The 71,462-nt window shown below is 47.0% G+C and overlaps 1 protein-coding gene across 1 annotated transcript; it reads left to right on the plus strand.

Moving 5' to 3' along the window:
* The first annotated feature begins 41,862 nt into the window (after positions 1-41,862).
* On the plus strand, positions 41,863-48,405 carry LOC144179743 (uncharacterized). The gene is made up of 2 exons (XM_077708185.1): positions 41,863-42,782; positions 48,387-48,405. The coding sequence occupies exons 1-2, from the start codon at positions 41,863-41,865 to the stop codon at positions 48,403-48,405; spliced, it is 939 nt and encodes a 312-aa protein (XP_077564311.1).
* Positions 48,406-71,462: the final 23,057 nt, after the last annotated feature.

Below are 71,462 nucleotides of genomic sequence, written 5' to 3' on the forward strand. Positions count from 1 at the left end.
ATTTTAAGTCTTTTATTATGATAAAATGTTACGCAGACACGAAATATGCTGCGGACAAGCATCAAAACTCAACTGAGCGCAAAGAAACAGCAGGGAGAGCGAGCCGGAGTGAAGCAGGCGACAAATGCGAGAATCCCTAAGCCGACACGCAGACGCGCTTCGCAGCGTCGCCCGTGGTCGGGCTCACCACCAATGAACTCAAAAGCTACCTCTCTGCTCTCACGTCTTCGCCACGTGGCCCAGATCGTCCGTGTTTGCAGGTGTCTTACAACTTTGTAACGTGGATACCTATTGGGAAGAGGGGGAGGGGGGAGGTCAGAGTCAGGCATGACGGTTTTTTTTTTGTATTCCCACGTATGTCTGAAAACAGCTGAGAGGTAGCCGTCAGCGAATGTTAAGCGTTTCACCAAAACGAGAGCGGCTCGTGGTTGGGCCGATCAATCAAGCCCCATCAAGCGTCCTTCAAATGGGGGAGCTCTGCTCTGGACAGAGTTGCTCCGGCGTTCCCAGCCCTCAGAAAATGTCGCTAGGGTCGAGATTCGAGATACGCCGCGTAGAGGCTGTCCCTAGCCGGGTGCCTGTTCATCATCGATGCCATTGGCGTTGCTTCTTGGAAGGAGAAGTCAAAGACGCGGGAACCTTGATAGTGACACTCGTTGGCAGAAACGAGGACAAAAGGCGCGTTGGTTTTTTGGGGGGACTAACAGATTTGACACAACCACTGGTCTCGTTTAGAACTAAATAAAGCGATCAATTGGGAGTAATGCAGCAGCCCTTGTATCCCTGTTTGAACTTACCGCCTTGGCTTGACCGTTTGACGTAACGCACCAGCAAATAGGTGGGAGGCAAGAAAGAAGAAGCCCAGACGCGCTACAGGCGAAGAGGAACGAGACTGTCCAGCTCTGAGATTTCAAGAAGCATATCGTCTCTGGGGCACAAGATCCATTTGTAAATATGCCTTAATAAATCCTCGGTCGTAACCACGGTTGCAGAAGTGGTGGAGGTCCGTTGGATCTGAACAGACGAATCAATGACTCACGCCGCTGATCTGCGCAAGCCAGACTGGTTGAGTAAGTGCAACGACATCAAGAAAACTTTAACTGTGTCCAAAGTCTAGAGTCAACTATGCTATCTCAGCAATCCGTCGCAAGGAAAAAAGGAAACAATGCAGGGGACAATCCTCGATCCATAACCCGTCAGCCCGGATGACCTCCAAGAACTGCAAGCCCGTTACTACCCCAAAATACCTCTTTTTCTCCCGCCACCATACGAGGGGCCATCCAAAAGCGTGGAAATAAACAGGGAACAGAGTTACTTATTGCGAATATGGCGAACGTTGCAATTCTGGTAGGCGAGATTTTTATTAATGTCGCCGGAAGGGGGTCCCACATTCGCATGACAAAAGATTCGCTTTACGCTACTCCCAGTTTTTCTAGAGAGATAATCGAAAAACATCGGCCCGAAAATGAAAAAAATAGGCGTGAGCCACAACGAGAACGAAATGTTTCTATGCTGCGGCATTCATTGTTGTAGATTCTAGAGACGAGGCGCTAGAAAGAAAGCAATGGTGGAGCTGAGTTTTACCCCAACGCAATATAAGCTGTCGAATCCCACCAATGTCACCGAATGAAGGGTAGTACCAGGAAGTGACAAAAAAAGCCAGACAAGAAAGACCGAGTGAAAGCCGCTCAATCACATGTTCAAAGCAGCGAAAAACGATGAACAACATTCTGCAAAACAAAGGACAAAAACGGGAGAAGGAGACCGCGTCTTGCTTACTGCAGAGGCCTGGAGCACGTATTTGAAGTATAGGCGCCGCGGTTTCCACATCCGGCTCGGTAAAAGGTCCCATTAATACGCTGCCAAAGCACGTATAGGTTATTGCAGCGACGCCACAGGGGAATGCATGCTGGCTCTTCGTATTATTGAAAGGCTGGAACTGCGCGCCTCCCAGAGTGTCTTGAATTTTTTTCTGTAGTGGCTGAAAAAGGCGTCGAGCTGGAAAAAAGGAAGAAAATATGTATGAAAGAGCTGCTACCGCGACAGCCACCGAAGACTCCGGAAAAACGAAGACGAGACACGAAACCACCCTTTGTGCACGCTCCAGCCACGAAATATCCGAGACACGGGCAATCTTAGGCACAAGAGCAAGCTGCGATGGCGAGTCGAGGAGGAAGAAAAATCTTCATGTCACAGATTCATTCACGATAGAAAAGCTTTCCAAACGTGACAGAGCTCTTTCTTCACTTTAGCACCGTGCGTTAAAGGGCGCCGGTGTCGTTGCAGAAAGTGGAAGTGTAATCATGGTGTCAAAAGTGGTTCGTTCTGTCCGCGGCGAGTTCGCCGCGAAAAGATGTTGGGCTCCCTTCTCTAACTAAAACATAAGGATTGCGGTGACAGCTAGCGGAGAGTGAAAACTTTCCTCCTTGAGAAAAAGAATAGCATTGCTCGTCTTGACTATCCCTACACCAGTTAAGTAAACCAACATGACTGCCAAAGCCACTGACAGTGCAACTATCCGAACTGTGCTTTCTAATTCAACTATCAATGCCATGACCGAATTATTGTTCCTAGTGTCACTTTCAGCTACTCAAATATAAATTCAATGCAAAGAAAGACAGAATTAACGGTTTTAAGGAATTATACTTCGTTCAAAAAAGCTCTCAGATGTGCTAATTGATTGATTGTAGGGTTTAACGCGCCGACGCAACCAAGGCTATGAGGTGCGCAGTAGTGGAGGACTCTGGATTAATTTTTACCACCTAGGGATCTTCAACTTGCGCCGATACGTCGTACACACGGGTGTTTTTGCTTTTCTCCTCCATCAGAAAAGCGGCCGCCGTGGCCGGGAATCGAACCAGCGTCGTCGTGCTCAGCAGCACAACGCTTTAGCCACTGAGCCACCGCGGCGGGTTCCCAAATAAGCTACATGATGAAACGCACCATATGGGGTTCGCGCGCATGATGACAGACTGCGCCACTGAAGCACATTCTACGACGTGATAACAGCATAAGGAGTATTAAGGGTGCGGGATTATCTCTCACCACCATGAAGGACGTTAGTGAGTGACTTTATACCGAGAAACATGCCGTCTATCGCCAAACCAGTAACGCGTGTCATGCCCTAAATCCGCGTTGCCTGTTGTGGCGACATGTGTTAAAACTTGGCGCGCTGTCACCACCAGTTCAAAAAAAAAAAAAGAGGTAACTCTGATTTTATGTGCGAAATTGGTGGATTTGGCACCGCCGTCGCGGTGTAAGAAAGTACTAACTTCGTCACTTATCGCCACCATCACGATCAGCCTCTATAAGTTCATTGCGAGATATATATATATATATATATATATATATATATATATATGTATATATATATATATATATATATATAAATAATATATATATATATATATATATATATATATATATATATATATATATATATATATATATATATATATATATATATATATATATATATATATATATATATATATATATATATATATATAAACGTTTATTAAGAAAAAAAGGAGGTGTCGCGATCGTCTTAGGGGTGGTGCCCTCCTTCCAGGGCCCCAGATTCGTCTGCTCCTCTCCGGGCTCGAAGAATGAAGTCCTTCTGAATCCCGAAGTCGGAGCTGGCCAGAGCTGCCTCCCATAGCGCAACCGTATTTGGGGTACGAAACCCTCTCACACAGATCTCCAGCCACTCCTGCACTGCGCCGCCCGAGGGCATTCGTTGCCCCCGAATTTTATTCTTTCATCCCTCCAGTGAGTTAATGGTCACCCCATTTTTCTAGCACCGTCATCTCGCATCCCCCCTGGTATCCTACGGTCCACCACCTGTCATTTCGTCAGTAATTGTGAGAAAATCACTGGACGTGCCAAAGAAGGAAGCAACATTTAGTGCTCCTTCCCCTGTTTGAAAAATGATGATCAGCGAGCCTAGTTTACATAATGTTATAGTGCTCTCAGTGGCTAACCCTCATATAACTTATTTGTGTACAGTTCGGGTAAAACAACAGTTCCAGCCGTTTTCTGTGACCATACTTCCTCCGTAGGTGGACTTGTATTGGTAGCAGACAGTAATTCTGTAACGTTTGCAACTTCACTGTGAAATAACTAATAGTGACAAGTAAATGAATCCCGGCGTAACGGTGGGATCGTTTTAGCATCTAATGGCATTAACAGAAGCCGTTTTCTGTAACCATACTTCCTCCGTCGATAGCCATGCTTCACCCAGCAACCCACAATTTGGGAAAGGCAGCTTACAAGGACCAAGCGCACGCCAATAGATTGACAATCGGTTTCACCTTTAAACACAAATACATTGCTAAGAAGACATTTTTAGGGGTCATATAGGCTGCCATATCAAAATATGAAGATCGCAGGACCTGCATATTTTTGTGATTTTTTTTACACGCTCAATGTGGGGCGAAGATTTACGGTCCCGGGAATTGAGCAGGCGGCGCAACGTGGCGCTACGCTCGCGTGCGATATACATCGCTCTATTGCCGGAGATTATCTGCTGGATCCTAGTAGTGGACAGCTTCGCTGGAAAAGAAAAAAAGACGCAGGCTGACCGTTGACTGTTTCGACAATTTCGCCAAGTGAAGCGACATGCCAAATAGAACAGGGCTTTTTCTGCATGAAACGATGCAAAGGCGAGCCTGTCATGCAAGAAGAAAAAAGATTATTAGATTGCCGCGTGAATTCCCTTCAAAATAGCCAGCTGTAGCAAATGTTCGCCAACTTTGAGGGAGGAGAAACGAGTAAACTTACCTACTTACTTTCAGATGACCAGAAAACCGTACAATAGGCAGGGGTTGCTCACCGCGAAAAAAACGTTTGGAAAATTTGCCTGAGATGAGTAATGACGCTCTAAACTTGGCGCGCGTGCTATGGTTTATAAAAAAAGCACGCCAGCGGGAATTCATTGCTTCACACGGCACTTAATCTGGTTACACTCAATTTTTTCATCTTTGGAAGTAAGATGAAGCAAAAACCAAGTGTACTTCAGACACTTTGCCTCACCCAGTCTATACTGCGGCGATAGGCTGGCGTCTTTTCAAGGAGGCTTAAAATGTGCGCGTACGCGCCGTGTTACCGCTGAGGCATTCCGACATGCAGGGGCATTTGAGTAACCGGTGTGACCGAAAGGCTCTGCTATGCACACCTATACGTCTGGGCCCCAGGTTTAACGCAATCCACGCATTCGTAGACAAAGCCGTTGTCTTGTCCGAATTCTCTGAACACCGCCAGGAACCACTTTTCCGATAATTGTATGGTACTCTATTGCGTTAGAATCACACACGATTTTCTTGGCTCAGTTTGCGAAAAACAACGCACCCGTCTATTAATGTGTCCAATTGAAGGCGCTGGAAGCTGTTGGCAAACAACGCTTGGAACAGCTTTCAGCGCGTGGCCTGAAGCTTTCAGCAAAATGCTGCTTAACGGCTGGTACATATTGTAGATTGTGTAATCCCCTTCGCAGTGATTACTCCGGCGCTCGTCCTCTTGTACGGGCGTGCCTGCAGCGGACACTGCGCTTGCTACACGGATAACATTTCAGGTCCAAAGCAAGCAAATTTCCCTCGACGATTCCTTTGGTTTTTTTAGGGGCGAATCTTCTTATAGGCTGGGTCTGTTGGCGTCTCCTGTCGACGTCGTCGTCGTAATCGCCGTTTCATGTAATCATGGTACTTAAACACCGGGCAACTCGTTTAAGCCTCGCGCTAAAAAGTAACGCGTACTAAAAAACATCCGAATACTCGTTTACACATCGCGCTGGAGCGCTTCGTGCTTCAAAGACAGGAGACTGTTAAAACGGTTTCATCAATGGTTTCATCTCAGCGGGCAAAAACGCCAAGGCGTCAAGAATACACTTATACACTGCATGCTCCGGTCCTTCCGAGGTTTCACGTTAGGGATTATGGTTTGAGATTTTTTAAATTTTGCTGCCTTTCGACGACTTCAGACAAATTCCTATCCTCACCTCACTATCCTCCATGACATGTACCCCCCCCCCCCGCCCCTCTACTACTCTTCGTGTAATTTCTGTCCCCAACCCGGCACCCTGTACCACATGGTATGGGAGTGTCATAAAACCCCCTCCCTTACCCCTAATCCTCACCCAACGTACGAGCAATGGGCGGGCCAGCTGGCCAGCTCCGACCTCTCAGTCCAGCGTAGCCTAGTGAAGAGGGCTAGGGCAGCTAGCGCGGACCAGGGCTTCCCGGACTAGAGGAGGCCCCCGACAGGGCGGGCGTCCAACCATCAGCGCCTGAAGCTCATCTACATAAAGTTTATCCACTCCACTCCACTCCACTTGCGTGAATATTATTTGGGCGCTTCTTGGATCAGTTGGAGAAAGCGCGCCGTGCCCACATTCGAATGGCCAAACAGCGTGACCAGAACCTGTTGGCGAAATTCTGCTTCGTGGTATATTTACTAGATGACGCCATGCAGGCGCTTGGCCGATGCCTAAAGGGCGATTCACGATATGCCGGCTAACCAGGTGCCTCAAGCTACCCTAAGCCGCGTAGTTTGACCTGAGGCACAAAAAAGAAGCAACAGCAATGCAGGAAGTATCCAAGCTACCGTGTTGATCCACGTCGTCTGGTGGACTGCCGAAACATGGCCTCGTGCGACAGCCAAGCGGCGATAAGCTCACCCAACAATTAATGCCGTTCCACTCAGTGTGAAATCTGTCGGAAGTGCAGAGCAGTGGTTCGCCATAATGGGCTGTAGCGCCGTTATCCGCTCGCTGTTACCACCCATCACGCTCTTTGCCGCCCTGTCTCACTCCTCTCTTGATGAATGGAACGGAGGCTTGTCCAATGCAATTCAAATTTCCCGCCTTCGCAGTGCTCGCTCCCCCTGCCTGAAACTGCGCCAGCGGGAGTTCTGTTCTTTTCGTGCGTGCTTTTTCTCCCGCACTTGCCGGCGCCGCCGGCGACTTACAGCGCAGTTTGGAATGCGCCATTTTTTTCTTGCACTGCCACTTTTTTTATTTGCGCTTAGAAGACCATCCCAACGAGCGTTCCTAACTAAATGAACGTGGGCGTTGCCGGTTAATTACGTATATTTTGCCTCAAATGTACATGCAGTTTTCTTTGCGCTAAGCAACGGGGAGACGTATGACAAGCGCCAGCCATTCACGAGTTTCGAACGGTTATGACTATATAAACCACTCGGCTTTCGAAGCTTCTCGGGTACGCCGCGAACGACAGCGTTACCATGGGACGCCCTGTTGCTCTACTTGGGTTCAGAGAGTTAGCTACGACGACAAGGCGAGCCCCTGAAGTGCTCTGCACTTAAAACTTTAAATACGGCCGGTTTACAGCCTTCCGTATTTCTCCACATCCTACACTGTGAAACATTAAACTCAGCGACGAAACTCGGCGACATGGCGCGGTGAGAACTTATGCTCATGCATTTTCTCCATATTGGGGAAATTTAAGGTGCCCCTTGTTTTTGTTTTTTTTGCTCATGACAACTTGTGTACACACGCACGTTAAGGGACTGTGTGCCGCGACGGAAGAGTCGTAAGTGCGGATTCGGTTTAGGCCAGCTAGAAAGTGCGTCTTCATCATCGAGACCAGGACGACACCATTCAAGAGAATATGGACCCGGCGGCGTTCGGCAAGAGTCAACAGAGCCTACGATTGGGTGTCTGATCCCAGCGCCTCGATAACGCTCACAGATTGATTTATTTCGTCCTCGGTCATTATTTTATATATCGTGCCGTTCTCAATTCTAGCATCATATGGAAGGTTGTTCGCATCGATAGCCTACGTCAGACTCGCAGGGCAGTGGAGACGGCGAAGGTCTGGGCTTCTTCTAAACACATCTGATTATACCTTGAATGTTTTCCTTCCGCACGTTCCTATTAATGAAATTGCAAAGAGAACCCTCAGTACGAAACTTCCACCCCGGAGCTTAATGTCATTGCCTATACATTTTCCTTCCCCAGCCGTTGTCTTCAAATCTGCTACAAATTCTCGTGCGCCTGCGAAACCCCCCGGTCACAAGATACTAATTGGGTGTCTGTAACAAACGCGCTGTTGACTGCGTGCACTAGACATGGCGCGAGTTAACCCAACATGTCGCATCCTAATATAATAACAGCGGAGGTTTTGTAGCTGGCCGTAATGTGTGGAGCGTAACGTGTTAAAAATACCAAGAAAATGCCGAGCGCTCGTGAGCGCGTGCCTCGCGGCGACCGGCGAGCGTCGAAGGCTCACTCGCAGTGGTTTTAGCAAAAAAAGAAAAATAAAACTAACGAAAACCCCGAGGAGCGCCTCGCGTTGCCTAACAACCGAGAACGCCACAGCTGGCGCAACACATGATCCGCGGAACCACGGTGGGACCCCAGGAACTCCACGCATGCGTCGTGCACGTATGCGCCGCCGCTGGGTCCTAGCTGTCTTCAAGCGCTACCGCGCAGGTAATGCTGATGATGATTGACAGTGGTATCCCCTTTGTAGCAGGGAGATGACGCGTCATTTTACAAAAAAAAAAAAAAAAAAACTGGGCATGAGAAACAGGACAATACCGATGCATATGACGATAATTACTACTAGCGCAGTGCAAATGGACGGCGGAACCTGTAAATAAACAATTTAAAACTTGTACAAATGCGGGGTGATGGGCCCTTCAGTCATCACGTAGAAAATAATCCTGCGGCTTCGCTATGTTTCAGGCCTTGCGCGACTTAGCGCAAGTTTCACCAGTTTTTTCTCTTTCTCCGCTTTGTGTAGCGTTAGGTCAATTTTTTAATCGTTAAACTCTCTTTGTTGAATAGGTACTTAGCGAGAGTGAGTGAGTGAGTGAGTGAGTGAGTGAGTGAGTGAGTGAGTGAGTGAGTGAGTGAGTGAGTGAGTGAGTGAGTGAGGGAGGGAGGGAGGGAGGGAGGGAGGGAGGGAGGGAGGGAATGAAGCTAGCAGGTAATCAGGTAGGGAAGTCCCCCCGTGAGGAAGGACGGAAGGAAGGAAGGAAGGAAGGAAGGAAGGAAGGAAGGAAGGAAGGAAGGAAGGAAATGTTAACCATAATATAACCTATTTTGCTATCCCCTAGGTGGGGAAAAGAGCCGACTTACACTGGGACAAGGGCTACAACTTTGACAAATCTACCCTCTTGCTCTTCTTTATCCCAACCCTCTGTTTTAATACTTTTGGTTTCAGGGAATAACTCGATAAGGGATGTTAAAAGTGGATCAATAGCTCGAACGTAACGTTCGAGGAGGCCCTCGAGCCCGTAAGGAACGATTTCTTTTTTATTCTGTCTGCCAGAACTTTCCATACCTTATCTGAACTACAGGTGTTCAGTGTTTTCTTGTCACGTGTTTGTCCCGCAACGTGTAACACTAGAATTATAGAGTTCAACCGAAAAGCTTGTTTGCTTGCAGCTCAGATTATTTATTAACACTGCGTACGCACCAGAAATACAAGCATCTGGGGTAGGTTCCGGCATTGTAAACAGGCCAGAGGACCATACGACTTTCGCAAGAAAATGAAATTCGGCGATTCTTCAGCTCAAATTTGATAGCATCGGACCTCATGTTCCAGCTTGATTTCTTGCTGTATGTGAAAATGTGGAACACATTTCGTGGAATAAAACGAAACGCAGAATCCAGCTTAAGCGTAACGTATGGTTGCGGGAGCACTTTGACGACCACCATGCTTACAAAGTAAAAGAACCTTGCAGACATGCCGAATTGCACCACACAAGCGTAAGTGAGGTTTCCCACAGATGTAGTATTTTTCATAGAAAAGTGGACTGGCAGTTTTTCAACTGAACATTACAACATTATATAGGTGAAGAAATTTCTGTTAACTTTGAAATACGCTTTTCTTCATAAAAAAATGGCGCCTCTTATATTGCCTACGGGTTAGATGTAATGGCGACAGCCGAGGCGGCATACCAAACTTTCTTCGGGTATCCTTGGTGCCCAATGTAAGTATTTACAAAAACCTGCCATGCCTCATTTTGAGAATGCTGTGCCACTCCCCCTCTTATTCCTCCTTCTCCTATACGTCCTCCTCTTCCTCCTTCTTCTCCTCCCCCTCCACCAGCTCCTCCTTTTCATTTTCCTCCCTCTACTCCTCCCCTCCTTCCTCCTCCTTCGCTTTCTTTTCCTTGTCTCCTTTTCCTTCTTCTACTTTCTCTTCTTTTATGTATCATTTTTCAACCCTTCTGCTGCACATTCTCTTCTGCGTAGTCGTCATCATCCACGAAGACGCAAGCGTACGCTAGAAATAGGGCATTTCTCTATCCTGCCTTCCAGGGGCCCTTCCCTACCTTACATCAGTTACGTTTACTGACTCACTGAACAAAAAACTCAATCTTTGCGTGACTTCGTCTGTCGGTGTTGTTTGTTCTCCAGTGTCATGCACCGTTCCCGCGGAGAACTTCGGTACGAAATGCAGGGGAGATAGGAGGGGATCGATGTTTCCATTTTACACTAATGTGCGGCTTCTCGTTGCGGCGAAGGAGGTTTTCTTCCTTCAGACTTCAGAAGCCCCGCCTAATAAGCGTTACCTTGTTGTGTTTATGCTATAGGCACTTGACAAAACTGCTTAGACGTACGGGCGCTCCTGAACTGCTGCTGCTGCTGCTGCTGCTGCTGCTGCTGCTGCTGCTGCTGCTGCTGCTGCTGCTGCTGCTGCTGCTGCTGCTGCTGCTGCTGCTGCTTACGTGTGTAGAATCATATGCGGCACCGACAGGCGCGGGTATTGCCGACGGCAGCAATCGATATTCTCTTAACTCAGAAGGCAAGTGCCTGCTGCCGGGGCCGACGAAATCAACGCTGAAGCAACACCATACTAGAAAAAAAATTTTTTGGGAGCCACTACCAGGAGATCAGGACTTCTGATTAGAGATAAGAAAATGTTGCGTCCGCATCAACGTCTATGGCGTAATGGTTCTACTGGAGTAACGATTTTACTGGCGTAATGGTAGAACAGCTGTGTTTGGGAATCAACTGCATTTCTGACTGATCCTCAGGCGTATGGGAGAAGGTTGTACAAAAAAGGGGGAAGGAATTCATGCGATGGCTTTATAGACACGTCCGCTGCATCGGTTTGTCATGATTTCTCTGTCGCAATTGGTGGGTCAACCTCATGCATGCGGCTTCGTTGCCTCAGCACTGCCACCGCCTGGACCAACGATTTTGCAGCGCCCTCATAGGAAAACAAAGTCTGAGGTTTTATAGATGCTCCACCGGCATTTTAGAGTATTGGTTTTCTGAATTTCGAGTTTTTTTTTTTGTGCTCATTCTTTACTCTATTCATCTTTTACATATCAACCCTCTTTCTATCCTTTCTCTTTCGGGGTTTCGGCCTCTCATGGAATGAAGTGCTGGATGAGCCACTTTCTTCGGATAAACGTAAACAATATGTTGCTCCATGCAGACGCTGATAGGCCAGACAGCCTGAACTAGCAGAGTTGCGCTGCAAAGGGTTAAATTTTTAAGAGAATGTGGGCAAACATCGGACAGAAAAAAGGAGCATATTTAAGAAAGAAAGAAAGAAAGAAGGAAAAACGAAAGACAGAAAGGAAGGAAGAAGGAAACAAAAAAGCAAAAGAAAGAAAGAAAGAAGGAAAAAAAAAATAAGGACGTTCTGAGCATTTTGTTGGCGCTTAAGAGCTAAAAACATGAGGCTGCCGAAGATCCAGTTTAAACGAAGCTGGAACCTGCAGAGCTGCCTAATAAATATGAAATACAAGCGAGGCGTGTCGCGCGATCAGCTGTTCTGGGAAGTCGGCAGCTCGGCGACAACACCGTCATCTTTTCGTCCATTCGAAGACTTGACTTTGTCTTCCTCACAGTGCTCGGATGCAGCCTCCTAAGGCAGTGGGCTCAAGAAGTGCTCCTTGTCTGAGCCCGAGTGGTGGGCGCAGTTCTCGGGGCGGGCAAATAACGGCAAGGGGATGGACCTGACCGCGCTAACATCGAAATTGGAGTGCGCGCCTCTGGAAAGAATAAACGGGTTGGCGGAGATGCCGGCGTGGGTGGTCGGTGGCGGGGGAGAGAAAGGTCGTTCTTGTCCTGAGAAGATGCTGGTCGGCCCCACAGAGGCGGGTATGGAATTGGCGCCATCGATCGCCGCCCCTGCATCTCAGCTCTCTGACCAGGCGCCGACTTGTGTGGCTCTCACGTTCCACTGGAAGAGACGCCGCAGCAGGGACCCTTCTAGGCCTGCCGATTCCCGCTTAAAACTTTCCAAAGCCGTCGCAAAGGCGTCACGCTGTCTTCTAAAAAGCCGACAACGTCATAAAGGTTCCCGCAGATGTTTAATGTATTTATTTGCTGACCTAATAAAAAGCCGAGAATAAATTGCCGCAAGGTGCACCCAATGATGTGTTTCGCAAATATTGAAGCAAACTAGTTTTGCTTGTATCATCAAAATGGGTTTTGATGATATGAGGGACAGTTAATTTGATAATCCTTTCTGGTTTCTAACGCGTGCGTCACAATACAGTAGTCGCTCGTTAATTCGAATTCGTAGAATCCGCTGAAAATTGAGAGATTATGCGGAGATTCGAGTTTAGCGATATTCCGAAAATTTGTGGCCAGTTCACTGATATAAGAGCTAGTGCTGGTAACAAAAGCTCCAGTGTGCAACGGAGCTTTTGTAATCAAGGTAAAATAATTCGCAGGAAAAAAATATTACATTACAGTCAAATTTCGATATAACGAATCACGCGGGACTGCTCAAAATCGTTCGTTATTTTGAAATATTGTTGTAATGAAAAAATTCACGCATCTCCACGAAGTGCATCATGACGAGTGGGCGAAGCACTGGGGATCGTTCTTAGCGTAAATCACCCATGAGAGTGCTTACTGCTGCCAAACCGATTTTCAATACAATCCAATACATTTGAATTTAATCCAATCCAATTCAAATTCAATCCAACCGAATACAATTCAATTCAATCCAATGCCTCTCGCGCATCCGCAGCACGGCTCTTCAGGAGTACTCTCTCTCTCTATCTCTCTCTCTCTCTCTCTCTCTCTCTCTCTCTCTCTCTCTCTCTCTCTCTCTCTCTCTCTCTCTCTCTATCTCTATCTCTCTCTCTCTCTTTCTCTCTCTCTCTCTCTCTTGTGAGCCTTTTACTTTGTTCTTATTAAGCTTTTGTGAACCTTTCCTTCACAGATGCTTTGATTTACACGGTGCTGTGCCATGAGCACGGACGCCGGACGGACAAGCCTCGGCCTTGAGGTGCTTCGCCCCTAAAACTTGCGGCTATATGCCAGTGCTCATAACTAGGAGTGAAAATGACGTACCTTGGACGCATACGCGTGTGCAGCCAAGCAAACTCTCAAATAAAAACGTTGCACTCACTTCAAAGCAGCTTTATTTGAAGAAATCAGTTATTTTCCTCTGGTGAATGCAGCACACACGACGGATTCCCCTCTGCGCAATACCTCATCGGGTATATCATCGCGAGCAATGAAAATGTGGACTTTGTTCATGTTCAGTAAAACATCAATTTTTTACCATATCTCATCATCTGTGTTCTGTGATCCACAGACGTCTTCTTTCGCGCCGGGACGATGACTGCTGTCGCTTCTTCTTGGCTGTCTCGCTAGCTGTTTTCATTGTTGCTGTGATGAACGGCCACTAGAGTGATTGGCTGCAAAAGTGAGCCCGCAGAACGACGGAGAAGATGACAAGGAAGAGGGACCGCGCGGAAGCGATCGCGGAAGCTGGTACGCGAACGGCTGGAAGCCAAGCGGCGGAACAGGGCGCGGTTGCGTGGGAACCAGCCCGTGGAACGCTTGGTCCACGGGCCACCTGGAGCACAACCGTCGCTGCCTCCGCCAAGGCTCGAGAGTGCGTCTGGACGCCGTCATCGTGGCGCTGGTGTGCCGACTGCTGACGTTCCGGTCAGGCTGTTGGGCGCTCCTGTTCCTGTTGTTGGAGCCGTTAGAAACGCGTCGCGACTGAGCGTGAGCTAACTTGCCTATTGGGCATTGCTCTCGGACCTTCCCAACTACGAAACTATTTTGTGTACCTTCTAACTACGGGCTGCGCGTCCGTGTGACCCAAGCCCGTCCTGTCTTTAACGTCCCAGCGTCTACTGTCCTGTGCTTGTCCTTAGTCCTCTTAAATATAGTCTTCGACGTGTTAACCAGTGTTCTTCTCTCTGCCTGTGTGGTCATCGGCCCATTCATAACAAAAGTGGCGAGCCTGCCAGGATCCCACAAGTAACATCTGCAGAAATTTGAATGCTGTGTGAACACCTCACGGAAGACTAGCATGGATGTCGAGAAGCTAATGGCGATCGGGACGCAGCTGGGTATCTCAGGACTGGAACTTCGCCAGTGGATCGACACCCAGCGGGCAGAGCAGCGTGCAGAGAGGGCAGCTGAAAGAGAGGCACTCCGTGAAGCTGCAGAACGAGAAAAAGAGGAACGGCGAGAAGCTGCCGAGATAGCAAAGGAAGCTGCCGAGAGGGAAATGCGAATCCTGGAGTTGAAGATTCGTCTTCAAGAAGGGTCGCAAAGTACCAACGCCGTTACTCCCGGGAACGAAACCAACCTAAATGTGCCCGTCGTGAATCCACAGAAGCTCCTGCCCCTGTTTGATGAAAGGCGCGACGACCTGCACGCGTACTTGCAGCGCTTCGAGCGCGTGGCGACTGGACAGGGGTGGCCACAGGAAAAATGGGCTGTCGGCCTCAGTATGTGCTTGTCAGGGGAAGCGCTGACCGTGATTGGCCGCATGACTGCAGAGGATTCGCTTGAGTACAGCAAGGTCAAGAAAGCGCTGCTGCAGCGGTTCAGATTCACGGCAACAGGGTACCAGGAGAAGTTTAGGAAAGCCCGAGCTGAAGACGGCGAGACGGGAAGGCAGTTTGCGGCGAGGCTCTCGAGCTACTTCGACCATTAGGTGGAAATGGCAAACATTTCCAGAACCTACGAGGGTCTTCGTGATTTGGTAATCTCGGAACAATTCTACGGTTGTTGCCACCCGAAACTTGTCGTCTTCTTGAAGGAACGCGAGTGTGCCACCCTGGATGCCTTGGCAGATACCACGGACCGTTTCCTGGAGGCGCAAAACCTTGCGAACATAGGAAAGGCTCCCACTGACGTGCAAAAAGATATCAAGGGCACAACCGATGCACAGAAAAGGCCGGCGCAAAGGTGTTTTTTTAAGTAATCGTCCCGGGCACCACGCGCAAGACTGTCGAATTGCGATCAGAGAGCGGGAACACTGCCCTAAGTGTGACAGACCAGGGCACCCTTCCGACAATTGTCAAAGTGTATCAGGAGACAAAGTCATCGCATGTACCATCTACGAGCCTCCAAGGAGAGCCGTGAAAACTGAACCACTGCCAACCCCACGCTTTAACGTGCCACCGTCTTCGTGCGCTCATTTCAACCGAGCTAGACTACCCCAAGAGCAGCGGAAAGACCATACTTTGAGGTCTTGCTACCGAAAAGTTGGGAGGGAGTCTTGTTCCGCACGAGGTCACCGCTACACTTTCCTCGAAAGTGAGGCCCTCTTATATAGAGTGTGCCAATTTGCGACTGGGAAGACGTTGAAGCAGATGGTAGCGCCGAAAATTTTCCGGGAGTTCATCATCCGAGCCGCACATGGGAACGTCCCACCTCGACATGCGGGCATTCGCAAGACTGCTCAGCGTATTTTAGAGGAATTCTACTGGCCGGATCTGCAAAATGATGTTAAGCGACTTGTGCGCAAATGCCACATCTGCAGCCGGAGGACGACCCACAAGTAGCCGCTGCATACACGCTCAACGACATGGTTTAATGCAAGCTACTGACTTTGATAGTTTGATAACAAACCTTTCGTCCGCTTGCTTGCTCCATGCGTGTGAAACGGCACTGACAAGCCATCGTGTAACTGACTATTTCTGACTGCATACTGTGCGTGAGTGTGCTGTGGCCGTGACCCGGGCCGTGACTAGTCGAATAGTTGTTGGCTCCCCTAACAACTTTCTTAAGGTGGGAGTGATGTGATGAACGGCCACTAGAGTGATTGGCTGCGAAAGTGAGCCCGCAGAACGACGGAGAAGATGACAAGGAAGAGGGACCGCGCGGAAGCGATCGCGGAAGCTGGTACGCGAACGGCTGGAAGCCAAGCGGCGGAACAGGGCGCGGTTGCGTGGGAACCAGCCCGTGGAACGCTTGGTCCACGGGCCACCTGGAGCACAACCGTCGCTGCCTCCGCCAAGGCTCGAGAGTGCGTCTGGACGCCGTCATCGTGGCGCTGGTGTGCCGACTGCTGACGTTCCGGTCAGGCTGTTGGGCGCTCCTGTTCCTGTTGTTGGAGCCGTTAGAAACGCGTCGCGACTGAGCGTGAGCTAACTTGCCTATTGGGCATTGCTCTCGGACCTTCCCAACTACGAAACTATTTTGTGTACCTTCTAACTACGGGCTGCGCGTCCGTGTGACCCAAGCCCGTCCTGTCTTTAACGTCCCAGCGTCTACTGTCCTGTGCTTGTCCTTAGTCCTCTTAAATATAGTCTTCGACGTGTTAACCAGTGTTCTTCTCTCTTCCTGTGTGGTCCTCGGCCCATTCATAACAGTTGCATCTCACACAAACTTCGCAGCAAGATCACTCACAACAAACAAATACCTGCCCGCACACGTGAATAGCGTGAGAAACGACCGCACCACCGACAGGCCACCGACTGACACCCAAAGCAACGAGGCAAAAAGGGTAAAGGCGGCTAGGCTGACTAGGCTATTGCACATTAAACTACAACTCTGTGGTGGCGCTAGAAATTGCCACTCAAAATTATGATGATAGCTACTCCACTCGAGGGAACACACACATAAACGGCGGTTTCTGTTTCACGCGATAGTTGCGGCGGTGTTACTTTACCCGAATTCCTACGACTGATGTTCCTCGATTGTAAAGGAGAAAATAAATTACGTGCGTTATTCTGAAATATGCCGTATACTGAAATTCATAGTTCTGAAATACTTTTTACATTGACAATATATAGGCAGTCTGGCGAGGATTTTTAAAATGTTCGTAAATGTGAGAAATTCGTTAATCAGGAGTTCATAGTAACTATATTTTATTGTATTGCGGAAAAAACAAATGTGTGATGCTCGCCTGTTCCGCGTTCGCATCAGGTCCCAGAAACGGGTCCTCGAGCTACTCAATCCACCGCATCAATCGTAGGTCGCCACCGCTACATTCTAGGTCGTAGGTCGCCACCGCCACCGCGTTCCTGAATGTACCCCTGAATGTACCCCTGTGTTTGAGCGCACAACCATTTTATTCAGGCATAAGAATCATCAGACAAGAGAAATTGTCGAAGCCAGACACATTTTAAAAGCTGGTTCAGATTGTATTAGTCACCCATGTATTGCCTTGCTTAGTCGCGAAGTCGCCTACATAGATGGGCACTAAACATGAATTTGAAGCCTCTTCAGGGCATGCGTGGTGAAGAGGGGGAGGATATTTCATGTGTGAAGGTGTTATCGTCGCGGAATTATCTGTCATTTGTGTGCTTCTGAGTTTTTATTTTTATTTTTTGTGGGTGCAGCCGATAGCGCTGAGAATGTGACGTATGTGGGGCGCCTGGGTATTTAATGTTTTGATTTTGTAACAATAAACCAGTTGTGAGTCTGCGCTTGTGGTGTCTTCAGTGTGTTCACGTCCTCGTTAATTTGCGCGCAGTTGGATTTTTAAGATGCATCAATACCAACTTGCCCAACTTTCGACCCTTTTACATTCTACCTTGTTGTGAAGCAGGTGCAAGATGTTTCTCTTTTCTGCCGTGGTGGGCACCCTCGAAGCTCCTTGTCGTCCGCATGATCAGCTGCGTCGTCCACAGCTATCTCAAAATAAGATGACGGTTCACAAGCCGCGCAGCATGGACGGCACTGGCGGCATCATAGCCGGTCCGAGAGTCCCGTGTCCTTAAAAAAAACCACAGTAGGGCCACGTCAAAATACACAAGCGACTAATATCCCTACTAACGCCAAATACACTCGCAATGTAACCACTTAGGCCGTTACCAAACCAACAGAAAAACTACTTGCTGTTACTTCACTGGCATCAGTAGATAATACATAAACATCCCCCTCGCGAGGGGCACGATGAAATGCACAGCATTTCCGAGGGGGTGCGCCGGCAAGTCGTATCTCTTGATCGCGGGACCCGTGTCGCCATCTTTTGGAGGCGCGGGACAACTTGTGGCGCTTTTGAAACAAACGAGAAATGAGTGAAGGATATAAGGCGCGTTCGGTGCATCGAAATGTGTGTCGGTTTCGTGGCTCGGTCGGTAGGGCGCCGGGCACCTTGCGTTCCGCCCGCGGCGTCATGGGTTCGAAACCGGGCGCCGGAAACTGTTATTTTATTTCTTCCTGGCTGCGGACTACGACAAGGCGCGCATGCGGACTACGACAAGACGCGCATGCGGACTACGACAGGGCACGCCAACGCCGCGTGACATTGTGAGTTACTAAAATGCTATGCATTTAAAACTACTTGCTGTTACTTCACTGGCATCAGTAGATAATACATAAACATCCCCCTCGCGAGGGGCACGATGAAATGCACAGCATTTCCGAGGGGGTGCGCCGGCAAGTCGTATCTCTTGATCGCGGGACCCGTGTCGCCATCTTTTGGAGGCGCGGGACAACTTGTGGCGCTTTCGAAACAAACGAGAAATGAGTGAAGGATATAAGGCGCGTTCGGTGCATCGAAATGTGTGTCGGTTTCGTGGCTCGGTCGGTAGGGCGCCGGGCACCTTGCGTTCCGCCCGCGGCGTCATGGGTTCGAAACCGGGCGCTGGAAACTGTTATTTTATTTCTTCCTGGCTGCGGACTACGACAAGGCGCGCATGCGGACTACGACAAGACGCGCATGCGGACTACGACAGGGCACGCCAACGCCGCGTGACATTGTGAGTTACTAAAATGCTATGCATTTAAAAGACATCCCCCTCGCGAGGGGCACGATCAAATGCACAGCATTTCCGAGGGGGTGCGCCGGCAAGTCGTATCTCTCGATCGCGGGACCCGTGTCGCCATCTTTTGGAGGCGCGGGACAACTTGTGGCGCTTTCGAAACAAACGAGAAATGAGTGAAGGATATAAGGCGCTTTCGGTGCATCGAAATCTGTGTCGGTTTCGTGGCTCGGTCGGTAGTGCGCCGGGCACCTTGCGTTCCGGAACGCCCGCGGCGTCATGGGTTCGAAACCGGGCGCCGGAAACTTATTTCTTCCTGGCTGCGGACTACGACAAGGCGCGCCTGCGGACTACGACAAGACGCGCATGCGGACTACGACAAGACGCGCATGCGGACTACGACAAGGCACGCCAACGCCGCGTGACATTGTGAGTTACTAAAATGCTATGCATTTAAAAATGTAGCCTTCGGACAGCATTCCGGTTACGGGGCCTAGTACAGCGCGTATACTCTGCGTGAATTTGCCATTCACGACCGCTTTCGGCACGTATTGGGAGCTAAGTGCTCAAATGGAAACCTTATCAGCTGCCTGTAGCGGACTTTGTCTTGTGTCCTACCTGTCAACATTTCGAGATATCCGTGGCCCCCGAAAAATCTTTTTCGAGACAACAGGGGAAAAGTATTAACCGATATTTCGAGATATCCGATTTCTAGTTAACGAGGGATTACTGTATCTCTTTCTTATTTAAGATTTTTCTTCAAGCTTTACTGCCAAACAATAAAGCATTTTAGCGATAAAACTTTTTGAAAATTTTCGTTGTGGTTTTTGCAGTGTAAAACGTTATGATTGGCTTCTTAATACGGTTGCTGCCTTTGGTAGCTGCAATGATTCACTTCAGAAACAAAAATATTGCCTGTAGGAATGAGAAAATTTCCGATTCTCAGAAAGAGTGCTGGAGCGTGCATGCCAGAAATGAATGTGAACGTCTCCGAACCTTCGGTTTACTATACCTTAGAGCTTCGTTAATGGGGGAGCTGCTGATCAAGCTGTAAGATCGCCGTTTCAGGAAAAAATACCAAGAAAATGTTAAGTGCTGGTGAGCGTGTGCCTCGTGGCGACCACCGAGTCCCTGGCTCGCGCAGTGGCTTTAGAAAACAAAAACAGCGCTGTCGTCAAGCGCTACAACGTATGTAACAAAAAAAGCTCCAGCACTAAAGACATAAACGGCTCCTTTGTTGGTAGAGGTCACCGCGCCCACCGCATTCTCTAGAACGTACTATGGATAAAAGCAGACATGGCAATGAGTGTACCAATCCTTCACGAGACGGCTTGTAGATCCCGGCCACCGCTGCCTCGAGCCGATGACGAAGGTCTTGAGGAAGTGTACAATGATGAAGATGACTTCGAATCCACTCGCCGCGAAGAAGACGACGACCTTTTCGATTGTATGGCGACGATTACTAGCCCCGCAACTATACAAATAAACAATAATACGGAGACTTAGCTATGTGTCCGGTCATGCTCATCTACAAAACATTCGCCATTCAAGTCTTGCGCGTGAGTGCAAGCTTCCCTGAATATTTTTTTATAAAATATCTTTGTTAAAAACAGAGAAACTGGAAAAAATCTGAAATAGCCACGACATTTTACGAACGCTGCAGGTGTGGTTCCCTCTTTTTCAAACAGCGCAGATTCTGTGGTGTATTATGCAAAACTGTGTCGGCCAACCACTCTCCCTAATATTGTGCTAAAACAGCTAGCAGCAGCAGAATCTGTGGGCACCGGCTATAAATTGAGTGTATTAGACAGCTGACACGTAGTATACTGTCAGAGAGAGAGAGAGAGAGAGAGAGAGAGAGAGAGAGAGAGAGAGAGAGAGAGAGAGAACAAACTTTTATTGATGTTGCAAGAGATAGGCATGGATGGATGTTTTAAAGGAACACTGAAGTGATATGTAAACATTGCGGGATTACTTGCGCAAATTGTAGTCCGGAGTCCCCAGGCCATGTTTCGACCACCCAGGGCGCGTTTACGCGATTTTATTTAGTAGAAAAATTAATTCGAAAATGCTGTCCTCCTCTCTTTACGCTCGCCCATTTTCTGCGGCGTTTTCGTGTGACGTCAGGAGGGGATAAGCTGGCAATTGGCTGCGCTACTGCACGGCTCCCCGGCCTTCAGACAGAGTCAGTCGGCCCAGCGTTTCGTCCGCCGGCCGCCGACGGGTCGTCGCAATTTGTTCGCTCAGTTGAAACGAAGCCAGGACACGTTTGTGAATGGTAGAATTTGCCTTTCTTTACTTGGTTAGTTTGTACACTGTATCTAGCTCCAAGTGAAGGTCGCTTCACACAAGCGCTGCACAAGCGCACATGCGACGCTTCGCTGACTGGTATGCCAGTAGGAAAATATAAGGCCCCTTGAAGGCGGGAGAAGAGTCAGCGAAGTCAGACTAAGGAAATAAAATCAACTGATATTTTTACCGTACAGCGTAAAACTAGGGTGCGGGAAGCACTTTTTTGCGCTGGGCGAACAAGCACAGCGGTCAGCAGCACGACTACGCATCTGCGAAAGCTTTTCCGTCTACGAAATGCAATTGCTAGACGTGAGCTCTTGTGGAAACTCGGGCGACGCTTACTGCACGAGCGCAATACAACAAATAGTCACCTAAGCTGCTTGAAATGCCAAAACTAAAGAAAAATGTAAACTGGTTGTACAATATATACCCTATATTACCATTGCCAGCGCAGCCCGCTCCGTGGCCGAGCCAATAAAGAAAAAAAAAAAAAAAAAAGCTCCGTGGCCGAGCGGTCTGGGTTGCTAGGTATGCCATCGCAAGTATTTTGCAAGTCACGAGTTCGAATCCCCGCGGGTACATGCTTTTTTTTTGTAAGTTAACTTTTTCGTTTTCCGCCGATGTTTTATATATTGAGTTCACCTTTTTTTGGGCCGCAACGTTCATGGCTCCACGAACTAGCGAGTTCTCGTTGGCGTGCTGTTGCCATAAGCACCGACTGCTTGCAGGCAGTGGGCACAGGCCAGAATCAACAGACCCTTGGCCTTGTGCGAACACGCTTTTTACGACACAGGCATGAGGGAGGCAAGCTCCAAATATGGGGGAAAAGCGCATGACATTTGGGCGTCTGCGGGTACGCGGAGGGCGTTCATGTACTGCGTAGGTTTCGGCTAGTGAATGCTACGATTCCAATCCGTCCTAGGAGGCTTATCTTTATGCATTTTTACAGCTGACAACATGGCAGAAGCGCGGTACGGTGATTACTGAGTTATTGAGAATGCCCATCCAACAACGCCAACGGTTGTGTTTTACAGAACCGAAACCGAAACTTGTGTGATTGCTAACCTTGGGCATCGTCCAATCACGGCGCCCCTCCTCCCAACGTCACAGCCTTAGTTGGTGCGGCTACTTCATGCACCTACTTCATGCACCCAGCTACCGTGACAAGTGAAGATCCCGACATTTGTTTAATGCGTTTGCGTAATAGGGTGTGTATATTTTCTTCAATAACTCCTCAGCCTTTCTGAGTGCAATCGCGGTCTTCTTATATTTTGTCATTACGTAAGATTGCGAGGAGCATGCTGTGGAGCTGTAAAGTGCCAACTCCTAATATGGTATTGAACCAAAAGAAACATGCTCTATCCCTAACACACGAGCCCGGCATTTTATTCCGTCGATGATTTACACAATGGACTCTCGTACAAGCACGCGTCAAGATCAAAATAGCGTCCTGAGCAATCGAAAATGACAGTTTCACGCAAGCAGTCTTCCCTTTGCTTGTAGTGACTGGCTGATCGTCGGTTTCGGAGCTTCTTTGGAAGACCAATCTGTAGAGCAATTAACTTAGTCTTAAAATACTTAAGTCAAGTTACCTTACGCTCGCATTCACCCATTCACAAACGCGCCTCGCTCCACCTCCTGGGGCAGCCTGATGTAATAATTGCATCCAAAAAAGTCAGGTATATCAAGAAATTTGCGTTGAAAAATTATTCCAACCGCCATTGGTATGAAGAAGCAGTTTTACGCACTGCTAGGGAATTTTCGTACGAATGAAGTTTTATGTTGGCATGTGTATTGAAAACCAATTATGCACGCCCGCAAATCTTAAGCACGGGCCTGCTTGTCTCCAACTTTCTCCATTGAATAATATTCCACTAAAGTGTCCGAGTCGATCGATCGTTGCGCTTTGGCCATACGCGGCGCTGATCCCATTAGAGCCTTTTAGGTTGGTTTTAATTGGAGAGAAGTAGAGCTGGCTTCACCCGATAACCAGTTTATCCCACGCAAGTCTAACCTTAACCGAAGACCGCGTGGGATTAATTGGCAACCGCGTACATTTGCTTCATCCGCTTTCCGATTTAACTGAGCTGTGAGCAGGTCGTGGATTTCAACATAAGCGCGAAATGCTTATGTTGAACTACAACTCCGCACGAAACTCCGCACTACAACTCCGCACGAAACGATCACAGGTTCAAGGTAGGGGTTATTAAGTGTCGCGCAAACCCCTACTTTCACTCGTTCATTCCCAAGACCTGCGACGACTGGAACCACCTCCCCGCCTCCATCACCAGCATTCCGGAGCCTACATCATTCAAAACGGCTGTAACTAATATTGTATGAAATGTTAACCACTCCTCTCTGTAACGCCTTCGGGCTTTGAGAGTATTTTAATAAATAAATAAATAAATAAATAAATAAATAAATAAATAAATAAATAAATAAATAAATAAATAAATAAATAAATAAATAAATAAATAAATAAATAAATAAATAAATAAATAAATAAATAAATAAATAAATAAATAAATAAATAAATAAATAAATAAATAAATAAATAAATGTACCTCCGTCGTTCGTCGTGGTCATTCGTATCGAATTCGTTTAACCACTAAATGGAACTTTTCTTCCACATGTTGATTGATTGATTGCAGGGTTTAACGCGCCGACGCAACGCAGGCAATGAGGCGCGCCGTAGTGGAGGGCTCTGGATTAATTTTGACCACCAGGGGATCTTTATCGTGCGCCGAAATCTCGAACACACAGGCGTTTCTGCTTTTCGCCTCCATCAGAAAAGCGGCCGCCGCGGCCGGGAATCGAACCCGCGACCTCGTGCTCAGCAGCGCAACGCCTTAGCCACTGAGCCACCGCGGTGGGTTTATCTTACACATGTCCCGCCCTACTAAGCGACGTACCCGATGCCGCATCGGGCGGACATTGCACGTCCTGTTCACGCCATTTTGCAACTTTCCGAGTACCTTCGCGATCCCCGTGCTTTATAGGCGGTGGCACACCATTTCTGCAGACAAGGATGCTACAGCACAGATGGTTGCTAAGATTCTCCTGAGTGGTGTTCAGCCTTGCTGCTCATCGCACCATGCTACCCAAGCTTCTCATACGTGGTGCCAGCCACGCTCATCGCACCAATAAGCTGGCCTCATCCGGCTCGTCGCGCCCCGAATTTTAAACAAAGGTGATTCCTACAGGCCAAGCCCAGAAAAAACCTCGCTCCTGGTAGCGTCAATTTGACCTTCAAACTCAGCCAAGGTCAAGCCAGCGCCTCGTGCGGTCGTGAAGTGAAAGCGCCTAATGAATCGTGTGTTCTAGGGGTAGGGGTAGGGAAAGGGGGATAGGGGGAAAGAGTAAGGGTGTGTGCCATCAGGAAATGAAGCAAGGAGGCGACGGGTTCATCCAAGTTCAACGCGCGTTCAAGTCTCGACCGGTGACTGCGCCGAGCAGCGTCTGCGTTCTTTCTTAACGTGCAATACTGTGCTTGTTCACTGCGCGATCTCGGCATGAAAACCGAGCTCTCGCTCGACAAACTAGGTTTACCACATTTAACCATGGCAAATTAAAATTTTGTGCCACGTATATCTCCTGTTCTTAAAGGCTTCGCTGGTAATCGAGCTTCACAGAGTGCAATGACTCAAGATTTTTGCTTTCCCGGAAACATGGAACACAGCAGGGGGCGCTGGGCGTTGCCCCTTGCGCACAGCCGCGCACAGCATGTTTCGCTCAACCCACCCATGAATCGGCCTTCTTTACCCCAATGCGCGCCGCGATCCTGTTTTTCTAACAGCATGCGCAGAAGGGGTGGCGCAGGTTGCCTCATGTTTATATCACTCTCAGAACTCTAGCACATACACAAGTCATCCTCTGAAAGCGCGAATACAGTTGCTTATTTTTCCCGCAAAAGAACGCGACGTTTGATAATTATCCAGCATTAGTTGCCTAATTTGGTCACTTTGAACTACCACACTCTGAAACGAATTCGCAATAGCATTTTATCCTTTTTTAGGGGGCCCCATTTCTTTATACTCTTTTTTATTTTACTTTTATATGCTCAGTCGCAAGAGGGAACACCGAAAGGCGATTTCTTACTACTATGTGTGTTTTATTCGCGAAAGGGCGTCTGAGGCCAAAGAGCGCCAAGACAATGTTTGTTTTGTCACGTTTCTTGCTAAAATACCATGTCGATGATTGCGATGCACTTGATAAGAATAGTGTATATATGGGTGTAAAGGGCACTTACTCTAAAAAGCGAAGATGACTAAGATGAGATGTAACAATGATGATGCTTAAGTGTGACAGTGCTGGGGGCATCATAACATGACCCTAGCTCAAGCGATGGCAGTGACGTCCCTAGAACCTGTTCTGGAAGCGCTCCGAACCACCCTCACTGCCATCGGGTGGCCCTGATGTCACACATGGAATGAGACGAGTGCTAAAAATCCAATGTCAGCGGGGTAGGCTAAAAGGCGTTCACTTCTGATCTGGGGTTGGTTGGATAAAAACAAAGATGGGTGTAAAGGTATCGTGTAGGAGTATAGTTCGGTGAGAAAGATGATTTCTTCTCTCTTTAATCAAATTAACGGAATTTACGAACAGCAGAAGCGGCTCTTTCTCATAATCTTTCCCACCAGCCAAAAAAACTAAAACTAAGCTAATTCCTGCAGTGCGACCCCGACCTACTTTCAGACGTCGGATGAAGACCATCCTTACCAATTCTTTCAAGTTCATTGCTAAGGAAACGATTTTGACGGGCAAGTTAATTTCAAATATCTTTTTAGTCTTCTAAGTTCATTTCCCAGGAAACGATTCCGACTGGCGAGTTAATTTTAATTATATTTTTATTTTTACCTTTCAGCTGTAACAGCCCTTTACGGTCCAACGCAGCTGCGGGTGACAGCCAGATCAAGCTATATTAAGAAGTATCGAGTAATTTTTGTTTAAGATTAAGCACTGATTTTCTCAAGGCCTTCGTTCAAAAGCATTGAAGCGTTCACATTAAGGGGCAAAGCACTTTGCGTGTAATCCTCTTAGGTTGTAATCGGCTGAATGAATCGGGGGGGAGGAGGGGGGGGACGTCATGACGATGGTGGGGCCGCCTCCATTCCACGTATAATTATTTTGTCAGCTAAAGCACTTCTCACGTTTCACAATGCCTGGAAAGTTGTTGAAGATGGTGTGGAAGGTTATTCGGTTTTCCACACCGAACAAACATTGGGGTATTACCTCATCACGTTCTCTTCTTGATTGAAAAAAATTAACGCGCTTTCTAATCAATTTTCCGCCATCTGTATCAAGGCAGGTTTGGACTCATGGTATAAATGTTTGATGCTGAATTGCTACGTTCCGCTCATAATAGGTCAGAAAAAGGTCCAATGCTGTGTGTTTTAATGGGGCTATCAATGGCTTATCCTTCATTTTCAAAGGCGAGAAAAACTCCGGCTAGCGTAGGAGGCTGGTAATAAAGGTCCAACAACAATCAACGCCCCGCCCCTACTTAAAAATAAAAGAATCGAAAATTAATTAACTTCTTTGAGTTTTTGCTGATGGTGAAGAGACAGTGACATTATTAAATGCAGAGCATTTCAGTAACTCACGATGTCACCCGCGTTGACGTCCGTCGTAGTCCGCACCGTCGTTGTCCGCATCCCCTACACTATATAAAAAAAAAACACTCCGGCGCCTGGTTTCGATCCCTCGACCCTGCGGGCGGAACGCAATGTACATGGTGCTCTACCCACTGCGCCACAAAGCCGACACAGAATGGGAGGCTACAAACGCGCCTTATATCCTTGATGCATTCAAACTACGTCAAGAAGATGCTGATACAACGCATTCACTACCACCAACTCCTCAAACACTAAACGTTAACGCAATACACCCACCCCTTATGCGATGCATTTACTCGAGTCCCCCTCGCAGGGAGATGGGACCGCCAAAAACAACGCGTTGTGGACTGCGCACTAAGGTGCCGGCACGTGCGAGAACCGCTCGCGCTGTTCGTTCCAGGCAGGGGGCGCGCGAGCACTGCGAAGGCGGGAAATTTGAACTGCTTTGGACAAACCTCCGTTCAATTCATCAAGAGAAGTGAGACAGGGAGGCGAAGAGCGTGATGGGTAGTAGCAGTAAGCGGATAACAGTGCCACAGGCCGTTATGGCGAATCACTGCTCTGCATTTGCGACAGCTTTCACGTTGAATGGAACGGCTTTAATTTTTTTTCCGCACCTCAAACTAACCAATTAATAGGAAATTTGAAATAAATGGTACTGAAGTAGACGATTGAGGTAAGTTTTGTTGTACAGCCATCCTAACCGCCAAAGCTTTGTTCGCGAAGAGCGAAATTCGCACCACGAGATGTTCCCGTAGTACAAAACCCTAAAAAAAATAGCGACAAACTCAACGAGAGAAGTTTGGTGAAAATAGAATAGCAAGGCGACCGTCTCGCTATTCTATTCTAATTCTATAGATATGCTATTCTAATGTATGCAAGGCTTCCCAGCTTTGTTTTTCCCGAAGCGAACTGATCCCGATACGGATGAATACTTAGTGACAAATGAGTCACAGGCCAAACACGAATCGCACTGGTTTCATGTCGCTCAAAAGGAAGGTGACGCAATGTTCGCGAAACTATACCAACCGGTGTTGCGATTCGTGCGCCGCCGTCGGCGACTTTTATCAACTGCTCCGATTGGCGACGGCTGCAAATCAGTCCTCCAACTAAGCTGACCTCGCCATTAAAACATGACACTGGACAACAGGTGACCCATTCACGCAGCCCCGATACAAGAAAAATTCCCCGCATTTCCCCGAGGGGAAGAATGTGAAAGTGCGAATGCACGAGTTAAATTTGCGCGGTTCGGTAATGTTCGCGAAAGAGAGATCACACACACACACACACAACTACAAAGAAAGAAAGATGCATTTATTCACAGACACCTATTTGTGTTGTCGTTGTACTTGATTGCTAGAGCGGATCTCAGCTTTGAAATTTCGTGTCAGTACTCCTTTAAGCGGGTGCATTAGCCCTTCTCACGCCCGATTCTTGGCCAATCCCCCACGTGGGTATGTGCCATGTCAGCAGCCAGGCAGCGCGCGCCCATCTCCTCCCGTTGCCAAGGAAGACGAGGAGATTCCTTGCCAATCCCCCACGTGGGTATGTGCCATGTCAGCGGCCAGGCAGCGCGCGCCCATCTCCCCCCGTTGCCAAGGAAGACGAGGAGCGCTAGCACCCGCAGCTGTTGCTATGCGGACGGCGGCGGACGCTTCAGCCTCGCTTAAGAAGTGCATTCGCACTTAAAAACATTTTTACTCACTGTCAAGCATTACTTGAGAGAGCAACTACGAAAACACCGAGCTCACTAATATTTTTACCGAAGTGGCGGATCCAGGTGGTCCACAATGGTATTTGTCAGTACGCTTGTGTGGATACCTAGGAGCCGTGACGTTACAGGGGTACGAATACCACGCAATGTATGTTTGACAGTGCTTCTTTCAGGGCGTTTGCGACCCCTTTTTCTGAATGAGAAGTATCAGCCAACTAATTATGTACGATCACGTTAGTTCACAAGAAAATCTAACAAGAATATACGTATTGGAAATAGCACTAGTATTAAAGGGACTGCAGTGTTGCGAAGGCTAGGATCTAAAAAATCTTTATAGGCTGGGAAGTCACGTTTTCTTATACCGGGTAGTGGTTGGCCTACCTATAGACTGGCCACAGTGGTTAAGGGCGTATTCAGGATGGACAGACCAGGATAGAGGAGGTGCCGCTGTCGGTCCTATGCCCACCGTGAATCAAAAGCTGTTCAACAGCGGCATTCTGTAGGCGACAACTAGGGCGCGATAAAGACGCAGGCTGCTAAGTGAGATGTGCAAGGAGTGAGGCTTACTGGCGACGCCAGGACGAAGGCGGTGTGGGAACGAATACAACGGCTACTCAACAGCCAAGGTTTGGCCGGTGGGTTAAAGAAAACAGAGGGCGAGAATGTATCGAAAAGGGAGCAGTAACTCCCAGTGCCTCCCAAATAAGCTTGAGTCAACAATTGTTCATGCAGAAGATGCAGGAATCGGGTGTTAGGGTTCCCAGGAAGAAGGGGGACGGGACAAGCTTGAAATCGATGGTTTCAGGCGTGAGTTTGAATGTTTCTATTCTGGGTAAAGACCAACAACAAACGAAAACCGAAAACACTGGAGCGACCTCCTGAAGGTCACAGCACTCCTCACCGTGTGAAGGACACAGAAACGAGGATACGCTTTACGGTTTCTGCCACAGCGCATTTAGTGGAAAGGGGATCGAGCTGCCATACGCGCGCAACGTTTACGAATACGCAAAAACCAAAGATGACGACTTCATGTGCATTTTGTGCAGGTAGTGCAATGGAGAATTTCCGCTAGCCACGCAAGATTCCGAATGGCGCCATCGCACAAGAGGAAAGAAAACACTTTTGACAGTAACGTATTTCTGTGTATGTTGTGTGTGATCAATATGTCTGTTTTAACAAGATGCCACTTTCTGCGGAACTTGGGATATAAGTATCCTTCACATGAGATGCCTACTAAGGCGGGAGCGACAATCCCCAAGGGCGAGTCGCAGTATGTGACGTATCCGTGCTGCATTCAGATCGCTGTCAAATGTATCGAAGATGGCTTACAGCGTAGGAGTATACGTCAGAGAAAATGCAGAACAATGAGTTTATTTTGAAGAAGTAGGTAATACCCATGGCGAGGACGAGGCACATACAGAAGCACACGACAAAGGCAGCGCCTGTTTTCCGCATGCCTCCTTTCTCGTACCCTTCCTCTTAGCACTATCATTCGTTTCGCCAAAATAAATGGCCAAACTTGAATAAACGTTATGCTTTTTGCTACAGAAAGTTTTTCGAAGCTGGATGCTCCGCTGCTGAGAAAAGTTCTGTTTTCAAACAAAAGAAACTGTATGCCCCCAGAAAATTTGAGAAATGATTACACTAACCCCGCTTTTGTATTTGGAAAACGTCTAGGTGAGTTGGAAGGGGTCCTTATCGCATTTTTTCATATTTTTATCACGCACCCCTGGAATATGTGTCCACAGCATCAAAGCGCAAAACTCTGCGGCACGGACATTTGGAAGGTAGGGTGGTGTCGTGTAGGGTGCACGGATACCTGAGACGGAGTCGGAGAGAGAAACACAATTGTTCACGGCCACTAATACGACAGTTCGGTTGTTAAAGGTGAAGTGAACATACAATGAAAAAATGTTCCCCTCGTATTTCCTTGAACAGGTGGAAAAAAAATTGGTCACGTATCTGCTCTTTTCTTTGCAAGTGTCGACAAAAGATGATAGTCTTTGTCGACATTTGCCAAGTAAATGCTCCCCTTTGCTTTCCCGCTCACGTCTTATGTTGTTCCTCTTGCGTCGCGCTCCTCCCAAGGTAAACACGTTAAAGGTTAGCTAAAGTCAATTTAAATTTACTGCGTACCACTGCTCCAGGACTGGTGCCTAGATGCCAGCGCAGACGTACGGCGCAGACGCGCGTGAATCGAAACACCCTCTTTCAACGTCTATAGGTCCGCGTTGCCCTAGTCCACGTGCGTTCCAAGCAGAACGTGGAACCTATCTAGTGGAACCTGTCGTAACTGCTGCCGCTTGATTTCTTAAAATGCCGCCACAAGCTATAGTGGCGCGGGCGACGGCCAGCAGCATGTGAATTTTTTTTCTGCAGTGGATGTAATATTTCATTTCGCAAAAATCAAGCATATATAATTTTTTTACAAAGCGACACTGTAAATATCCGTTGTTTATTAATTTTCTCTCTTATATTTGTGTAATGTATTGTTCTTGTTCAACAATTTTGACAAGTATGAACATATAAACCAGACTTAGACGTTTATATTTGGCTGTGAGTATATAATACTACTGCGCATACTTCATTTGAGATTGCCCGGGTGGCTGAATCGAGTCACAGACAGACAGACAGACAGACAGACAGACAGACAGACAGACAGACAGACAGACAGACAGACAGACAGACAGACAGACAGACAGACAGACAGAGCAATATTTCTGGCTTTAAGTAGCCCAAGAAAGACTACACCGTCTTTAAAAAGCGCAACAAAAGTAGGTATTTCTCTCGGATTTCACATCTCAAACGTCCGTCAGTTAGCCCAAATCACTGAAAATCGTGAAAGGGGTGTTAGAGGTAGGCGGGGTATGACTAGCTATCAGCCCGAAATAGATGCGCTCCGCTTTCCGGGAAGTAGTTCATTCCTTCTTCCTTGCGGCGTTTATGATTGAGGCGCTTACAGCTGGCATCAGACGGTGTCCTGGTCCTATTGGTCGTATAGGGCGAATTTTACCCTCTCTTCCCTATGTCCCTTCTTCAATTCGTCCTTATTTCCAACTGAGTCCCCTGATCCGGAGCAGCTATGTTGGGACCGCCGAAAAGCTTCCCTCCTCTTGCCTCACGCCATCGCTGGCTTCTGTACTTGTCGCTGCTCCCATTTGCAGGGTAACCCTTTCTTTGTATTTTTTACTTGTCGGCTCCACCCTCCGCACCTGTACTGTCCTCTTCCCCAGAGCTGTGGGAGAGCAGGCTCACCAGCTTTCGGCTTGAGGACCAGGAATTTCTGCTCAATTGGGTCTGAGCAACCGCCGTACCCCCGCGGCTGTCGGGAATGAGAAAATGGCACCTACTATTCTTTTTTTTTTACTGTCAGTTCTAATTAACTTTTTTATCTCCTCTTCCTGCGCCTCTACCGCTCCTTATCATAGGGACGACTGTCAAGCCCATCACCGTTCCGCCTTCCAACTCCCGGGAAGCGTGTCCTTTTGTTACGTCCCCAATCCCCTTTTCTTACGCGTATGCCCGACCAACAACCCTTGCGCTTTCAGGGTATATCACTAGCCGACGAAGCTGAGACGCGTCCAGCCAACACCACCATGATATAGATAAGGCCAGCTTGAAATCACCACGCAGAGGCTACCCTTCTGATATGAGTGCACAATTCTTGTTTTGAAAATATTTCAGAGAACACTCCACCAATGGAGGCCGAAATAAGGCGAATCCGGCCAACGCATTGCGTAGACCAAATGGTGAATTCGATGTAAGCGGCATTCACGTCAGGGTGGCGTTGGTCTAGCTGTCTGAGGCCCAGGTCCGTTCTTCCTGGTCCCCTTTTGAAAGCCTGCTTTGCGAGCAACTCCGCGGCTGCCGTTCCCGACGACGGCGACTCGGACGGACAGTCCCGTCGGCTTCTCAGCGCGGGCGTCTCCCCACGGCGGGCTCACGTTACGGGCTTCCCTCTTGGTCACGCTGGTTCACTCTCTGCGCCAGAACAATGGACCAGCCCGAGACAATGTTGATGCGGCTGGCAGAACGGCGTCCAGGGAGATTTAGGTCCGTCCCGGGGCATAATCTCTCTCCCAGAAAACCCATTTGGTTGTTTGTGTTGAGGGCCGAATAAAGTGGTCGTTCGGCCCAGACTTTTCCACTCCGGCTGTTCCGTTGTTCCGCACCCACTTTCCTCGTTTATTTTTTCGGCGTTGCTGCGCAAGTGTTCTGTTTGCAACGTTAGAAGCAATCAAGCAATGCGGAAAGAAGCAGCTGCATAAACTCTGTCTAACAAGCTGCAGCCAGCCCAATTTGAATAACACCGAAGTGGGCTCCATTTGTTTAGCGCGCAAAAAGGCAGCTTCCTTTCTTGGAAACTTTTCCCAGAAGTGCGCGGTCATCCTGTTTTTCGTTTTTGTTTTCGCTGCTGGAATATTCGTCAAAAACCCAGTTTTTCCCCGCTCGATCATCAAAAAACATTTATGGGCCCATCTTTTGTTAAGAACAACATGCAACGACGAAAACTGATCGTCTCCATTGGAGCAATCCCCTTACAGTGCAGCGATGAAGAACTCCTCTTTGCCCTGTTGTGCATGTGTCGGGTAATAGTTCAACATAAGCGCAATTTATATACGTAGTGCAAACAAAATTCACAAACCATCACCACCGAGTGATAAACTTTGCCACTGTTGATGTATTGCTATGTGATTGCAATTATGGTCCTAGGACAATTTTTTTGTGCAGTACGTGCTAAGGTTTGAGCTTTAAAGCGAGAATAAAGACCTCGGAGCGGGTATGTACATTGTGCCCTCATGTGGGTTGGTCCGGAAGAGATGGCACTCAAGATGAGCTAATTTAAACGGGTGATCTCTCTTTCAATTCCTTGTATCGACAAAAAAAAAAAAAACAGAAAACCGGTTTTCATACACCTGTATAGCGACGGCTGTAACTAGTTTATCTTAGGGTGCAATGTTTCTTGGTGTGCGTCCGTCGCTGATATCACGACTATTTTGTTTTTCAGATCTGTGTACTGCCGAACAAAGATCCAAAAAACTAAATTCCTTTGCCACTTTACAGAATGAGGTATTCGAGTTCAGGCACCACTTTTTGTGAGATGAACAATGCATAACAACGCGGCAACAAGTCATTTTGATTTCGTTAATACATGGCATACACGCAAGACCCCATATTATGGATAGCTAACGGAGTATGTTTAATCGTAGCTGTTACTATGGCTTAAGCGTACGCTCGGAATAGTTACTTAATTGTCAAGCACTCTTTAGAAAATAAAACTTGGCATTTCTCAGCGAATTGGTCATTTGTGATGCCCTGTACTCTAATTACTAGAATGAACGTTTTCGAAAGATTTTTCCCGCGCAAAATTAGTACACACAGGGTGTCTGCATAAGATATTGACAAGCTCTATTAAAAACAACACAGGTAGCTGCGTGTAGAAAGTGGTCAGGAATGCAATCTAAATTTTGAGTAATAAGCGTTTATCTCTTGCGATATTTTTCAGCAATGTGAGAAAAATCACAACAAAAGACGTCAAGCGCGAGATTTAATCACACCACCGCACGCCGACCTCTATCGATTTCTTATGAAACAATGAGCATAGATGTCGTTTGGCCCACATTCAACTTTTGTAAAAACAGGCGCATCCACAATGGGGTGAGAATTCATATGCTGAGCTCTTTTTAGAGGGCCAGTTTTTTTGTTTCCCCACCATTTAAACCGGCAGTTTTATCCAGGAAATGCAATTTGAAACTAACTCCGGCTAATGGGAAAATCGTCGGTTGAAGACAGGAAGTAAAACACGCAGTATGGCGGGGGCAACAACTAACGTATCACCCTGAAGACCAGCTGCCTCGTCAGACGGAGCAGCGAACTCCATGGACAGCAGGTCCATCCATCGTGTTCGCGTGGCTTGAACCCCTTGTAAATCATTCATCGAGGCTCAGTAAAATAAAGTAAAGGTGGCGAAAACATCGTGGCGTTGTAGCGTTTCCCGCAGAGAACTTTAATGATCGCCCTTCTGAGACTTCTAAATATAGGTTTGCGGGGGACGCCGCGAACCCATCTCGGTACTTGACGCTCGCGTTGCCGCAATCGTGCTTCGCGTTCTAGCACCGGAAACGAGCGAGCACTGTGGATGTGCCGGGGCCGTCGAGTGAGGGGGCACTTTGTACGAGATTAAAGAGCGTTGTTACACCCACATTCGATCACGCGGATAAGCTACAGCCGTGACCTGTAACCAATATCGACCTCTATCTTAGCATCATTAAAGTAGCATACAGAAGATTCGCGATAATTCAAACTTTCAGTGAATTTAAACAAATTTAAAATTTTTGTTTTTCCCGCTGTGTTTTTGTGTGTTTTAACGCCGCCTAATTCGAACTATTTCATGGCGTAAATTGGGTTAATACGTGGGTTCTGCTTGTCCTTGCCGAAAAATATCTGCCGTATCTGCCGCTTCTAGCTGCACATTTGCATCCTTATGCCACCAACAGTCACAAATAAAGCCGATTACCTGCACACACGTGTCAACGTGAAACCGCGCTCGTCAACAACCACGTGCGGATTGAGCAAAAAAAAAAGCAAAAAAAAAAAAAACAGCAGGCGGGGCAGACTTGTGATCCATTTGTGATTCTTTGGTAAAATTGGGAATAGCACTTCAGTATTGCGTTGGAATGTTCTATGAACAAACATAAGTGTATGTTTTATCGCAACACGCTGTATGTTTTGCCAAGGTACATTTATTAGCACTTCGGATAATTCAAACAAAATTCTGTGGTCCCTTTTAGGTTGAATTATCGCGAGATTACCTTAGTTACATGGTGCAGTGAAGAAATAGCGAAATTTTTTTTCGTCTGACAAATAACTATGAACGGTTTTTAGCGCTTCGTCAGTTCTGATCATGTTAGCAGATGAATGTGGTCATATTACGTTACGGCATAGTACAGCACATAACACCGTCGCCTAAACACAGCAAGGACATGCACCCTTTATTTTCATATGCGACTGTTAAGATAGGGAAAATTGAAATGGCTGACATGTTACACTGGTTTAAAAAATTATAGCGCCAAACGCTAAACCCTTTGTGCAAGACGGAATGCTTTCCAAGCAAAAAAAAAATTGTCACAGTGGTACTTTTATGCGAACGGGATCAGGGAAAACGGCAACGAGTTTTATATAGTGACCGCTATATGTGGGCGTACGAAGAAGGTTTTATGGCCCCATAATGTCCACCACAGGTCATCCGAGAATTACGCTAGGGCCATAAAATTACTTTTATTGCTCACCTCTCGTTCATATAACGCAGCGCTCAGAAGAAAAAGAGCGTTGATGAATGGGGAGCAATGTCCTCCAAGCCAGGAAACCAATTGCCACGTCTAGATAGTGAATTGTATCGCGTGCAAATAATCTTTCTTATCCTTTTTTTCTTTTGCGGCCGAATGGTTAGTAGTGGCACAGAGTTCATGCAGCTACTTCGAACGGTGAAAACGGACGCTAAATGTTTCAGGTTTAGTTCTACCCCGACCTGTTTGGCTAAGTGAACGTTTCTGATCATTTTTTTTGTTTTGTTCGCTCGAGTCTGATACCCAAGGTGTTTATGTTCGCTCCAAGACCATTCGTTTTGTGACTATGCATTTAGGCGCTCTTTTCTTCACAGGACCGAACGTTGCTCGCAAAATACTGAATACCCTTCTTTGTATCACAAAGCGCTGAAACTATTTCCTGCAATCGCATTTCCTGCAACGCGTCTTTCCTTTGTAACCCCTAGTAGGCAGTCTTTTAATAAAATGGGCTTCTAATTCTTGGAATATTTCTCAGGCACCCGACTCTGCCTGTACTTATCCGGCCTGCCTTTCAGGCAAGCGGTTCGGGGAGATATAAACTGCCTTCTCAATAAGGGAGCAGCACTCACCGATTCCGGCGTCTTTCAAAAATGAGAAAAACACACGAAGTGGCACGCTTACCTGGAAAGGAAAAGAGCAGTAGGTTAGACACACGAAACGCAAGTTTGGACTTTCGGAAAGCTTATACATAAACCCTGAGCACGAGCTCTTCATTTTTTTTTTCTTGCCGCGAACAATTATTAGTTTTGTCTTTGCTCCTTACTCAAGTATATTCGTAACATTTTCTGCACTTCACCATTCATCTTCGTACACTTTGTGACGAAAAAATTGTTCACAAAACCCAACAGAGAATGTTCCATGAATTATGTTCAAGATCATAAAATAGACTAATGACTTTAATAGAGATTACTCGCGAGGGGATCGATAAGAACTTCATTCGAATGGATCTTAAAACACACTCACAAAACACTCAATCGGCTGAAAGTTTAAGCAGAAAGAGAAAGCTCTGACAGGCTGTAAGAAAAAGAATAATCAACTTTCCTCACTTTCACCGCCTCTATTCCTATTCCACATGTGTGTATACCGTATGTCCTTGTATAAAATGCAACACTTCATAAGTCACAAGTGCTGAGTCATAAATGCTGGTTGTGTCCACAGGAACTAGTATAGTTTAGTTCGTAGTAAAATATGGTAGAAGTGCTAGAGGTACATTAGGTCTTCTTGCAAACGAATTCTTACATCCATCCTGGTGTGGTTAGGAGCGATAGGTAGTTATTCAAGGAGAGATAGGAGCGATAGGTAGTTATTCAGGTTGCGAACGAAGCAAGTTGCTTGAAAAGTGATAAAAAATCAAGGAACCCCGCCTGTAGCAGTGGAACGTGGTAAATTGAAATCGCCTTGCGCAAACCTTTAGTGTGTTTACCTTGGGATGAGCGCGACGGTACAGGAACAGCATGAGAGGTGAGGGGAAAGCAAAGGGGGGGCATTTCCTTGGCAAACGTCTACAAAGACTATCGTCTTTTGACGACATTTGCAACGAAAGGAGCAGATACGCGGCCAATTTTTTATTAGGCGACCAATAAACCTATTTAAATTTTTTTTTGCTCAAGAAAGCGTAGTGCTTAGCAAAAGGAATCTGTCCTCCGTACTTCGTAGGAATTTTGTAGCAGGCTATCAATGCATAAAGCGGGGCGCTGATACGCAGGTCTTCCCTTGACGCGCCTTCGCAAATAATAGCTCCACCTTTTAGGTAAAATCGTTATTGATAATTAACGGTTGACTAGTTGCAGGCAGAATGGTGGTATGGGTTTCATTAATTAAACATCGGCCACAGTTTACCTACGAGGAACTGAATACGATTAATACCTCACTCCGGCAAGACTTATGGCTATCTGCAACTTACACTGGGAGCACAACAAAAAAAAAAACGAGAGGAATGAAAAGAGCCTTTTTTAGCTCCCTAGCGCCCTTAATACTTTAATAACCATCTCAACGGGGCTTACATGCCATTCTACATTAAAGAAAGATCACTGGCTTTGTGGAGGGATTAGAAATTTTGCAAATAAAAAAGACACGGAGTTGAAAACAAAAGTTGAAAACGAAGTACCATGTGCGTTCGCAATTATTTTTTTTCCAGAGATTTTATATTCGTCAAAATGGGTTTAATCTGGCTAGTAAGAGACTATATAACGTAATATAATGCTTGTAAGCACTTAATACTTGTAAGGAACAAGAGGTGTTGGGAACACCTATCACAGCAGATAATCAACTGAGTGTTGTGATTACAAGCCCGGAAAAAATGCCGACTACGGCTCAGGCAGTTTTATTTAGGTTGAATAATAAGCGTCGATATCCAAAATTTATGCCAAGCCAACTGTAAACGAATCGTGTTTTTGGGACTCTTGAAATCATGTTTAAGGACATAATCGGCGCAACCTATTTTAATGCTGGACGATAGGGCAACAAAAACGAAGCAGAGACAAATATAAATGAGATATCACGGGACAAATAAGCTGCTATTCCGTGGCCATAAACCGATCGATGAACGCAAATGTACATAAATTATGCATAAGAGATGATGTAGGCGGTGAAAGTCAGAAACCCAGACTAAGTTTTTAAGGAACCATGGGTTCACTGAACAAAGCTCGCCGTTTCGTAACGCCGCGATTTCAAAATCATTTTCTTTGTGTGTGTATGCGTCGGTGGAAAGAGTTGGGACGAGGCGCAAAGACGCAATTCATCTCAGCGTGTGAACAAAACATGTGGTGCAGGGGTGCGTGGGAGGCAGCTTTTGCAGGCACTGTCCGGTCGGTGAAATCCAACACGTGTAGACGAACAATGTTATCACCAGAAAGAGAAAAACAGCTTTTCTCTAGCGACTCACAATTCCGAGAAACGTCTGCGTTGTGCCAGAGAGGCTTCTGTCGTTGGTAGGACAGACGCTGTTTGACACTGTGGACTCCTACTTGGCCATAAAAAGCTCACAAAGAAAAAAAAAGCGCTGAAGTAATGCCTGCTACTTGTTTTCCTTGTACGCCGTTTAGGGCCAGATCGAGCATGAAAGCGATAGGACAGAATGCCTTTGGGCACCAAAAGGGTACACATTACACCTATGTAGCGAAGCTGCCTTTGAACGGACGATTGAACGTGCAGAGGATGGCGGCTATGTTGGAAGATGTTAAGATAAGCCCTGCCATTTACATCTCTTACTACTTCGGAAGGTTAGTTGAACTGAAAGAAATAGAGATAAAGATGCGAAGACAAGCAAAGCCGCCTGAAGGCAAACGCAGACACCACCTTGCCTCCACAGTTCCAGCGTGACAGCGAGGTGGTCTCGTTGCCCGGGTCCCGCCACCACGAATATTTCAGGACAATAATTTGCTTTTGAATCATTACGATGCTTTTGCATGTTTTGGCAAACACCATAATATGTTGCTGAATGAACTAATATTGGGTAAAAGAATAGGCTAGGCGTTGCTGCTGATATTTCATCCACTTACTTGGGCCACAGGCTCAAGACTGCGCGCATGTATTCTCGATCCGCCTTTCGACTGTGTCCGTATCTCTGCAGCGTAAACCAAACTAAGATCGTCGTATGTGTGCGCGCGCATTGCGTTCTATTCCCCTACTCCCTCCGAGGCCTTCTTTTTCCACGAATTTTGAATGTTTTATCGCATTCGTACTAGAGTATGGGTAGAGTTGTAGAAATGCCTGGTCCTAAGTTTTCTTCCCATGCAAACCCCTTGATAAATGGAGAGATGTACCGCGCAGAGCACAGCAAATGTATTTTTAGTTTCCTCGGGCGAAGAAGACAGACAGGCGCAAAGTGGCGCTATTCCATCTATCCAGCAGACCCATTTGTCATGTTGCCTCAGCCCCTGTACGCGTCAAGAGGACAGCCAAGGTTGGGGATAATGCGAACGCAACCCGACGCGAATGCTGATTCTGCACATGAATAGCAGCAAAAGAAAAGTTTGGACGGGGAACGGGGGGCGAGATAATGGCACAAAAGCGCCGAAATGTTTTTTTTTTTTTTACGGCCAACTTGAAATTTTCACGAGAGTAGTACGAAAGGCGTAGTCGTCTTCTAAAGAAACAGCCACCCACTACGTAAAATAAAAAAGGCATGAAATAATGCAATCTTTCAAGATGGATGAAAAAAACTGCGACATTCATAACATTGCCAACTAGACCTCAATTCCTCCAAAGCCCTCTACGTTTGCCTGTTTTTGGAACGTATGCAAGTAGCTTGTTACGACACACATATATACAACCAGCTACGCTTAAGTCATTTATATTTTAAAGCAGCATTGATTCTTCCTTTTTTGTCTCCCCGAAGACGTGATGTTCACAAGTGTATTATCCCCAGTAAAACGTCGTCAGAAAATGCGGGTCGAAAACCGCCAACGATGTTTGAATTTTGCTTTATGGAGGTAAGACGTAGATGTCGTCAGCACATACAGAAAACTTTACACCCTGGTGTAGTGCCTTGGTGATGTGAATCAGTGAGATATTGAACAGAGTAGAGCTCAAGATGCCGCCTTAAGGAACGCCTTGTGTAATCTCGTACCGCTTCGTGTCGCAATCATTGGCGCACATGTATACATAACGGTTGTGTAAGTAGTAACAGGGCGCTAAATGCTGAAGCTACGTAATAAAGTCCTCAGTGAAGAACAATTGAAGGTTAGCCTAAAGCTGGCCTACTCTCGCACAAGACAAGCAGATGATAATGAGAGTTTTGATGGTAATGTTAGGGATGACAACTGTAATCATGGGGTGGCAATGTTTATGATAATGAGTTTATAGTCAATTATGTGATTGCAATCATGCCCATAATGACCAAAATTTGCATGTCTCAATGCAAATACTTCTTTGCAATGCATGTCGGTCTCTGGCCCCACACCTTTATTTCTTTCACATATTGAACGCCCACTCTTTGCAAAACAGAAATCATCGCGGCGCCTCGATACCTTTGCGGATTGAACACGTCGTTTACATAGAGGACTCAGTCAAATTGAAGTGCAACGGAATGTTTTAGCTTACCATACCGGGTGCGCCGTGCGCAAATTCGCATGGACGACGCAGTATGGCAGAAAATATGGAAATGCGTAAGCGATAGCATGACACACTCTTAGTTTTCCTTAATAGTAAAAAAAAATTAATTGAAGGTTTCTCAGCCCGATTTGTAGAAAACCTATTCCAGGAATGATAGGTAGATTTTTCTGTGTTTGTGTTACATTAACTGCACGGAAATCCATAAAATGCGTACTGCGTTCGGACGTCTCTCACACTATTACCGCGCATGCAATATTAACCTCATAGGCGGTAACATTGTAGTTGACAAAGTTTCCCAAGAGTGAGTTCATACAATGTATTGTACCGAATTTCAGTCCTATAAAATTTCGTGTTGAAAAGCTGGGGTTTTCCCTATTCATCAAGCTGGAATTCAATTAATGTGAAGCCACTCTATTAGTCGAGTTTCCTCGCCTGTGTGTGCGAAATTCTCCGATTGCTTCACGAACTCTAACAACTATGCTGCTTCTTGTAGTCTTTATTTGGGTTCATGGCGTCTGCTCTATTTATGCTGACTACTGCAGGGCAGTCTATACAATAGCTTCTTGTTTAACGTCCGACTACTAGTTGTTGAAAATCGTAGAGGAAGAAGATGTGGCTCCTGGCGCGAGGGCACGAGTATCATCATCATTGTACATAACTGAGTCATCGCCATTAAAAGGGTCGTTCGATCAGGGGTCCCACGGCTTCGTTTCCTGGCGGCGCACCCGCAACGAGGTGTCCGATCCGCAACATTTGGTGCCGAAACCCGGGAAAACGAGCGGCTCCCACCGACGTGGGCAACGAGCGACGGCGACGACGAGTTTCTTCTAGAAACGGTCGCCCAAGCAACGTCGTCCTTATCGGAACCGCACCCAGGGGGACAACGCGCGGACCGGGCTACCTACCAAGCGAGTAAGCCGGACTTTTTCGCTTAACAATGGACCGGCTGAAGGCGAAACGCTCTGCAAGGCGAGCCCAAGCGACAAAAATTTTGACCGAGGTGACAGCGCTCATCGAGAGTGGCTGCTCGGACCGGCTCGCGCTCCGAAAGGTGCTGGACAAGCTCATGGCTAGCCGCGAGGAGCTGAGCAAGATTGACGCTCAGGTCGAGGACGCGGTTCCTGTCGAGGAGCTGGAAAGGGAGTACGAATCGGCGGCCCATTACAACGACAAGACGCTCGAGGCTCTGACTCGGCTTACGTACCGGCTCGAGGAGCTCAGCGTCAGCAGCACGGCGCAACCTGCCCCCTCGGCTGCGATTAACACGCCCCATGCCCCAACGACGGTTCCATCCCACATCACTGGACCTCGTCTCCCAACGCTTACCATCAAGCCTTTTTATGGGGACATGTGTCAGTGGACGTCGTTTTGGGAGCAATTCAACGGCGCAGTCCACACCAACCAGGCTTTAACCACCACCGAGAAGTTTCACTACCCCCGAAACTACCTGGAAGGTGACGCAGCAGCTGCCATCGCCGGACTGCCAACAACGGAGGCGTGCTATGAGAGTGCCATCCAGCAGCTCCAGTACAGGTTCGGGGACAAGCGCCGGATCGTACAGCGGCATTTTAGAAACCTCCGCAAGCTGCAGCACGTGACGTCTCTCTCGGAGGAGAGGGAGCTGCGCAGACTTTACGACTGCGTCCAGCTGAACGTCCGCTGCCTCAACCTTCTGGACGTTCCAACGAGCAGCTTCGCCGCGATGCTGTACGACATTTTGCTCGAGGTACTGCCTGAAGAGATCGTCGTGGCTTTTCACAGGCACGTCCGTCTCAAAAAGATATCAACGGGCATGACATCATCTTCGTCAGGGGACGGAAACGAAACGGCTTGCCGGCAACTGGAGCAACTCTTGCGGTACACGCAAATCGAACTCGAGGCAAGAGAGCAATGTGCTCCAGTGGCGACTCCTACCGAATCGAGTGACCCCTTCCAACGTAACGGGCAATCAACATCAACGTCCGTTCTACACGCCTACCAAGATGTGATGCTCAAACGAAACGTGTTTTTTTTATTATTATTTATCGGGAAATCAGCATACATGTTGAAAACAAAGAAAACAAAGATGTACCGAATTATAAACCTCGCTGCACTTCTAGGCAACTATTGCGCTTGTTTCAGTTCGGTGAATTTCTGTTTCTTGGTCGCGTGAGGTCTTACCAAATGGAGCTCGATTGGTGTCGTAACGAGCGTAAACTGTGGAGCTGGCGTGTCATATAGAAATGTTGCAGTCTTCTTTGTTGGCAATTTTTATTCACGCCTAATATTCTCAGGCCAGTAACCTGGAGTCATGTGTGGTTCACATCAAACCATCATCCGCGCCCTTCGTACTTCGGTGGTTTTTCCCCGTGGTAAGAACCACCAGTGCTTCCATATTAACGAGGAGCAAGACAAAATATATATATTGTCAAAAGTTTTCAAAGCTACAACCATGGAATAAACTACACTATAAACTACTATTGCTTCATACATGCCAACAATGCTTGGATTATATTCAGCCATATGGAGAATTAAGGCAAAAACAAACACGTAAACCAACTTCTAGCGTTCTTTCAATAAAAATGAACGTAATATGGGTTTTTACGACAATAAAAAAGAAACAGCTTACAAAGTGCCGTAAAATTGTAGTTACATAAACATAGAAAAGAAACTAAAGGTAAGAAAAGGCTATGCCCCGCACTGTCGCGAACGGTGCCAAGTACAACAAAAACAAAAACATAAAAATACGCTGTTTGGCTTAAAAACGGCGTCGAAAAGATGTAATATAAACGAGTACAAAAACATAATACAAAAAATATTTTGCCTCGCGTTGTGTCGAGGGGCGCCATATACAAAAACAAAACAAAAAAACAGCGCCATTGATTGCACTCGATGGTCCAAAGAGCCCAGATCTATTGAACTTCGCCCGACCGCCTGAAAAGAAAACGCGACAGACGATTCAACTATGTATCGACGACAATCCCAATAAGTTTCAGCCCAAAAAATATTTCCTTTATGTCGTTGCCATGGTCATAATTAAAACTTCATTCTGTTTGAGCGGGTATATTACACCGCATGGAGTGACCTAGATTGCAGACGACAGAAAAGCGCCGCCATCATTCGCACCAAGACACTAGTGTTGTCCTGGCATTAGGTCTGCGCCCTGTTTCGTTGACGATGATCGCTAGGGCAGCCCACCAGCGTATATCTAGTTCAGAGTATGCCATATGAAAATGTTTGTCGACTTTGTACGCTAAAGTGCAAAGCCGAGTCAGAATCACGCAAGTGTCAAGCTTTTCGGAAGAAGCGCGCCAAACTGGAATCTTGTTCTGGCTGACAGCTCTTTATTAACTTAAGACTGAGGCACCCAGCTGGCGCACATTTTCTCTCCTGATAGCCCAGGAAAAGCAAACATAACTATGTCTGCGAAACATGGTCAGAACACAGAACTTCTTTCGAAGGGCAGTCAGAAGAAATGGCACAAAATCGAAAGCGTCGCTACTTCGCTCTCAAGAGTCATCAGAAGCTGCCGCCGAAAATCTTGCAAGCAAACGACGCAGCAGTGGGCCGCATCTCGCCTTCTCGTACGCGACAGACGCGGCTACAACGCTTATTAACGAAGGTAAGACGAAAGCATGGGTACAGCTATGAGAAAAAAGTTTCTTTCACTTTCTGTTTGGGATTACTGTACGCTTCCCGACATTGTTGTCACAAGAAAAGGACTGCCGCTGCGACAGCTTGAGCTGGAATTGCTCGTAACCTCGCCTACCAAAGCCCGCTCTGAAATATTTCTTAATATATAATAACGCAAAACTCAATGTGAAGCTTCTTTAAAACCGGCGCCAACAAAGCGTAGAGCGTTGCGGGCAAGCCTTCTTTCTGATTTCCTGAAGTGAAAGTGTTCGTGCCGGCATGCTTAAAATATTTGGTTGATCCGGTACAGACAGTTCACTATTTGCAAATGAGCCATAAAATAAGCCATCCGATAAAATCACGAGCAACACCCCTGCCGAATCGAAGATGCTTCTCTTAACTCGATATTCAAAGAAATTAGGAGAAAGCCCCCGATGGTTGTACAGGGGGAGGGGGGGGGGAAGGGGCGACCACCGGATTTTGTGAGTCACGTATAGTGACGCATACTGCCAGTCATCGGCCGACTCGATTGACGAAGAATTTTGTGTAGTTTGGCTAGTATTATGTTATCTTCATGAGATTCGTGTTACGTCAAGGCGCACATGGACCAAGCTAATGAGGAAATAGGAGCAAGTACACTATGTTCAAATAGAGAAACGACTCTAGCCACGCAAATCGTCGAAGACTGCCGCGCTCAATAGTTCCAGTGCATGGGCCACGTAGGGAGGGCGACCTGAGCACGTCACCCAGCGCTGCTCATAAAGTAGTGGCAATGAGCGATAGTTTTGAAAAGGAAGCCTTAAGTGCCCTTGAGCGAAAAAAACTGTGTTGCTGCCTTTGTTGTGGTCATCCGATATTAAAAAAACTGGCCGCCGCTGTGAAGAATAAATAAAATACGGCATTACGACACTCCCTAATGCAAAATTTAAGTGCAGCGCGAACTGCATTCTTCTCGGCGACGGCGCATAGCTGTTCCGTCTCAGGAAGTTATCCCGTCATCAGCGAACGCATGACAGCGCACTTCTTTCGTAGCGCATCTCCGCAGGACAGCATGTCTCGCGCCACTTTTCGCCATGGTTTCGTCCTCCGCTTTCCGGCTCGCTCTATTTTGCTGACCTCTTCGTTCTCCGTTATTATCTCGTAGCGGGTGGACGCCAGGAAGAATGTTAACAACGTGTGGGTTCGAGCTAGTTGGTAATCCGTTATAAGATTTACGAGAGCAAATATTCAGTCAGTGGACAAACGGGACGGAGACAAGCGATATCTGTCCCTGTAGCGTTAGTCCCCTGTTTGAATATTCGCGCTTGAAAACCTTATAAGGGAAGCATGTATCGCACCACCTCGGCATACCACCCTACCACTCACACTTCCACCACGCTTTCCTTGGCCGCTTTTTCCTCAGTCTATCTCTTGTATCTTCGGGCCATCTCCGTTCGCTCGGTTACAGTGAGGAGCAGGCACTCCAGGGCTGCCTGCTAAAGCTCATTTGAGTTCGTAGGAAAAATTAGGCTGGATCTCCAAATACGATTGCTTGATTGATTGTTGGGTTTAATGCACCGACGCAACGCAGGCAATAAGGCGCGCCGTATTGGAGGGCTCCGGATTAATTTTGACCACCTGGGGATCTTTAACGTGCACCTAAATCTCGTACATATGGGCGTTTTTGCTTTTCGCCTCCATCAAAAAAGCGGCCGCCGCGGCCGGGGATCGAACCCGCGTCCTCGTTCTCAGCAGCACAACGCCTTAGCCACTGAGCCACTGCGGCGCGTCTCTCCAAATACGAACCATACGCGTTACCACCACGTTACCTACATGTTAACCGCGGCTGTTACGAATAGATTGTGTGCGGAGTGTGGACGCTGTGCGCGGGATTCGACAGCGCACAGCACGACAGCCCGCCGAATTTTCCCACATAGCATGATGCTGAAAAGAGAGGACCACTTGCCTCGATCGCGTGACTTCGGAAGTACGGCGTGGTCAGAACCCTTTCGTTTTGCCGTTGTATGCTGTGGCGGCTAACTCATCTCTGCCTGCTCTGCAAGAGTGCTTTTGTTTGTGTGCGCTTGACCCTAGCGTCTGCTCGACCCCTCCATTTCCTCCCTCTCCAGACACAGCTTGCGGCGACTTCTATCATGGGACCTATGGAAAATGTTTTTTTGTATCTGTGCTTCTTTCGTTTCAAAGCGCTGAAGGCTGGGAACAGTTGGCACCTTCCCGTATATATTTTCGCCCTCCGGTGAGCCGGGTTAGTTCGCCCCGGGCTCCTGTCCAGAGCGTTGCTCGGCCGGCCAAAGTCGTGCTGTAAGCATGCTCGCGGTCTGCTGTTCGTGGATCATCGCTACCTCGCATCACCATACGTTAAACAGTAAAGTTTTGGTCTCGGCTCTTCGCCGTTCGGTAGAGTCAGCTCTACTGCACGCCGCTCGTCCACTACGCTGGCACTACATGACGGAGGCGACAGAGCTCTGTTTCGGGACACCTTCTCTCTATAACACGGTGGAACAAGGGCTAGTCTGGTGCGTGCACGCGCGAATAGACTTCACGCGCTTTGTGCCATTCAAGGGCGTGTGCACGCTCGCTGGATAACACGCACAGAGTACGGCCTGCCACGTGTCGGCAGATCGCACGAGTCTGCTAATTACACAATTAGTATTAGGCGAATAGCAAAGTATGTCTTCGCTGAAGATCACTTTCACTTGGAAATGCGAACCCTGGTGTGTGCTGAGTCACAGCATCAGTAAAAAAAGACAGTAAAGGCAAGAGATGATGATTATAGCAATCAGTTCCCATGGTCGCGTTCTGCTATTGAACACTCATTCTTTCGCGATCACTACATCACCAGGAGTGCTGATGCATCTTCGTAATTTTCAGGGGTGAAGCCCTTAGGCGCTCAGACCGTCGGTGTCTCATATCGTCGTCGTGTCATGTCGTTGAAGTATCATGTTCTCACGGTACTAAGCACAGGGCAGTCGCTTTTCAACGCCTCGCGCTAGAACGTAACATGTACTAAAAGAACACACCGGGACACTCGTTTCCCAAAGCATCGCGCTAGAAATCTTCGTGCTTCAAAGACACGAGACTTACAGCAAAGCTGCATACCCCTATCACTAAACGGTTTCATCTCCGTGGGCAAAAACACCTAAACGCCAAGAACACACTTATACACTGCAGGCTTCGCCCCTCCCTAGGTTTCCCGTTAGTTTCATCTCCGTGGGTAAAAACGGTAAGGCGCCAAGAATGCACTTACACACTGCATGCTTCTCCCCTCCCCAGGTTTCGCGTTAGTGGAGATGGCCCGGGATTTCTTTTTTTTTTCAGACTGCTTTGTTCTACTGATTATTTAATGCATTTCAGAAAGGCATTTTTGCTGTTCCCCTAATTAAGCGCATTTTCTGAATGTATCAGGTGAGAATGTCCTAGGGCGCACCAAAACACAGGTAGTAGTTCGGAAACAAGCTTCCTTCACGCACCATCGCGAGCCTTGCCTTTCTACTGAGGATGGCGGTGCTGCCACCTGCCTACCAGTTGTTGTAGGATGAGGAGCTTCGACAAGAAGTCACTTGCGAATTCGAGCCGAGAACCACAAAGACATGAGAGAGAGAGAGAGAGAGAGAGAGAGAGAGAGAGAGAGAGAGAGAGAGAGAGAGAGAGAGAGAGAGAGAGAGAGAGAGAGAGAGAGAGGGGGGCGGGGCGAATGGCGAGCGTGAAATGGTAATGGGAGTCGGCAGGCGAAGCGGTTCGCAGCGCGGCCGGCTGTGTGCGTGACGTGCCGGTGTGTGGAGGAACGACAAGGGCGAGGCGTGCTGAATGCGTTAAGCGCGCATTCCCGTTGTCGTTTCTCCATTTCAGGCGGGTGGATGCACAGTAGAGATGAGAAAAGGAAAATTGCGAGGCAACCCTGACCCCAGGTTCGCACTCGGCGGGAGTCTTGTTTACTTTACTTTCTGCCGTCAGTACTTCGTACTCGGCGTTCCGGCTTTCTGATGAAGAGAGCCGAAGGCTTTAGTTGCTGGTTGAGCGAATTGCTCTCTGCAAGAGTGACCAGAACCGAACCCTTGTGAAATATATATCCCTCCATCTCTTCCAAAGTATTTCTTGCGTAGGCTGGAGTGCGGTGCTTCTTCACGTCTATTCAATATAGCGTTCGACTTATTCCTGCTTAACCTAACCACTGCGACTAAGGTTTCTGAGTACTCTTTACTTAGGCGTTTCTTGCAGGTCTCCTCCCGAATCGCTTATGTCTGGCTAACAATCTACGAGATGAAGGATGATGGGAGTAATGCTTCGGGACAGGAAACGAACGTCGTCGATTAGGAAGTAAGACATCCTAGCTGAAAAGTGTAGTTGGCTGCGCAGGCAATGCAAAGAGTGGGCAACCAGAATTACACTAGGATAACAAAATGGCTAGGAAGAGATGGCACTTCGAGTAGAAGAAGACGAATAACTAAACCAAGGAACTAGATGGGGATATCTTGTAGTAAAGACGGGGTCAAAGAATCAAAGCCTCTTTCTTGGTCAAAACTCGAAGATTTCTGCCATGCAATATGACTCCAAGTCCGCAATCAAAACTTCTTTGGCCATGTCGGAATGGTGCACTCAGATAAACGTCGGCTTCATATCACAGGGACCCAGGTTTCATTCAGACTACTGGTAGCATTTTGTTTCTTGAGCGCTTCATGGGCCTCAATCATCGTGCCGCAATCATGGGCCTTAATCATAATCATCGTTTTGTGAAACCCGCTGAGTAAAGTTGGGTGTTCCGTAGTGCGTTCTGGCATGACATCGAACGCCATCCGGGAGGCATAGTACCTTCGCTTTGGAAGAGTAGAGGGCCAGCCCCGGGGGAGGGGGGAGGAGGGTGCTGCTTTCAGCAGTGGATATAAATAAAGTGATGATGATGATGACACATCGTACATACGTAGGAATACATACATTTTACGTGGTAAAACCTGTTATCAGTACATTGCAGCCATCCTTCAAATACTTAACTATTACTTTGTAAGCGGACACTTTCAGCACAGGTTTGTAGCATGAAACGTATTAGTCAGCCTTAGGGATAACGGACACATGCCACAGCCTTTGCATCGAGAATCGCAACCACTGCGGCTACGATTTTTGCTGTCCGAAAGGTAGGTGTACTACGAGGTGACGAAAATGCCTTTCGAGAATTTCGATTCTCCTTACAGAACTTTATGCAATTATTCATAACAGATTGATGCAAATGACTACCGTAAAGTTCCGAAATAACGCCCACTCAAACTACAGAGATATGAAGTGAAAAATACGGGACGGGTGAACTTTCGGGGCAGGAGCGAAAAACTACAAAAAAGTGAGCGCACCGCCAACCACAACAGCGGAGTTATCAAGTAAAATATACGAGATGGGTGAACTTCTGCGTCAAGTGTTGAACGGACCAATAAGCTACCGCATCGACACATGAATAGATGATTCGCCTTTATCTTGTTCACTCATCGTCGCTAAAGCTACCGAACCGCGCGTGGCTGTCAAAGTCGAACACGAGCTGCAGCGCTTCGTCCACAATGCTCTGAGGAGCTTCGGATCCCCTCATGTGCGCCGGCTGCATGCTCGCCGAGCCAAGGCGCTGGTTGAACTCGCTGGCTTCATAAACGTCAAGGTTTGACGAAGTGCCGCACGCAAAATCGGCATCTTCCCGCTCTTCTACTCTGCGCTTTGACTACCCCTTCCTCCTACTCTTGCCAGTCAAGCCGAACAGGTTGTGTCACTTTAGTTCAAAATCGAGACTTTAGCGGTGTTCCCGGCTGCGGGACGTTTTCGCGGAGAGAGCTCCCTGGGCTTTTGAAGGTGTCGAAGCTAGCGCGAGTTTAGGGGTAGGGCGATGTTTGGAATCTTTAAGTAAATTGAATGTTTCGCCCCTAAGGGGGTGGGTGATGTTTTGGGAGCGGGCGCTCTCTCGAAACTTTGTGGTAGTTCCACGGAAAAATTTAGCCTTCCCGTTCGTACATAATTCACGACTTCACTCCCTACACCTTTCATCATCAGCAACAACCGTTCATTTATTCTCACTTCAAAACGAAGCTTCTTTCACAGACTTTCTGCCGCTGCAATTCCGGGTCTTCTAAATCTCTTTTTCCTAAACCAAATTTAGTTATTTCTCGCTTGTCACCATTATATCATTCGGGTGGTGCAAGTGTAGTTTGTGTAATCCCAGCTCCATTTTTCGCTTACTTGAAGCCTATTTGGTTGCCATAAGCGACACCTTAGATTTAATCAGCCGAGAAAACAGGCAGCACTTGGGCATCCTCCGCAACGTATTCCTATAATGCCATAAAAGATGCAATTGAGAAATCTGCAAAAAAAAACACACCTCAGTCCTGGACCTTAATAGATTACAAAAATTGATTCAAAGCAATTTCTTCAAAAAGAAAAAAAAAAGAAAAGGCTGCGGTTTAGCGCAGATTTCTCTGGATATGCAAGACGGAAGCTTGGCTTAGCCTGGTTAAGTCTTAGTGTCACGTGGTTAACCTTTGCTTTAGTTGTAATTATTATGCAACTAGTCCATGTCTACAGTTGTTATCCCACTTCTGGCGGTTTCCGAACCGAACGGTTTGTTGGACGATATGCGCAGGGTGATGTATAAGCGTCGCCAATGAAATTCCGTTTTGGCGATGTCAGAGCCCAAGCTGCTCAGTTCTGCAAGCAAGGCAACCTGCAAAATGGCTGCCTGAAACTCGATGCGACGCTTGCTTTTTGTTCCTTCACTGAAAATCCGCAAAAAGGCCCTATTCGCTTTTCCGGCAGGGCATACACCCACAAGGATGCTCTTTGGTTGCACGCCGCGAAGTGCCTCTCGCGAAACTTCATTTCGCCATGATGGGCTCGCGGTTAAGAGCCGCCTGCCGCTATTTTTGTCCTTTCGAGCCACATGAATCGCTTCGATAAACCTAAAAGGATGGGGAAAAAATTCCCTCGCACTTCCCCGAGGGGGAGAGTGTGTAAGTGCGAATGCACGGTTGTTGATTGCGCGACTACGGTGGATATCGTGATCTTGGAGTGGAGAGGAAACGCCCAACACCCGCAGTCACTGAGCGGAGAGAGGAGGAGGAGAGTAGCGCCCGCCGTTACGGCGAGGGCTACACGAGCGCCCTCACGCATCGGAATGCGGAGCGCCCGCTATGCGAGCGAGAGCTCTCCCGCCCGAAGTGGAGAGGAGGCGCCCAACACCCGCAGTCACTGAGCGGAGAGAGGAGGAGGAGAGTAGCGCGCGCCCATCTCCCCCCGTTGCTAGGGAAGACGAGGAGGAAGACGAGGAGCGCGCGCACCCGCAGCTGTTGCTATGCGGACGACGGCGGCGGACGATTCAGGCTCGCTTAAGAAGTGCATTCGCACTTAAAAGTGGCATCCTGGCACAAGGGAGTTCAGTAATCGAATGAAATGGCCAGGTAGACCAACCAAAAATGGCGCAACGCAGTTGCTGGGCTGCTGCGATGTAGCGGCAATCCCGGTGTGCGTAAACGCATTCAAAGGACAGGCATAAAATTAACGGTGAAAAAAAAGCAATACAGATAAAGAATTTTTTGGGTCAGAAAGAAAGTGGTGAAAAAATGGCCGTGGGTCCGAACCCACGACCTCCAGAATACCGGTCTGGTGCTATAACCACTACGCTACCGGCGGGGCTGTTTCCCCACCACTTTCTCGGGATTTATGTTAAGGTATTTTTTGTTTCCTGCCCTATATATAAATATATATATATAAACATATATATAATATATGATCGCCTAAGGGAGCACGCGTACTTCCTAAAACAGGGCACGGGCAGCAACCTTGCAGCGCACTGTTCAAAGTGTAGTAACGGGTGCACGCCGGCCTTTGAAAACGTCGCCACTTTAGGGCGATAGAGATATTCGAAGCAGTAGTCATACACCAAAGGGGAAAAGATTGCATCAGCAGTCCTTCGTTGCAATTAATGGACAAGGAGATTAGGTATCTCACTTTATAATCACTAGTACTGTTATTATCTATATTTTTGTATATGCTCTATTTGAAAAAACGCGTTAAAACCCCTTTCTTTTCAGTAAAACTTTAATTGGAAGTCAGGGCTGTGTGTGGTCAGTTTCCCCTCACCTGCATCAGCATCTCTGCAATCTACAAAACAGTGATAAATTTTCTCTGGTCGAGAACAGAACCGACAGTCTGTCGACCAAGCTATAAACAGATCCCGGCCTTTTATCCATGTTTTAACAGGAAGCGTGCCAGTGTGTAATTTAAAAAAAAAATGTTCTAACGCCTGGTGGGACACACATTTTACACAGTTTATTGAGGGAATCCGGTACGGACACTGGACGCACACACACGCAAACACACATGCAAACACACAGGAACACCCACACATAAGCACGGGCGGACGCTCGCACGCGCACGCGCTCCGACATACGCACGCGCACGCACACGCACACACACATACACACTCACGCACACATGCGCACACGGCACAACTCCTCCGCCCCCCCCCCCCCCCCCCCCCCCAATAAAAAAGCAGAAACGCTGAACGTCTGGCAAAGAAGTAAAATAACGTCAGCTTTCATATGCTCGCACCAAGTGCTTGTGCACCTTTTCTTTATAACCTTTTCAGACTGCTCAGATCGCGAGAAGTTTCTCTACAGAACAGAAGGGTAGCCACACGCTCTTTGAACGTTATGAAAGGAGGAACGTCTTGATAAGAGGGCTAGGAAGAACGAGTCGCATTCGATAGTGGCACTGAAAGGCAAACGAAAGATAATCACAGGAAGAACCACTAACAGATGGACACGCATAGTCCTGCGCTTTTGCAATGCGTCGACGGTTTCGTTTGTCGCATGTTTCCATTAACCTGGTTCTGAAGGCTTCCACAGACAAAAAAATAAAATAAATAGGGCTGCGACTGGCAGTCTTCTTACCAGTAGTTGAATGCGCCTTTTTCGCTTTCATTTTATCCCCGGAAGTTTGTGAATCTCTCTAGAAAAGCCTATAGTAAATATCCGCAAAACTTCATCTTCACGGAAGACCAAAATGTACTAGAACCGGTATCAAGTGATGCCGGTGCGAAGTTTTGTTTCATTTTGCTTCAAGACAAGGAAATCAGTTTTAGGGTTCTGGAAAGCGGCTTTTTCACATGTGATAAAGCCCCATTCCAGCTAAAGCCTAACTGCAGTTAGGCCTGAGCAGGGACTGTTTCTCTACCACCGTTTTATTCCGATGTGGCTTCGGGACATGTTTTTGAGGCTTCACAGAACACTTGAGTTTTCACACATCTTGATTTAGTTAAAAACCTTTGCAGTATGCCTGTATCTGCGCAACTAAGTTTTCAAGCCCATTTGGATAAGTACAAGTCTCATATTTCTGAATTTCGTGCCGTTCATTTGAGCGCGGCACAGCGGTTTCCGGCGCACCCCCTTTGGGTTATCTACGTTTATAGCAATGCAAATGTCACGGAGCTTTTGCAAATGTTATCAAGCACAACCTAAATACTTGATTTGACACAACAACACTACAGCGCGTGGAACGTTTCTCACCAACAAAACCCGCTTTGCACCCGATTCTACTCTTTCGAAATGGTGCAAAACTTACCCCGAATTCAGGAAGTTACAGAACCGAAAAACGAGAAAGACGTACATTATTGCTGGATCTTTTTGTCGACGTATGCGATTTTGGCACAGCTGGTAAAACAACAGGCACCAAACTTGTAAAGCCACTCCTGAGATAGAGAGAGAGAGAGAGAGAGAGAGAGAGAGAGAGAGAGAGAGAGAGAGAGAGAGAGAGAGAGAGAGAGAGAGAGAGAGAGAGAGAGAGAGAGAGAGAGAGAGCTCTTTATTAGATGAAAGCAGAGAGGTTTGACGGCATGTTCCCGCCTACATGCTACTCTGCGGGGATCAGGAAAAGGGAGTAAAGGCCCTAAAAGAAGTAAGGCAGAAGAAAGAGGGAAAAAGAAGAGGTTAAAAAAAGTGAACACGAAGCTTTGCGTGGTGAGGTAAAAGTCCACACGATCTCACAGGTAAAGTTCTAAATTGTCTCTGCGACGCCGATTCCGTTTAAATAGTCCAAAAAGGCAACCAACACTTTTCTCGGGGTTCGATGAAGAGGGCCAGGGTCCAAGCAGACCTTTCAAAAATATAGATTCGTTGTTAAGGCATTCAACCTTTTCTGTGAGGTGATTTCTTTCTTGGATGCATGCCGGACACTCTAGAAGGAGGTGCTCTACTGTTTCGGGCAATCCACAATTTGCAGTTAGACCGAGGCGATGGCAGTAAGAGCTCGTGAGCGCTGCGTTTCAAACCAACAGTTCAAAGCGCTTTTAAATTCAGCCTGGAGCATTCGCATGCCCTATGAACCGTTTCTTATCAGCTTGTTCTTTTACAGATAACAAACCGCATGCAGTGATAACTCTGCCCGAAGAAAACTGTCGTGCTTATTGCTATCTGTGCTCTCCACACCTCTCCAACTGCTAAATAATTGCAGGTGTTGACCAGGGAGGAACTATTTCTACGTTCCCCTTCCCCCGCCCACCGCACTTTGTTGCTCTATCAAAACTGTACTGCTTTTTTTCTTTCCCAAAATAATGCGCACTTCTGGTTTTCTTCATACTTCTCCTCTGTACTCCTGACATCACCTCCAGTGCCAAAGTAACCACCAACACGTCATTATTTCTATATCCCTGTTTCGTGGTTGTTTTGCAGATTGAGATTACACCTAGTTGACTTCATCTTCCGGATATTTGTTTCCGGAAATCGCTTTCGCAATATCGACAATGCCTTCGAGTTACCCCGCATTGGTCTCACGGAAGGAACTGATTCTGTTTGTTTCCATACCTAAGCTTAGAATCGGGCGAGATGTATGGTGCTATACCTGAAGCCTTATTTTTCTTTAATAAAGAACGGAAGGCGCGCGGTCGGCGCGATCGTTCAAAGCTGTGTGGTGCTCTTTCCCGTGTGCGATGGGAACATAGCGAAAAGGGACACGGTTTATAAAAGATGGAAGCCATAGAATCGGTAACGCGCTCATTCTGAGTATGGTCTCTCTTTCATCTTTGAATTCAATTGCGGGGAAGTTAATACGGAACAGCGCTGCGAGCAAAAAGCCGACGAGGGTTTTCAGCATTCCTTTGTAAATGTTAGCATTACGATTAGTGCTTTGTGCAAGCTTCGGTCGTATAGTTTGTTATTTGTTATTTTATGCCATTTCTTACGACCTTCGGTCCCACAGGTCCTTATACGCTCAGTAACTGAAAGCAATCTAGTGGGGTATGCTGAAGGCGATTTTATACGGCTTTCGAAGAAGTCATTGCTTTTGTTGCATATAAGCTTGAATAAACCCCTTCAAAAGCTCGTTCGAGGGGTCGTGAACTCAACCATTATCATCATGCTCACCATAGTATTCCTTATTATATTATTAGTATTATTATTAGTAGTAGTAATATCAGTATATCTGGGGACAACACTTCCAATTGCATTCATCTTTTTTATATAGCTCTACCTCCTGTCATAAAACACGCTAGATGTCAGCTTTGTGTTTCATAAGTAAAAGATGTTAATGCTTACCCAGACACTGATTTTGTAACCTTTGAGGACTTCAATGTTTCCAGTGCAGGCTGGGATGTCGGCACTACCCGCCGCGATTTACGGCCAGAATTTGTGCCTTTGAAGGGCCTATAGAGAACAGTAAACTACGTGCGAAAACATCTGCTGCAAAAAACTTTAGTCCTTTGCTTTTCTAACCTGGGGGTCCTTATTTCTTCATTATGAAATATATTGATAGTTTGTCTTGCAACTTCCACCCCGAACCACCAGTGCATTCATATAAGGCCATGAACGTGGTATAAATGAGAGCCGCCTTAGTCACCGTTGGCGGAAAGGAAGCTTTGTAGGAAAGCCCACATATAAGCCCGTAGCTTTGCTCAAACGCATAGCAAAGCTCACTACCCTCTTAAGGGAGTAGACGCTAGTCAGTGCCAAATGCGTTCTCGTCAGCATCATTAAACAAGTAGCTATCCGTTTCGAAAGCTGCCTTCTTTCGACGTTCCCGGCAGTTGTGTCGCGAAGAAAAAATAATATTTTGAGCGGAACCACAATGCTTAGCTCCAAGACCGAATTTAATTAGACAGAAAGGCCTAGAACTTCACAATACCGCTTGCCAAACACGCTAGCCTCCTGTCGCCAACCTTACAACGACGCCTTGGTATGGACCGACAGCTTTCGCGTACTGCGTTGTCGGAAACGCCAACTGCTACGTTCTCTGGCCTGACGTGAAACAGCTGCACCGAAGAGACTACGCAATCGCAACTACGCAAATTAATTCTCGAGTTTTGGGTCAACGCGCCTATTTAATAAACAACGACACACAATTCCCAAATGCTATTCCTTGCTCTAATTGCGGCCAGAACTTTTCTGCGACGTGTTATCGGCAAACGAAGTGAGGGGGGCCTCTCCGACTGCTGCACGACGCGTGGTTCGTAATTAAAGCAGCTTTATTTCCAGAATAAAAAATAAGCAAGCGCTTAAAATCGGTAGTATTAGCGTTGTTCCGGTTCAGCTCGAGCTTGAAGCTTTCTTTGCTCGTCGTGCCTTTCTACCGCGTTTGCCAGCTGAATCCCTACGCACGGTGCTCATATAGAAAGCAATACGTGCCTGGGGAAGCTTCTGCCGCTCGTATAGACGGCTGTGCATGCGTATGCAGGCGGCTGACGGCCTGGGCACCTTGCCAAAATCGATGGTTTACCGCCCGAGCCCTAACGATGCAGTTTCGCCTATATAGGTATGCCTACCAGTGCATCCATTCCTTCCGGAGAGCATTGACCTTAAAGATGCCACGTTGCAATCAACGGCTATTTCTTCGCCGTCAGCTGGGAGTGAAGGCCCCGTTGAGTTTGCGGTATATGGGGTAGTTGATGCGCCATGGGGAAGTGTGCAAAAGAAATCCATCCACCGCGGCATGTACCAACACAGCAGCATATGCCTGCGAACGATGGCTGGGCAAGGCCTGTAAAGGCCTAACAAAATAAACAACAAAAAAAAACTGGCTAAGGTGTCACTAAGTCGCTCAAGGCTTGAACCGTAGCGAAGCTGCAGGATATCTTTCTACGTGAGCACTGAAGGACCCATCAAGCCGCATTTGGACGAGATTTAAATTGTTTATTTACATGTTACGTCGTCGCTTTGCACTGTGCTAGTAGTAGTCATCATCATGTACATAGATACCGTCGTCTTCCTTACGCCAAGCACTAAGCAGAGACATATATGAAAACGTCTTTGGCACACTTCCAGCGCACGCGAGCTGCCGGAGAAGCAGTGCTCTCACAGGGACCTGCAGTGACAGTTTCTGTTCAAATATTTTTGGGTGTGTATGCTATCAGCGCCATCGCCAAGACTAGTATGTTGCGAAGAATTCTCAAAGCCAGGGTAAAAGAAGTATTCGAGATGTATAGCTGGGCTATCGGCGTCGGCAGCTGCGCACGCCGGTTCTCGTCCTTTCGTTTGCCGCCGCTGCAGCTACACGGCGCTGCTGTGCGGTTCGACCGCAGCTCCCGCGCTCCAATTACTTCGGACGGCACCTGTACGTGGATCAGGATTCAGTTGCCACACACGCACAAAGAACACACGTATAACCATACCACAGTCCTTCAAAAGCATTGAAGGAATCTGCCCATTCCCACACCTCGTCTGTCTTTGACACCTTCACCCGTCATTGTGTGCCATTCGGCGAAAATATACGTAAGGAGGTCGGAAAGAACAATAAAAAACAAAAATAAAAAAAGGAATGATAGAATCGGCAGAAGCGAGCACTGTAAATGTAAACCAGTCAATGGTATGCCGAGGGCCGCAATAAAAACAAAACTTTCGTACCCTTAATTCTGCAAACGGGGTTGACGAAAGCCCGGCGGTTATAAAAGACTTCTGCACTTCTACGTCGTGTTAGCGTGTCTTTTCTTGAATTCGTCTCTTCATATTTTAGTGTTAGGTGCTTCTACAGGCAAACCGGTTGCACATGAATGGGACGGCTTCTCTATAATCAGAGCTCTCCGCGGCTCGTGTGCACTTGTCCTACTCACGTTCCGTCACGTTCAACTGTCCAGCTGCAGGTAAATTCTGGTACCCATCTGACAGGATTGCCGGTTAAAGCAGTAGTGGTGCACCCAGGCTGCTGCCCCGGCTAACCGGGTCCAAATCCCAAAAGAGCCCAAACGTGTTTTTATTAATTTCTTTTATCATTACAAATGCGGCCGTTTTTGTACCATTTGTGTCGATGCCGACAAAGGTCGCTTTTCGCGTTTTATAAGTTATCGAAGGCTTTCGCCTCAATAATAATTCTATAGTTAGTTATAAACCAATCTCCCGTAGAACCGTTAGGGCTTGTCGCTAAAACTTCGTCGCAGAGCCTCGATGGCAGTTCAAAATCCACATCAGTTCGGCCTCGCGTCATGTGAAGAAAAGCCCCGGGATTCAGCGTGATGGGATCGCGGCATTGTCTTTTCGTTCTGAATATTTCCTTCCTTTTTTTTCCTTCCGTACTTTCTTTTTGTGTAAATACAGAAATGTCACAGTTCACATAACTGCTTGCTTACGCATGCGCGTGTCTGTGCACGCGCCTGTGTGTGCACGTCTTTGTGCATGCACGTCCAAGAGGTTTACAGAGGCCAACGATGCGGTGTTTTATGGGCCGAAACGCGCGCGAAGCGGCGGCGAACAAAAGGGATGCTTCATCGCAGTCGGCGTCGGAGCGAAAGCGCCTAGGGAATTCCTTCGCTTGCACACGATGCCTTTCGGGAGACGACTCTGGAGGGTTGGAGTTCTGAGTTCTGACACACGTACGCAGTCGTAACCCTCTCACCCTCCCTCTCTCGTTTTCTATACGAAGAAAATCCGCGTTGGTGCTTATTGTTTGGACTGCGTCTCCGTCGTCAATGCGTCGTGTTTACTGCTTGCAGTTCTGCAGATAGTGCCAGCCAGAGTGCGCTCCTGCAGCCCTCTCCGTATTTTTAACAGCGGAGCTGCTGTCGAAATTTCGGTATTGCAGGAGAAAATACCAAGAAAATGCCGAGCACTCGGGAGCATATGCTTTGCGGTGACCGCTGAATCCCCGGCTCGCGCAGCGGTGTTAGCAAAAAAAAAAAGAATAAATAAAAACTCCGGTGCTGCTTCAAGGGCTACCGCGCATGTAATGCTTGGAATGAGGGACATGATGATATCGATGCATATGATGATGTCTACTACTAGCACCGGGAGTAGCAACGACGGAAGATGTAAATACACCAGGGTGACTGTGACTGTGATAGGGAAAGAGGTTCCCAGCCTGCACCACATATGTATCGCAGGGAGAGAAAGGGAAGGGGAGGGGGTAGAAATATGGGTTGAGGTAGTGGTACAAAGGTGGTTGGGGCAGGAAAAGGAAGGGGTAATGGGGAAGAGAAGATAGGTCAGCGACCACCGCCCGGGAACGGGTGTCGAACCGGAACCGAACCGAACCGAACCGAACCGAACCGAAAAAAAAAACCAAACCGGCATTTTTGCCGCAACTGAACTCGACCCTGAACCGTTATTTTTAGCACGCTGAACCCTAACCGGAACTGAACCGAAAAAAGAAATAACGGCTACAGGTCAGACGGTTCAACCTTATCCAGTGTTGATAATGTGCGATCAACGCCATTCGGAACTTTTGTCTTTCAAGCACCATCAACTTCGCAACTCCTCACACACTTTCCACTTCAGATCAGTCAGAAAGCCATAAACGCTCACTTCGTCGTCACTACATGAAGAAAGCTAGGTATGCGCACCAATGTTGTATGCGCAAAGGTATGCTGCTGCTGGTAGCATGAGCAGAGTGCGAGGTTGAGAAAACGGTGTTACACCCTCGGCAGCCTGCAGGCGACATGAAGCATCGACTTTGCCATTCACTCGCTGCGACTGTGTAATGAAAATCAGGCCGCAAGACTGTTGCACTGCGCAACGGTGAAGGCCAACACCCGAAATGCGCATAGTTGTTGAAATTCATACTTTTCTTCAAAAAGCTCACATACTTGGGCAGTGTAAATACTTGAGAAGTGTGACCCTCGAAAGCTGCCCGGTGTGTGAGCCGTTGGCTGCTGACCACAAGGATACGGGTTTGATCCGCGCACCCGGCTACCGTTTTTCTGATGTAAATGAAAAACGAACACCTCGACGTGTAGAAATTTTGACGCACGTAAAGGTACCCAGGTAGTCTAAATTGCTCATCCGGACTTCAATATAGGTGCTTCTAATAACGCAGGTGTAGCTTCAAAAAATAAAACGCGCCAATATTGTTTAAGAAGGGGGCTTTCATAAGCCCATCTCGTGGCTTTAAATTATTCCGCGCCGTGTTCCCATACGAATAATTTATGCTAGTTTTTTGCTGCGTTCAGGCATTGAATATGCGAAACACGGAACGGTAGATATTGCGTTAGACATCCCTTACTTTGTCGAACCTTTAACATATCCAAAAGTGTCATCACGGCCAATTCAGCGAGCGTCGTGGTGCCTGGTATAATATAGATAGATTACAGGACACGTAGAGCGGACAACGTCGCGTTTTTTAACAGATCCAGATATGGATAATAGATATATCAGAGAAAGCTGTTAGCGTATTGAACTTAAACAACAGCGCAAAAGACAAGGACTAGGAAAGAAGCACAGACACAAACAACTGAGCGTAATTTATTGCGGCTCGCTTATTGCGGCTCGCCATATGTTAGCGCATGGCAGGCCCTTTCTACTTTTGCAAGAAACTTATCCCCCGAATTTGCAGGTGCTACGTATTTTGTCTTGGGTAAAAACCGCCCTAATGGTGTAGACGACGCATGCGGAAAGGCAGGCCGGTTCGCCTTATTCCATTTGCCGAGCGCTAATACTTTGCGCTTATTCTGCTGTTTTGTCTTTTCAGGGATGCTTTATTTCGGGATATGCGCTTCACTGACTAGTCTAACTGACTGATCTGTTTCTACTGCTACTGGTTCCGGGGAGGCGGATACTGCTGTCGACAAATTATAGAGGACCTCGACAAAAAAGGTCCATTTGGGCTTTACAGGTTCCTCCCCCTATATACCTCCGCTTCATCTAGCCTCTACTCCTCGATTCCCGCCCCAGGTTGTATACTGGTGAGCTTCCTGCTGAGCTCTATAATATTTCCTTTGCACTTCCATTCCTTTTCCTCTCCCTCAAACCACAACAACGACAGTCTAATTTCTGTCACTTTTCTGTTCGCAATCGCATATTCTAAGGTTCTGCAGTTTAGTGGACATAACGGAGGCGGTGGTCAGGTGTTCCGCAGACATTCATAGTGACGCACACAACAGTAATAGCTATCTCAAAATGCATCCCAGTGACCAGACCGATAATGAATAACTTGGCGTTTACTAAAGCTCACTTTTAACAAAATTTTGACTCGCACCATCGAGTGGGTGACTGCTAGCAAATTACCCTAGGTGGAGAAGCAATCAAGTTTATAGGTAGCATTCACCTGGCTGGTGTAGGGTTATTTTCTTACGCTAGAACTCATTAAAAAAAATTCACCACGGGATTTAGACGCGTCCCCTGCTAATGTACGGAGGAAACTCGACGGTACCAAGGCCTAACTCTATTAACGGTCAGGGGGATGGATGATTCCAGACAGGAGATTGGGATTTCAACAGCAACAAAAAAAAAAAAAAAATGAAATAGAAGAAAGTGTATCCAACAGGCTGTTGTGCCCTTTGTTGGTTTTTAAATAGTTCAGAGGAAAACATAATGGCTGCCTGGAAAGTATCTGTAAATCTTCAATATTTCATGTATTTTTATAATATCTGGTCTAATTGCTCACTGTTGATATCAAAATTGCGGAACTTTTACAGAAAAAAAGCAGTATTTTGAATGCACCACAATTGTATTTAGTTGTCATGGTCGCTTCAAACTCGAAAAAAAAATTTCACACTTCGATAATATTCTAACCCACCAAAACGGGTTCGCGAATTGGTTTGGGCTCTGATTTAGTCGATCCGCAACTGAACCGAAAAGAAAATGATTTCTTCCGACACCGTACCGTAACCGCACCGGTATATTTTCCGGTTCGACACACTGAAATAAAAAAAAAAATCAGACTTGTACAAATGCGTGGTAGTGCGTCCGTCTGTCCTCATGTATAAAAAAATCGTGCCGCTTCCCTAAAGTTGAAGCCTCGCGCGACTTAGTGCAAACTTCGCCAGTTGAGCGGGTGGCAGTTTACAACGCTGAGGGGTACTTTGCATCAACCACTCATTGTGAAGAAGAGAGGACTTTTTCGATGGATATGACGTTGATTGCGAGCACAGTAACTATGCAAAACTTAATACTGAAACTTAACCATGCGTCCGGCTATGCTCACCTGCAACAGCTTCGCCATTGAAGTCCTGCGCGTAAGTGCAAGGTTGTCTGATTTTTTTTGCTGCCAAATCCCCACAAAAATTGAGAGGAAGCTTAAGCTTCGCCTTCGGGCGTGGGACGTGACAGCGTTATCAGGACAGTTCGTACCGCACAGCATGAAATCTTTCTGAGCGGTGGGAACGTTTCGCTCCTGCTGGCACGCGATTTGCTGGGTGCTGAGTAAGTACATATTCTTACTACGTGGTGTTGCTGGTGCTGGTTGGTGCAACCCCTTACGATCCGGGGTGTTTCAGTTGGAGCCGCAAATAAGCACTGAGAGATTTGCTGCTTACGTCGAATTTTCGATCACGGTTAACGCCGCCAGTGACGCCGTTTTTTTTTTTTTTTTTTTTGCGACACGGGGCCGCTTCGGCTTTTTTTTGCGACACGGGACCGACACCCACAATCGAAAAAAAAAATCCGGAAAGAAGTATGAAAATCACTGAGGAAAACGATTCGCTAAGTTTTCTCCACCCAGTAATGCCTTGGCGGGTTCGTACAACCCTTTTTGTACTTCATGTTGTTGTTTCAAATATCATTGTAAACAAGCCGTTACAAATGAAAACACTGATAGACTGGGTCCGGAGCAAGACTAACTGTAACGCTCTAGCCGACAGAGTGCCCAACACACAATGATAATTATTATGCGCACGGATGATGAAGGAACACTGCCGTATGAGCCAGTGCTTGTGATTACGCCGAGATGAAGACAAAGGGAGAGTACTGTCCTAAGTAACCATACCGGGAGGGTGGTAAAAAGCGCTCAAAATAAATATGTTTCAATGCGTAAGCGTTTTTTCCCTAATTCTTTCGAAATCTGCCCGGCCGTCTGTACGTCCGAGTGTTCACGACGCATACCATCATGCGTTCCCTAGAAATACGTGGGCTAGTGAGTCCCACGAATGAATGGCCGTTGACGCGTCGCACTGTCCCTGCACACCGGGTCATGCGACGGCAAGGCTGTTATAGGATGGTGTGCTGCAGAGTATGCGTGCTGCGTAACAGCCCGTTCGTGAGATTCTTCCTAGAAGAAAGAAGCGCACGGGTGGGTAGCGACACCGTAGGTACAAGCGTCGCTCCTGTTGTGGATTGCACATGTAGAGATGGGCCGCCGAAAAGAAGGCTTGTGCTGGCAGTTTTCTCTGTGGAGTTTCTCCAACACTTTTTTCCCTGTGAAGCAGTGTTGAAAACACCTTCGTTTCATCTCGCAGCAAACCACGAGTGAAAGATCATTGAGTAATGCCTGGGCCTCGACCATTGGGTCAATTTCAGCAAGAAATTGACCCAATATATGGTTCAAATTCCACTGGTTCCAATGGTTCGAATTGACCCAACTGACGAGAATTGGCTGCCTTGTGCTGGCTTCTAAGCTAGCACGAGGCAGCCCTCCAGTGCTCACCGACTGTACAGTCTTTCCACATCAATGAACTCAACTAACCGGATAATGGAAGAATGGAGTGTATCTGTTGCCGAATGTATCTCAGCAGTATCTCAGAGTAGAGCAGAGGTGATCTCAGCAGTTGCCGAAAGCAGTCGAGGAAATAGCCTGATTACTAGAGACAAAATCTGCTAGGAACCACTTCCCAATGGTAATCCAGGGAGCTGACCAAATGCAAAGTCTTGTTTTGAAAAATAAATGACTAGTTTCAGTGCAAGGCAACCCTTTACGGCCGGGCGGTAACGTTCTTAACAAGGATTTCTATCCCTGGCGGATGCCTAAATTACCTATCCTTTGTAGCGCATCAAAATGAGAGCGCCTCAATACGTTACTGCCACCAGCCTGTAGAAGAAGAAAGTAATGCATTCTGTACACTTGACTTGAGAAATCGCGAAGGAACTTCAATCCACGCCTGAAACAAGCGTTGTCAAGCGACGAAAATTTACTCGTATTATGATACCCTTATCTTGTGTCCAGTCTCAGTATGGGGTCGCTCATCCTGCAAGAACATGAAATATACAGGTTGCGTGCCACACACTCGACCACTCCGTACGGGAGAGTTTCGGCATGTTGTCCGTAAAGTGACGTCTCGAAGGCGAACGTTCGTCTATAGGGTGTGCGTGTTGATTGGCGGGCTCAGGGAAATACTGTCGGAGGCCGTAGAATCCATAGTCGTGCGGAGATTGCGATGTGGGTTCGTCAGGGTGGCTCTGACAATGCGCTCACCAATAAACACGTGAAGTGGCGTAGACATCAGACGGGGAACAGCACTTGTGTTTCAGTAGCGATTATTCGTACCTGACAATGAGAGTAACGATGAAGTGAATTAATAGTTTGAAGGAAGAAACTAGAACTGGTAAGGAGAAGTCTAGTATGAGTTTTGGAATTTCCTCGTTTGTATGTAACAAGTCCCTCCTACCAGGACTGATCACCAGTATGAAACAACTAGTGTGCGCGCATATATAGCCATGATCAGTGCATGGTCTGACGCAAGAAATAATGAAGACGTACTTCGAAAAAAAAAAGGCGTCTTGGAATTTTACTTGACCACAAAAATGGTAACCTAAAGAAGGGCGAGGCCCGCCCTCCACATGATGCAATGAACGCGAAAGAATTATTGCCCGATTGCCGAATGTATCCTCTCATTATCATTGTCATAATTTTCCCCTTACGTTATTTGATATCTCTGTTACTATACCCCCATGGCTAAAACCTTGGCCTATCGGCCTTGTTAGGCCGACATATAGGCCTAGCATTACATAGTCAGAACGCGGCCCATACGATGTTAGAACCAATGTTGAACTTCTCGTACGATAAGCTTCGGATAGTCGTTGACGGCGTTAGGGCTTAAAGCGCATTTTAGGACTAACGACAGGCTGGCACATACCCTAGTTCAGTACATGTTTGCGAGTCATCTCTTCGGGCAGGGCTGTATAAAATGGCAGGTTTTTATGGACGCCACATGACGACGCCAATAACGTCATGCCGGTGCATACGCGCGTTCTCACGTCAATCAAATAGAACCAGTAGTTAGGTAACAAATTTAGCTTACAAACGTGCTGGTGTTAATGGTGCTAAAAGGACCGCGCCAGTGACACTTAATGCAAAGCATAACGCAGCTCTGCAGAAGCATTACTACCTAAATGCACGTCCAAGTGTCGAAATATTGCAATGTAGCCATGGCGATGTTTGGTTTTCAGCGTCACAAAGCCTTAGATGTAAACTGAAGTGTAGCATGTTTCAATGCCGAAAATTAACATCTAACACGCTCTGTTCCCAATGTTTCGAGTACCATGTGTAAAATAGAGCCCAATGTTTAAAAAAATTGGGCCCATCTCCCCGCGAGGGGGACTCGAGTAAATGCGTCGCATAGGGGGTGGGTGTATTGCGTTAACGTTTAGTGTTTGGGGACTTGGTGGTAGTGAATGCTTTGTATCAGCAGCTTCTTGACGTAGTTTGAATGAGTCAAGGATATCAGGCGCGTTCGTAGCCTTTCATTCTGTGTCGGTTTTGTGGCGCAGTGGGAAGAGCACCATGTACCTCGCGTTCCGCCCACAGGTAGTGAATGCGTTGTATCAGCAGCTTCTTGACGTAGTATGAATGAGTCAAGGATATAAGGCGCGTTCGTAGCCTTCCATTCTGTGTCGGCTTTGTGGCACAGTGGGTAGAGCACCATGTACCTTGCGTTCCGCCCGCAGGGTCGTGGGATCGAAACCAGGCGCCGGTAAGTATTATTTTTTTATATAGTGTAGGGGGAGGGGTGCGGACTACTACGGACGCCTAGAACGGGTGACATCGTGAGTTAAAGAAATGCTCTGCATTTAAAAGTGTAATAGTGATTTTTACAATGGGTTAAAATGTTCCCGTCACAAATCCGCATGCAATGCGTACAAGCCTCAAGGAAAATGCTCACCGTTATATATTACAAACATTTTAACCTTTTACAGCGATCAACCCAACGGCTAAAGGTCTGTTTGCGAGCATGGAGTGCGCGTGCGCAAAAGAAACCGAGTGCGGGGGAGGGGGGGGGGGGGGGGGCGCCAAGCGCCAAGGCACAAACGGAAAGGGAACGTAGGCGTCTGTTGCGGAACGCCAAATGACCACGGCAACGTGTTTATTACTTATTTTGATAGCGACAAAAGGAAAGAGAACACCCTCGCAGCGGTTCGCGCGTCGGTGCGAGGCACGACGCCGCGGGCAGCGGCTGGAATGCTCCCGTCGCCGCCGAATTGGAAGCGCGGGGGTGAGGGGATCGAGATCGCGCATGGGCCCCTCAATGTAACCACCACCTTCTAGCCGACCCGATGGCCTGATACTAACAGTGGGCCCGCGACGCCGTGTGCAGCAGACAGCGCCGAGACGGCGGCAACGCGGCGGCCAGAAAGAAATCATCTAAAATGTGGCGTAAACGTACGCGTACTGTCGTACCGTCGTGTTTCAAAGGTCAACCACATTTGCAGAGTGGAATGGCGGAGAACTTTTTATTGATATTCTATTTTTAGAATATAAAAAGCCATCTCTGCATCCTTTTTCTACTAACGTCATCCATTCTATTTCATTTAAATTCTAAAAAAAATTATTGGGCCATCTTGCATATCAATTTTTAACGTCAAATAATGAGCCGGACTATTCTTTTTATTCCTCTTGATAACAAATGATATTACCGGTGTTCAGACAAATGTGCCGAATTTTGAGCTACACCGCCCCATAGCAGTGTCAATGTAGGTGAAATAAAATAATAACTCGGGAAAGAAGATCAAGGAAATAAAATAAACAGTAAAGGGAGTTTGGACTTCTCCACATTTTTCCTTCAAAGTTTTTCAGTTGAAGCCACGAAAGCCCACTTTCGGAGCGGAAGAAATATTTCACAAACATCACTGTCCTAAGCGTTTCCTCGCTATTCGTGCACTGCATGAGGTTCGCGACGGTGAAGTTCCCAATCCTCCCGGGGGCAAAAATCGATCGCCTGTGCTGTTATTGATGTGTCTGCCTCTCCATTAAGGCTTTGCTGTGTTGTTCTTATTTTTTTTAAACGACATTAAGGGAATTTCCGCTATCGAGTCGTTTTGTTGGAGATAAAATAAAGAGAAGTGAAGGTAATGGCTGCCAAGTTGAGGTGCGGCCGACTATTACCAGCTCTGCTACGTTTAGAAAAATACGCTTTTTCTGAAGTCCTGCTTTATCCGCCTATTTTCTCTAGTATCTGATGAACTCTAGTCTGAAACAGTTACAAAGGGCAGTCTCAATTATGACCAGGTGCTCGTAAATTATTCATGTGTACGTTGCTTAATCCGTGCTGACTGTATGGCTTATCTTTTTGTCTTTCCCTGCCTAGTAAACCCTGAAAATATAAACGACGGAGTTATTTTGGAGAATTTTACGTCTACTTCTACATGTATTGCCCAAGCAGAGCGGCTTTGGCGAATGAATATGGTACGATCCTTTAGGAAGAAATCCATTTTCTGAACGATTCTTGTCATTTCGGTTCCAATCTTCCGTGGTAATATTTCTTTTCCAATAACCTCGTTACATTTAAAGAACGAAATTCATAATCCTTTGGATAGTCTTACTGTTTTATAGAGAATGCCACGTGTGGTGGGGGCGGGTTGTTTTATGGAATATCTTCCTCTTTTTCCTTTTTTTGCATCCGCAAAATTGAGAGCGCATAAAGATTTGACTGTGTTCTTTGCAAGGGCAGTTCGTTACGTGCTCCCACCAATGTTGGAGGGAAGAATTAGGTACCCCTTCTAATGCGTACCATTCTCTTCCTAGCAACCCCATGGAAGGGACCTTGCAGCGCAAGCCATTTCCACAAAAAAATGCGAATGTCGCGGAAGTTCTACCTGTAATCGTTATAATAGATTAAGTGGAAATAATTGGTGGAACAAAATTTTGAAAAACTCCAAAACAAGAATAGTGTAGAAAATATAATGGGAAATGGCGAACCATATAACGCACTGTATTCGCACGATAATGCATATTTCGTGGAAGTTCCACGTGTAATCGTTATAATAGTGTAAATGGAGCTAATTGGTCTATTAAAATTTTGAAAAACTAAAAAAAGAGTGGTATAAAAAATATTATGGAAAATTTAGAACCGTATAACGCCCCTGCATTTCCACGACAATGGAGATTTCGCGAAAGTTCCACTTGCAATCGTTATATTTCATAAATGGATGTATTTGGTCGAGCCGAATTTTGAAAATAAAAAAATAGGAAAAATATAAGAAATGCAAACAAAATACGGAAAATGGCGAACCGTGTAACACCCTGCATTTTCACAATTATGCAGATTCTGCGAAAGTTCCACCTGTGATTGTTACAATAGCGTAAATGGGGGTAATTGGTCGAAGGAAATTTGGAAAAACTAAAAAATAGAAAATATAGAAATTACGGATAATGGCGGGCCGTGTAACGCCCTGCATTTTCCACAATTATGCCGATTTCACAAAGGTTGCACCTGCATTCCTTGTAATAGCGTAAATGGGGGCAATTGGTCGAACGAATCTTGAAAAACTCAAAAATAAGCAAAAGATGCGGATAATGGCAGACCATGTAACGCCCTGCATTTCCACAATCATACCGATTTCGCGGAAGTTCTACCTGTAATCGTCATAATAGCGGAAATTGAGGTAATTGCTTCCACAAATTTTTGAAAAACTGAAAATACTAAAAATAAGAATTACGGATAATGGCGGACAGTATAACACCCTGCATTTGCACAGTGACGGCTATTTCGCAAGAGTTCCACCTGTATTCGTTATAATAGCGCACATGTAGGTACTTGGGCGAACAAAATTTTGAGAAACTAAAAACATATGATGATGGTGATGGTTGGATTTTTTTGGCGCAAGGCCAGCTGGGGTAAAGAGCGCCAAACAAAAGTAGGCAACACAAAAAAGTAGGTATTAAAACGTGTAAGTCAGACAAATAGTAAAATCAATTCAAAGCAATTTTGATTGCAGGTGTATAGGGCCAGTTTTGATTATGTATGATAGGAAAGAAGGTTAAAAAACTTGACATCCGACAAATATTTAAAAACGAATTTTACAGGGACCATGGCATCGTCACCCAAAAATCGACGGGTGGAGTGGAATGTGTTGCCTGTATAGTTGGGGAAAGATTTTGTGTCGTGTTGTGTCAAGTGCCTTGCATGTGATTAGGATGTGGACTACGGATAGGCCCTCCCCACACTTGTTACACAGGGGTCTTGAATTTCCAGTCAGCAGGTATGAGTGTGTCACATGTGTGTGGCCTATCCACTATCTAGACAAGCGACTTCTGTGTATTTGTTGCGCGTGTCAGGGATGTATGGTTCCAAGTGTGGTTAATTACGTTTAGTTGGTTGTCTGTCTGTGGGCTCCAGTCTGATTGCCATTCTTTGCGAAGGTGTCTGATGTGTGGCTTGATGTCAGCGTACGGTACTGTTGTTATGTCACCTGTGTCTTGCAGTGCAGCACCGGCAGCCATTTCATCCTCAACCTCTTTACCGACAATTCCAGGGTGCCCTGGAATCCAGCATATAGATATTTCCAGGTTTGAGGTATATGCAGTTATAATTGCTTTATAATCAAAATTAATTACACAGTTTTTAGATTGCGTCGCAGAGGCCAAAGCGCGCACAACACTAAGAGAGTCCGTGTACACAATAGACTTTGGTATTTTGTGTTGGATAATATGATTTAAAATCATTAATATGCCGTATCCTTCTGCCGTGACAATACTGTTATAAACATTCATCGTTTTACAGACCCGAAAGTTCTCTCCATGTGCAGCACAAGAAAACGCGGTGGAAGTCTTTGACGTATCACTGTAAAATTCTGCACATCTCTGCTTGTCCTGTAGAAATAAGAAGTGTTGCATAATCGCAATCCTTGGTGTCCTGTTTTTATCGCATGTGGCGTAAACAACAGATCGCACGACAGAACGTAAACGACAGAATGGAGATCCCAAGGTGGCATAAAATTAATGGCGGATGTCTTGTGTATGTTTAAAGGGGCACTGACACAAAAAAATTTGCATCTTGTTTTTTTTTTGTTGTTGTTGCGATAGGTAGCTAGTGACCTACTTATCACCTGTAGAAACCTCATTTGCTTCAGCGTGCGACGGTTGTTTAATTAGAAGCATTTTTAATGCGGCAGTCGCAGTTTCGGTTTCAGCGGGTGCCGCGAAACGATGGATTTTGTGTGAACAAAGCTGACCACGTGACCGTCGAAGGGCTATCACAGAGCAGAGCTGCCGTAGCACTGTCGAATCCACATGGCCGGCAGTTTCTGCGAATGCCCCCACGTACTGATCTCGTGAGTCGCTTAAATAAAAACAGCCCGTGGACGTGACGCAGGCGCTGCGAGTGCAAATGCTACCGCGGCTAAAGAACGACGCGCGACGCTTGAGACAGTGGGTGGTGTTGTGCCAGAGCGCCTGGCCCAAAGGCGTTGCACGAGGCGACGCGCCGACAGCGAGGCTGAGTCACGCCTCTCCCTTTCGTCGCTGCGGCGCGGCCGAATCCCGCACCTCAGAACGCTGCGGCGCGGCCGAATCCCGCATCTGAGAACGACCAAACAAGGGCATGTCGCTACGCCCGAAAGC

The sequence above is a fragment of the Haemaphysalis longicornis genome, unplaced genomic scaffold (genome assembly GCF_048455015.1).
Source record: "Haemaphysalis longicornis isolate Haplotype H1 unplaced genomic scaffold, Haemaphysalis longicornis Haplotype H1 scaffold_4, whole genome shotgun sequence".
Taxonomy (NCBI): domain Eukaryota; kingdom Metazoa; phylum Arthropoda; class Arachnida; order Ixodida; family Ixodidae; genus Haemaphysalis; species Haemaphysalis longicornis.

What these genes read in the sequence shown, in the direction of transcription:
- LOC144179743 (XM_077708185.1), top strand. Translation starts at nt 41,863, where the DNA reads ATGGACCGGCTGAAGGCGAAACGCTCTGCAAGGCGAGCCCAAGCGACA.